A 57,049-nucleotide genomic window follows, 5' to 3' on the forward strand; every position below is an offset into this window, starting at 1 on the left:
GGGGGGGGGGGTTCCAGTAACCCTCCGGCTCTCCGGTTTTCTCCGAAATCACCCGGAACACTTCCGGTGTCCGAATATAGCCGTCCAATATATGAATCTTTATGTCTCGACCATTTCGAGACTCCTCGTTATGTCTGTGATCACATCCGGGACTCCGAACTAACTTCGGTACATCAAAACTCATAAACTCACAATATAACTGTCATCGAAACCTTAAGCGTGCGGACCCTACGGGTTCGAGAACAATGTAGACATGACCGAGACACGTCTCCGATCAATAACCAATAGAGGAACCTGGATGCTCATATTGGCTCCTACATATTCTACGAAGATCTTTATTGGTCAGACCGCATAACAACATACGTTGTTCCCTTTGTCATCGGTATGTTACTTTCCCGAGATTCGATCGTCGGTATCTCAATACCTAGTTCAATCTCGTTACCGGCAAGTCTCTTTACTCGTTTCGTAATACATCATCTCGCAACTAACTCATTAGTTGCAATGCTTGCAAGGCTTATGTGATGTGCATTACCGAGAGGGCCCAGAGATACCTCTCCGACAATCGGAGTGACAAATCCTAATCTCGAAATACGCCAACCCAACATGTACCTTTGGAGACACCTGTAGAGCACCTTTATAATCACCCATTTACGTTGTGACGTTTGGTAGCACACAAAGTGTTCCTCCGGCAAACGGGAGTTGCATAATCTCATAGTCATAGGAACATGTATAAGTCATGAAGAAAGCAATAGCAACATACTAAACGATCGGGTGCTAAGCTAATGGAATGGGTCATGTCAATCAGATCATTCACCTAATGATGTGATCCCGTTAATCAAATAACAACTCCTTGTTCATGGTTAGGAAACATAACCATCTTTGATTAACGAGCTAGTCAAGTAGAGGCATACTAGTGACACTTTGTTTGTCTATATTCACACATGTATTATGTTTCCGGTTAATACAATTCTAGCATGAATAATAAACATTTATCATGACATAAGGAAATAAATAATAACTTTATTATTGCCCCTAGGGCATATTTCCTTCAGTCTCCCACTTGCACTAGAGTCAATAATCTAGATTACACAGTAATGATTCTAACACCCATGGAGCCGTGGTGCTGATCATGTTTTGCTCGTGGAAGAGGCTTAGTCAACGGGTCTACAACATTCAGATCCGTATGTATCTTGCAAATCTCTATGTCTCCCACCTGGACTAGATCCCGGATGGAATTGAAGCGTCTCTTGATGTGCTTGGTTCTCTTGTGAAATCTGGATTCCTTTGCCAAGGCAATTGCACCAGTATTGTCACAAAAGATTTTCATTGGACCCGATGTACTAGGTATGACACCTAGATCGGATATGAACACCTTCATCCAGACTCCTTCATTTGCTGCTTCCGAAGCAGCTATGTACTCCACTTCACATGTAGATCCCGCTACAACGCTTTGTTTAGAACTGCACCAACTGACAGCTCCACCCTTTAATGTAAACACGTATCTGGTTTGCAATTTAGAATCGTCCGGATCAGTGTCAAAGCTTGCATCAACGTAACCTTTTACGATGAGCTCTTTGTCACCTCCATATATTTGAAACATATCCTTAGTCCTTTTCAGGTATTTCAGGATGTTCTTGACCGCTGTCCAGTGATCCACTCCTGGATCACTTTGGTACCTTCCTGCTAGACTTATAGCAAGGCACACATCAGGTCTGGTACACATCATTGCATACATGATAGAGCCTATGGCTGAAGCATAGGGAGCATCTTTCATTTTTCTCTCTATCTTCTGAAGTGGTCGGGCATTGAGTCTTGCTCAACTTCACACCTTGTAACACAGGCAAGAACCCTTTCTTTGCTTGATCCATTTTGAACTTCTTCAAAACTTTGTCAAGGTATGTGCTTTGTGAAAGTCCAATTAAGCGTCTTGATCTATCTCTATAGATCTTAATGCCTAATATGTAAGCAGCTTCACCGAGGTCTTTCATTGAAAAACTCTTATTCAAGTATCCCTTTATGCTATCCAGAAATTCTATATCATTTCCAATTAGTAATATGTCATCCACATATAATATCAGAAATGCTACAGAGCTCCCACTCACTTTCTTGTAAATACAGGCTTCTCCAAAAGTCTATATAAAACCAAATGCTTTGATCACACTATCAAAGCGTTTATTCCAACTCTGAGAGGCTTGCACCAGTCCATAAATGGATCGCTGGAGCTTGCACACTTTGTTAGCTCCCTTTGGATCGACAAAACCTCCTGGTTGCATCATATACAACTCTTCTTCCAAAAATCCATTCAGGAATGCAGTTTTGACATCCATCTGCCAAATTTCATAATCATAAAATGCGGCAATTGCTAACATGATTCGGACAGACTTAAGCATCGCTACGGGTGAGAAGGTCTCATCGTAGTCAATACCTTGAACTTGCCGAAAACCTTTTGCGACAAGTCGAGCTTTGTAGACAGTAATATTACTGTCAGCGTCAGTCTTCTTCTTGAAGATCCATTTATTCTCAATTGCTTGCCGATCATCGGGCAAGTCAACCAAAGTCCATACTTTGTTCTCATACATGGATCCCATCTCAGATTTCATGGCTTCAAGCCATTTTGCGGAATCTGGGCTCACCATCGCTTCTTCATAGTTCGTAGGTTCATCATGATCTAGTAGCATGACTTCCAGAACAGGATTACCGTACCACTCTGGCGCGGATCTCACTCTGGTTGATCTACGAGGTTCAGTAGTATCTTGTTCTGAAGTTTCATGATCATCATCATTAGCTTCCTCACTGACTGGTGTAGGTGTCACTGAAACAGTTTTCTGTGATGCACTACTTTCCAATAAGGGAGCAGGTACAGTTACCTCGTCAAGTTCTACTTTCCTCTCACTCACTTCTTTCGAGAGAAACTCCTTCTCCAGAAAGTTTCCGATCTTAGCAACAAAAGTCTTGCCTTCGGGTCTGTGATAGAAGGTGTATCCAATAGTCTCCTTTGGATATCCTATGAAGACACACTTCTCCGATTTGGGTTCGAGCTTATCAGGTTGAAGCTTTTTCACATAAGCATCGCAGCCCCAAACTTTCAGAAACGACAACTTTGGTTTCTTGCCAAACCATAGTTCATAAGGCGTCGTCTCAACGGATTTTGATGGTGCCCTATTTAACGTGAATGCGGCCATCTCCAAAGCATAACCCCAAAACGATAGCGGTAAATCAGTAAGAGACATCATATATCGCACCATATCTAGTAAAGTACGATTACGACGTTCGGACACACCATTGCGCTGTGGTGTTCCGGGTGGCGTGAGTTGCGAAACTATTCCGCATTGTTTCAAATGTACACCAAACTCGTAACTCAAATATTCTCCTCCACGATCAGATCGTAGAAACTTTATTTTCTTGTTACGATGATTTTCAACTTCACTCTGAAATTCTTTGAACTTTTCAAACGTTTCAGACTTATGTTTCATTAAGTAGATATACCCATATCTGCTTAAGTCATCTGTGAAGGTGAGAAAATAATGATATCCGCCACGAGCCTCAATATTCATCGGACCACATACATCTGTATGTATGATTTCCAACAAATCTGTTGCTCTCTCCATAGTACCGGAGAACGGTGTTTTAGTCATCTTGCCCATGAGGCACGGTTCGCAAGTACCAAGTGATTCATAATCAAGTGGTTCCAAAAGTCCATCAGTATGGAGTTTCTTCATGCGCTTTACACCGATATGACCTAAACGGCAGTGCCACAAATAAGTTGCACTATCATTATCAACTCTGCATCTTTTGGCTTCAACATTATGAATATGTGTGTCACTACTATCGAGATTCAACAAAAATAGACCACTCTTTAAGGGTGCATGACCATAAAAGATATTACTCATATAAATAGAAAAACCATTATTCTCATATTTAAATGAATAACTGTCTCGCATCAAAAAAGATCCAGATATAATGTTCATGCTTAACGCTAGCACCAAATAACAATTATTTAGGTCTAATATTAATCCCGAAGGTAGATGTAGAGGTAGCGTGCCGACTGCGATCACATCGACTTTGGAACCGTTTCCCACGCGCATCGTCACCTCGTCCTTAGCCAATCTTCGCTTAATCCGTAGTCCCTGTTTTGAGTTGCAAATATTAGCAACAGAACCAGTATCAAATACCCAGGTGCTACTGCGAGCATTAGTAAGGTACACATCAATAACATGTATATCACATATACCTTTGTTCACCTTGCCATCCTTCTTATCCGCCAAATACTTGGGGCAGTTCCGCTTCCAGTGACCAGTCTGCTTGCAGTAGAAGCACTCGGTTTCAGGCTTAGGTCCAGGTTTGGGTTTCTTCTCTTGAGCAGCAACTTGCTTGCCGTTCTTTTTGAAGTTCCCCTTCTTCTTCCCTTTGCCCTTTTTCTTGAAACTAGTGGTCTTGTTGACCATCAACACTTGATGCTCCTTCTTGATTTCTACCTCCGCAGCTTTCAGCATTGCGAAGAGCTCGGGAATAGTCTTATTCATCCCTTGCATATTATAGTTCATCACGAAGCTCTTGTAGCTTGGTGGCAGTGATTGGAGAATTCTATCAATGACGCAATCATCTGGAAGATTAACTCCCAATTGAATCAAGTGATTATTATACCCAGACATTTTGAGTATATGCTCACTGACAGAACTGTTCTCCTCCATCTTGCAGCTATAGAACTTATTGGAGACTTCATATCTCTCACTCCGGGCATTTGCTTGAAATATTAACTTCAACTCCTGAAACATCTCATATGCTCCATGACGTTCAAAACGTCGTTGAAGTCCCGATTCTAAGCCGTAAAGCATGGCACACTGAACTATCGAGTAGTCATCAGCTTTGCTCTGCCAGACGTTCATAACATTTGGTGTTGCTCCAGCAGCAGGCCTGGCACCCAGCGGTGCTTCCAGGACGTAATTTTTTTGTGCAACAATGAGGATAATCCTCAAGTTACGGACCCAGTCCGTGTAATTGCTACCATCATCTTTCAACTTTGCTTTCTCAAGGAACGCATTAAAATTCAACGGAACAACAGCACGAGCCATCTATCTACAATCAAGCATAAACAAGCAAGATACTATCAGGTACAAAGTTTCATGATAAATTTAGGTTCAATTAATTTACTTAAAGAACTCCCACTTAGATAGACATCCCTCTAATCCTCTAAGTGATTACGTGATCCAAATCAACTAAACCATGTCCGATCATCACGTGAGATGGAGTAGTTTCATTGGTGAACATCACTATGTTGATCATATCTACTATATGATTCACGCTCGACCTTTCGGTCTCCGTGTTCCGAGGCCATATCTGTATATGCTTGGCTCGTCAAGTATAACCTGAGTATTCCGCGTGTGCAACTATTTTGCACCCGTTGTATTTGAACGTAGAGCCTATCACACCCGATCATCACGTGGTGTCTCAGCACGAAGAACTTTCGCAACGGTGCATACTCAGGGAGAACACTTCTTGATAATTAGTGAGAGATCATCTTATAATGCTACCGTCAATCAAAGCAAGATAAGATGCATAAAAGATAAACATCACATGCAATCAATATAAGTGATATGATATGGCCATCATCATCTTGTGCTTGTGATCTCCATCTTCGAAGCACCGTCGTGATCACCATCGTCACCGGCGCGACACCTTGATCTCCATCGTAGCATCGTTGTCGTCTCGCCAATCTTATGCTTCCATGACTATCGCTACCACTTAGTGATAAAGTAAAGCATTACAGCGCGATTGCATTGCATACAATAAAGCGACAACCATATGGCTCCTGCCAGTTGCCGATAACTCGGTTACAAAACATGATCATCTCATACAATAAAATTTAGCATCATGTCTTGACCATATCACATCACAACATGCCCTGCAAAAACAAGTTAGATGTCCTCTACTTTGTTGTTGCAAGTTTTACATGGCTGCTACGGGCTTAAGCAAGAATCAATCTTACCTACGCATCAAAACCACAATGATAGTTTGTCAAGTTGGTGCTGTTTTAACCTTCGCAAGGACCGGGCGTAGCCACACTCGGTTCAACTAAAGTTGGAGAAACTGTCACCCGCAAGCCACCTATGTGCAAAGCACGTCGGGAGGACCGGTCTCGCGTAAGCGTACGCGTAATGTCGGTCTGGGCCGCTTCGTCCAACAATACCGCCGAACCAAAGTATGACATGCTGGTAAGCAGTATGACTTATATCGCCCACAGCTCACTTGTGTTCTACTCGTGCATATAACATCAACATATAAAACCTAGGCTCGGATGCCACTGTAGGGGAATGTAGTAATTTCAAAAAATTTCCTACGCACACGCAAGATCATGGTGATGCATAGCAATGAGAGGGGAGAGTGTGATCTACGTACCCTTGTAGATCGACAACGGAAGTGTTTGGTTGATGTAGTCGTACGTCTCCACGGCCCGACCGATCAAGCACCGAAACTACGGCACCTCCGAGTTCTAGCACACGTTCAGCTTGATGACGATCCCCGGACTCCGATCCAGCAAAGTGTCGGGGAAGAGTTCCGTCAGCACGACGGTGTGGTGACGATCTTGATGCACTACCGTCGCAGGGCTTCGCCTAAGCACCGCTACAATATTATCGAGGACTATGGTGGAAGGGGGCACCGCACACGGCTAAGAATATGATCACGTGGATCAACTTGTGTGTCAAGGGGTGCCCCCTGCCCCCGTATATAAAGGATCAAGGGGAGGAGGCCGGCCGGCCCTCTATGGCGCGCCAAGGAGGAGTCATCCTCCTATGGAGTAGGACTCCTACTAGGAGGGGGAAAGAAGTGAAGGGGGGCGCCGCCCCCCCTCTCCTAGTCCAATTTGGACCAGGGGGGAGGAGGCGTGCGGCCCACCTTTGGCTGCCCCTCTCTCTCTCCACTAAGGCCCATATGGCCCATTACTTCTCCCGGGGGGTTCCGGTAACCCTCCGGCTCTCCGGTTTTCTCCGAAATCACCCGGAACACTTCCGGTGTCCGAATATAGCCGTCCAATATATCAGTCTTTATGTCTCGACCATTTCGAGACTCCTCGTTATGTCCGTGATCACATCCGGGACTCCGAACTAACTTCGGTACATCAAAACTCATAAACTCATAATATAACTGTCATCGAAACCTTAAGCGTGCGGACCCTGCGGGTTCGAGAACAATGTAGACATGACCGAGACACGTCTCCGGTCAATAACCAATAGCGAAACTTGGATGCTCATATTGACTCCTACATATTCTACGAAGATCTTTATCGGTCAGACCGCATAACAACATACATTGTTCCCTTTGTCATCGGTATGTTACTTGCCCGAGATTCGATCGTCGGTATCTCAATACCTAGTTCAATCTCGTTACCGGCAAGTCTCTTTACTCGTTCCGTAATACATCATCTCGCATTTAACTCATTAGTTGCAATGCTTGCAAGGCTTATGTGATGTGCATTACCGAGAGGGCCCAGAGATACCTCTCCGACAATCGGAGTGACAAATCCTAATCTCGAAATACGCCAACCCAACATGTACCTTTGGAGACACCTGTAGAGCACCTTTATAATCACCCATTTACGTTGTGACGTTTGGTAGCACACAAAGTGTTCCTCCGGCAAACGGGAGTTGCATAATCTCATAGTCATAGGAACATGTATAAGTCATGAAGAAAGCAATAGCAACATACTAAACGATCGGGTGCTAAGCTAATGGAATGGGTCATGTCAATCAGATCATTCACCTAATGATGTGATCCCGTTAATCAAATAACAACTCCTTGTTCATGGTTAGGAAACATAACCATCTTTGATTAACGAGCTAGTCAAGTAGAGGCATACTAGTGACACTCTATTTGTCTATGTATTCACACATGTATTATGTTTCCGGTTAATACAATTCTAGCATGAATAATAAACATTTATCATGATATAAGGAAATAAATAATAACTTTATTATTGCCTCTAGGGCATATTTCCTTCAAGGAGATGGGCCATGTATCAAAAAAGTACTATATATTTATATACACTATTGTACTTGTCGGCTATAAGGTTGGTTATAGATGATGTGGCAAAATCCAGCAGCTGGCTATACTATTAACCATGCTTTAAGTGTTTGGGGTTATTTGGTTTTCGTAATATGACAATGCACCGGTACGGAAAGAGTAGTTGAATATGTATTATTTTGACCCATCTATTAGTTACATCGACCAATGCATATGATTTCTGTGGTGTGCTGATTGGGATTTGAAGCAATCATGGTGTCGGAGTAATCGACCACGGGTATCCCGAGGACGGCAAAACGATATTTCAAGACATCAGGGCTAGCAAAGCCCCTCAGTCCGACTGCGCCAGCCAGCCGGTTGCCGACTGCGCCAAACAGCCGGCTGCCGACTGCGCCAAACAGCCGGCTGCCGACTGCGCCAACAACCACACCAGAGAGCTCTGCCCGGCTGACTGCAACGACCAGCCGGCTGCCGACTGCAGCCTGACCCGACACCGACAAGACCCCGACGAGACGGCCATACCGCGGACAAGACAACCATACCGCGACGTCATCAACAGTGTACCGTGTCCCCTGGATACTGATTTATAAAGTACCCTAGGGGACAAGCATGACATGCACCATGCCTAGGCCATGCCACTACATAGCTTGGTTTGTAAGCTACCCAAGGTAGCTTACAACCAACGCTACCACCACCCATGCCTACCTCGCACTATAAAAGCTAGCTCCATCCATCAGGAGACACATGGATTCTCACGCACACCCCCACGGCCAAGTGCCATTCGGCCACTAGAGCTTGCATGCTCATCCGGCCACCCGCATATATACGAGGCCAGATGCCTATGGCACTGACCTCAGATACAGTTCTAGGAGCAGCTCTGTATCAGATATACCAGATACATTCAGACATGCAGCAGTAGGAGTATTATCTCTACGGAGAGCTCCGAAGCTGGGTAAACCACCGCGTGCTACTCGCATACCCGCTCCCGGTCCTATCAGCAGCAGTCTTACCCACACACTAAGCCCTTGTGGCATCTGTCGACTCGCAAGCCCCCCGTGAGAATACCACGATAGTTGGCGCCCACCATGAGCGGTACTATGCTACCGCGCTGCTGTTGGTTTCGTAGTCCGGGCGGGACCATCTTCGCCATCGCCGCCGCGGCGTCGCGCCGTCTCTCCGGTAGCGCTCGGGGGCTCGACTTCGACCTGCCCCCGGAGCGGCCGTGCGGGATGGCGCGTCCTCGTCGTCGGCCTCGCCGCCTTCGTCATCACCACCATTGCGACGCCGACCGTCCGTCCGCGCGCGCATCGCGCGCGGGGCCTCGCTTCGGTCGGCTGCATCCGTCCGCACGCCGCTCGCGTCCACTCCCCTCCGCGCTACGCTTTGCTCCGGCCGGAACGGGCGTTCACTACTTCGTATATCATCTATGCTAGCTAGCTAGATGTGAGTCAAACAAAGGTCAAACCATGACCATACACTTCCAAAACACAGAAATAGATTCACTAAGACACAAGCCAGATAATCCCCATACATGCCTTAGACACTGGCCGTACAATACTCAGACCACGTCCATTCTGTTTGTGCTTTTTGTAAAACTGTTGTAATCTGTTTCTCATTGCATACAGAGGGTACAAAGGGGGATACATATAGCGTCGTGAGAGAGAGAGAGGGAGATCATGGGGTCGTGGCGATCGTGGGCAGGAGCGTGGGTCGCTCCTGCGAGGACTCCTGAGCTGGCTTGGCCCATGACTTGGCCCATCGCCTAACACCCCCCCGCAGTGTCAGCGGCGAGCTCGACGACGTTGAGACTGGAACGGATGCCGGCGAAGGTTGCGTTTTGGAGCCCCTTGGTGAAGATATCGGCGAACTGCGCGCTGGTGGGAACATGAAGCACTCTCACTTCACCTAAAGCTACCTTCTCTCTTACAAAATGAATGTCAATCTCTATATGCTTAGTTCTACGATGCTGGACCGGATTACAGGACATGGAGACAGCAGAAATGTTGTCACAATATACGACAGTAGCCCTCTGGATGGGTCGATGAAGTTCACCAAGCAGCTGTCGAAGCCAGACTGTCTCAGCAACAGCGTGAGCTACCGAGCGATACTCGGCTTCCGCAGAGGACCTGGAGACTGTTAGCTGTCGTTTTGACGACCAAGAAATCAAATTATCACCCAAAAACACACAGTATCCGGAAGTAGATCGTCAAGTGTCGGGACAACCTGCCCAGTCTGCATCAGAGTAGGCTGTGAGAGAAGTGGGAGAGGAGGTGTTAATAAGGAGATCGTGGTCGAGAGTGCCTTTGAGGTAACGGAGGATGCGTTTGACGTGGTTAAAATGAGGAACACGGGGATCGTGCATGAATAGGCAGGCTTGTTGCACGGAGTATGCGATCTCAGGACGGGTGAGGGTCATGTATTGCAGCGCTCCCGCGAGGCTGCGATAAAGTGTAGGATTGGGGTATGGGTCGCCAGACGCGGAGAGTTTGGAACCGGTTTCAGCGGGGGTGCGCGTGGCATGACACTCGAGCATGCCGGCCTTGGACAGAATGTCAAGGGCGTATTGCCGCTGGGACAGAAAGAGGCCCGAAGGCGAGCGGGAGACAGCTACACCGAGGAAGTGATGGAGCTGCCCGAGATCGGTCATGCAGAATTCAGCACGTAGGGAGGAAATGACGCGATCGAGAAAGGACGTGGAGGAGGCAGTAAGGACTATATCATCGACGTATAGAAGAAGATAGGCGAGGTGGTCATCGGATTTGAAGACGAAGAGGGAGGAATCGGACTGCGAAGGGATGAACCCAATGGTGCGAATGAATGCGGCGAAGCGCGTGAACCAAGCTCGGGGAGCTTGTTTGAGCCCGTACAAGGATTTCTGCAAGTGACAGACGTGGTCAGGAAAGTTGGGGTCGACAAACCCGAGAGGTTGACGACAAAACACTGTCTCATTCAAGGAGCCATGAAGGAAGGCGTTTTTTACATCCAGCTGATGGATGGGCCATGCTGAAGAAACAGCAATGCTTAAGACGGCGCGGATGGTGCTAGGCTTAACAACGGGAGAGAACGTCTCGTCAAAATCGATACCAGGTTGTTGAGAGTCACCCCGACAAACCCACCGAGCCTTGTAACGAGAGAGAGAGAGCCGTCGGATTTGAATTTGTGTCGAAAAACCCATTTCCCAGAGACGATGTTGGCACCGGGAGGACGAGGAACGAGCGACCACGTGTGGTTTTGGAGGAGGGCATCATGCTCTTCTTTCATAGCCTGAAACCAGTTAGGGTCAAGGAGGGCTTGTTTATAGGATGATGGGAGAGGAGAAATGGGAGAAGAAGAAACAGAGGCCGTTAAGTTGAGACGACGAGTGGGGAGACCAAAATCGGCTTTGCCACGAGTACGCATAGTGTGAGCACTAGCAGGGACTTGGACGCGAACTGCGCGGGGCGGAAGAGGGAAAGCGACGTCAGGTGATGGAGTCGCAGCGGATTGGGGAAGGGGCATCGTACGTACAGGGGTGGAGTCTGCATGGACAAGCGATGTGTGGGTCGGCGGTGCATGCGTATTGGCAGCATCTGCATGTGCGTGCGGAGTGGCGGGCGCAGGCGGTTCTGGTGGATGATCAGGGGTAGTGGCGGTAGGTGGGAGGGGCATGGTGGAAGCGTTGGGGGGAGCCCGATCGACGTGAACAGTGCCATGCACAGCATGCACGTCGATCGCGGGGTGGCGAGGACTCCTGTGCGAAGCAATGGAGATCGGGGAGGAGTCGTGGGGTGGTGTGTGTTGAGCAAAGGGAAAAACCGACTCATCGAAAATCACATGCCGCGAGAGAATCACTCTGCTAGTGGGAAGATGAAGGCAGCGGTAGCCACGGTGGTCCTCGGAGTAGCCAAGAAAGACACAAGGAAGCGAGCGGGGTTCGAGCTTATGGTTGGTCGTGGCGGACATATTTGGGAAACACAGACAGCCAAACACCTTGAGGTCAGTGTAGGTAGGATGATGAAGAAAAAGAGATTCGTAGGGAGAGGTTTTCGGGCATGTTTTGGTAGGGCGGATGTTGAGGAGAAACGTCGCATGACGGAGAGACTCAACCCAGTAGCGTGGTGGCATGGAAGCATGAATGAGAAGAGTGCGGAGAATGTCATTGATACTGCGCAGAGATCGTTCGGCCTTACCGTTTTGGGGAGAAGTATATGGACAAGAAAAACGAAGAAGGACACCGTGTTGCAGAAAGAATTCTCGATTGCGAGCATTGTTGAATTCACGGCCATTATCACATTGGAGAAAGCGGATGGGGAGAGAGAAATGCGTGTAAACGTATTTTTGAAAGTTGACAAATAGGGTATGTACATCAGATTTAGCACGAAGGGGAAAAGTCCACATAAAATGAGAGTAGTCATCCACGATTACAAGATAAAACCTAAAACCAGAAACACTAGGTACAGGAGATTGCCATAGATCACAGTGCAACAACTCGAAAGGAAAGGAACTAGAGGTAGTAGACAAGCTAAAAGGTAGCCTAACATGCTTGCCCATCTGGCAAGACTGGCACAAAGCAGAATCATGCGCATCGCGGACATGCGGAAGCTGGAACTCGCGGAGGAGAGTGGTGGTGGTGGTGCTATTGGGGTGACCGAGCCGGCGATGCCAGAGAGAGACCGAGGCGACCAGCGCGTGGACAGATGATGAAGACGTGCCGCCGGAAGCAGTGTACAGGTCGCCGGAACTATTGAACCGCGCGATCACCTCCTTGCTGCGAAGATCCTTCACAGACACACCCAAGGGATCAAACTCAACAGAAACAAGATTGTCAATAGTGAAACGTCGAACGGAAATCAAGTTCTTGATGAGGGCAGGAGCAACAAGCACTTCGCGCAAAGAAAGAGAAGGGGAAAGAAAGGTGGACCCGATGCACGAAACAGGAACAGAGGAGCCATTTCCTACGGTGATGGATGGGAAGATAGAAGGATGAAGCGAGGACAACGTGGAGCTAGATGCAGACATGCGCGAGGAAGCGCCAGAATCAAAAATCCATTCCGTACCTGGGTCCTGAGTGGTAAGTGAGTTCATGGCGGCAATGAACGCAGCCTGGTCCCAAGTTGGAGTCGTCTGCGTAGTGGTGGAAGTCGCAGCGGGAGGCGCCGGCGCGCGCGGATCCCATGGCGAAGTAGAGGAAGCCGCCGCCGGCGCCGGACCCCAAGGTGAAGTAGAGGGGGCCGCCGGGGACGCCTGCTCCCAAGAGAAAGCAGAAGGGGCCGCCGACGGCACCTGATCCCATGACGGTGAAGCAGAGGGAGCGCCGTAGTGGTACGGTGGCGAAGCAGAGGGCGGCGGTGCGGCCTGGTAGAGAGGCACATACGCCGTATAGGCATGCGGAGGAGGCCGGGCTCCAAGGAGGCCCGGGGCGCCAAGCTGAGGGCGCATGCCCGGGGCCCAACTGCCGCTGTAAGCTGGAGGAGCACCGGTCAGAGAGGGCGCGGACCACGGCATGGGCCATGCTTGGACGAGCCCAGTCCATGGATCGTGCGCAGGGCGCCATGGCGCCGGAGTGGTGGTGGAGACCGGGGAAACTGCAGGAGCAGGGTTTGACGGAGCCGGAGGCGCCGGGTTGGAGCCTGACGACGAACCCGACGCCCGGTGCTGCGGAGGACGATAGATGGGGTTCTTGTCCTTGTAGTTCGGACTGGGACGCCATCCCGGCGGCGGCTGGGAAGGAGACGCCCCCTGAGGCGGTGTCGGGGCCGGTGCTGCAGGAGGGCGCGTAGTGGCGTGAAAGAGGCGCGGCGTCCCCGCCTTGCGCGCCTGGTTTTGCTCCTCCATCTGAAGCATGGAGCGGGCCTCGGCGAGCGTCGGGAGGGGACGAAGGAGGGGGATCAGAGTCGCCTGCTGGGCAAAGCGATCATCGAGGCCACCCATCAGAGCGTGGAGCAGCGACCGATCGGCGACCACCTCGCCGAGCTCGCGAAGTTCGTCGCCAATCGCCTTGATCCTCTGACAGAAGACGCCCACGGGGAGATCGCCCTGCGTGATCGTGCGGAGCTTCGTGTTGAGGGCGGAGATGCGGGCGTCACGGTTGTCTTGAAAAAGCCGGCGGAGCTCGAGCCAGATGTCGCGCGCGGAGGCACCATCCGTGACGACGAGGTTGAAGAGCTCCGTCGAGATGCGCGTGTAGAGCCACTGAATAATGGCTAGGTCGTCTTTGATCCATGAGGGATCGCGAGGAGCTGGGGGGACATCATCGGAGATGTGATGGAGGAGGGAGCAGCGCCCAAGATGGATCTCAAAAAGATGGCGCCAGTGGTAGTAATTGTGGCTGTGGAGATCGACAACTATAGGGATGAAGGGTGTAATGTCGGTAATGGTGTCGCTGAATGCGATGGGGGAAGGAAGAACCAGGGTGGAGGATAGGGGAGCGTGGTCTGAAGGAGTAGTCATGGCGGAGGAGGAGGAAGAAGGAGACTTGCCGGCGGAAGGAGGGGGAGGAGGTGGCGGCGGTGGTGCGCCGGGGATTGTCATGGCGAGGGAAGGAAAGGATCGATGTCTGATACCATGTAAAACTGTTGTAATCTGTTTCTCATTGCATACAGAGAGTACAGAGCGGGATACATATAGCGTCGTGAGAGAGAGAGAGAGAGAGAGAGGGGGGGAGATCATGGGGTCGTGGCGATCGTGGGCAGGAGCGTGGGTCGCTCCTGCGAGGACTCCTGAGCTGGCTTGGCCCATGACTTGGCCCATCGCCTAACACTTTTGAGTACCAGCGGCTGAGCACCCGTGCCCGTGGCTCCTACCCGCGGCCACGCGACGGCTTCGGGCGTCGCTAGCATCCGCCTCGGCTGCATCCCCAGGCAACCCATCCGTGAGCCGCTCGTCCTTCGCGCCCGTACATGTCCGCGCGGGTTCCTCCCGCTCCGGCCCGTCGTGCCGGCCGCACCGCGCCTTGGCCGGCTGGGCTCTGCTCGACCCCAGCCCCGCGCATGCCGGCTCCGCCTGCCCCGCATCGTCCATGCGGCGCCGCTGCTCGGGCCCCTCCCAGCCGCTTTACGGCGTCCGCCTCGCCTTGCGCCGCCCCGGGACCCAGAACTCGGGACCCGTCGCCGCTCCCACGCCCGGGCGGTTCCCCTGCGCGGCCATCGGCTGCCTCCTTCAGGTCCGGCCGCCTCCCGCGCGCCTGATAGCATGGCCGCCTTCGCGTGGCTGCTCCCGCCCACGGATCGCCGCCCCGTGCTGGCCGCCTCCCGCGCACCGCCTTCTCGTCTGCAGCCGGGGCCTCCCCTGCTCCGCGCAGGCACTGGCCGCCCGCCAGCTCGCTGCGTCCGACTCCGCTAGCCACTCTGGCTCCGGCCGGCTCCCACCTTCTCCCGCGTCCGCCTCATCCCGACGCACCTTCGCCCGCGCCGGCTGGCCGCGGTTCGGATCCCGCGCCTCCGGCCGCGTCGGCCCCGTGCACCTCCAGACGCATGCCTCCGTGCCTCGCCCTCCCGCCGCCTGCACCGCTCCCGCACCCGGCCGCCGGGTCGCCCAGCACCGACTTCACCCCGCCAGTCGGCCTCCGCATCCGGCGTCGACTCCACCTCGCCGGGACCCCTCGCCGCTGCACCCCGCGTCAGTCCGACTCCTTCTCCGGCACCCGGCCGCATGCTGGCCCCGCCTCACCTTCGCCCTGCGCCTGCCATCTCCCCGCGCCTGGCCGCGTCGCCGTTGCCCCGCTTGCCGGCCCCGCCCGCTTCCTGGCTGGACGGCTCGCCGCCCCCGCGCTGGCTCTGCCCGCATCCCGGCCTCCTGCGCTGGCCGGCTCCGCCACACGACCCGGCCTGCCGGCTTCCCCGGCGACCCGACCTGCCGGCTCCCCCGCAACCCGGACGCCGGCCTCTGGCGCGACTCGGCCGTTGGCTTCCGCCGCGTCCCGCTCCTACCGGCTCATCAGGCAGAGAATAAAAAGAAAGAAGAGAAGAAAAGTCAAGCCACTGGCTGAAAAGAAAAAAAAGGTGACCAGGTGGGATGGGCCGGCTGTCCGAGAGGCCGGCTGGGACAAAAAAATGTGTGTGTGCATCCGGCTTGCCCAGATCCGGTTGAAGAAAATGTCGGATGTCCACGGCCGACTCGCAAGAAAAAAATGTGTGTGCGCGTCCGACCGCTGGCTGCCTGTCCGGCTGCAAAGAGCCCGACTGCTGTGTTGGGGTCCGCCCATCCGGCCGGCTGAAGAAGACGACGAAGTAGTTGCCGGAAGATCCGGCCCGACTGCTCAGCAGTCGGCCCGAATCTCGGGGGCTACACCCAGCGGGTGCGCTGACGTGCCCCCGCGAAGAAGAAGACGAAGTAGTTGCCGGAAGATCCGGCCCGACTGCTCAGCAGTCGGCCCGAATCTCGCCAGCGGGTGCGCTGACGCGCCCCCGCGATGAAGAAGACAAAGTAGTTGTCGGGAGATCCGGCCCGACTGCTAATCTCGGGGGCTACACCCAGCGGGTGCGCTGGCGCGCCCCCGCGAAGATTGCAGACAAGAGAAGAGTTCTATCCGGCTCCCCCAGCCGGCAGAAAAGAAGAAAAAGGGCGTCGCAAGACGCCTCGCCGCCTGGCCGGTCGATCCTGACCGGCCGGGACCCCCTTCGTGCACCCGGGGGCTCGAGGGCCACACCCAGCGGGTGCGCCGACGCGCTCCGCGAGCGTCGAGCCGCGCCGGCTGTCTTCAACAACCGCGACTACACAAAAATCAATGTGAGCTCCTCGCCCGCATATTTTTGCATCACACAAGCACGGATAACCCCGAGCGATGCTCGGGTGCTATCTCCGCATTTTTTATTACAGTCGCATCACTGTTCGCCCCGGCGCCAGCCAAAGTTGGCCCGGGGGCTGGCCGCTTGGCCTGAGACGTTAGTTCCCGCAGACGGCTTAGTAGCGTGCGCAGTACCAAAGGCTCACTCTTAGTCACAGACCGCAGAGCGGCTGTCCGGCTAGCAAGGGTGAATGCTGAAGGCCACCCATGCAAAAAACGTCTGGGAAGAAAAACGGCTCGGGTGACCCGGCCGTTTTCCTTTACAAGTATCTACTCGGTTGAATCTGCTCCTAGACTCTTGAGTATTGTACACTCCACTTCGCGGCCCACTCTTAACCACAGACCGCAGAGCGGCTGTCCGGCAAGTAAGAGCACAAGCAAAAAAGCGGAGAGAACACGAAAAAAAATTAAGGGGGCTCGAACGAAACCGAGTCGGCACCCTCCGCATAAAACTTGCAATGCTAAAAGCAAATATTTGATATATCCGCATGGACTAACTTTGTCTTTTTTCATGATCATTTACATGAACACTCGCCAAAAAACCTCCGCCCAACTTTGCCAAGTTGCCCGAAGGCTTGGGGGCTACTGTCGGAGTAATCGACCACGGGTACCCCGAGGACGGCAAGACGATATTTCAAGACATCAGGGCTAGCAAAGCCCCTCAGTCCGACTGCGCCAGCCAGCCGGCTGCCGACTGCGCCAACCAGCCGGCTGCCGACTGCGCCAACAACCACACCAGAGAGCTCTGCCCGGCCGACTGCAACGGCCAACCGGCTGCCGACTGCAACCCGACCCGACAACGACAAGACCCCGACGAGACGGCCATACCACGAACAAGACAACCATACCGCAACGTCATCTACAGTGTACCGTGTCCCCTGGATACTGATTTATAAAGTACCCTAGGGGACAAGCATGACATGCACCATGCCTAGGCCATGCCACTACATAGCTTGATTTGTAAGCTATCCAAGGTAGTTTACAACCAACGCTACCACCACCCATGCCTACCTCACACTATAAAAGCTAGCTCCATCCATCAGGAGACACATGGACTCTCACACACACACCCACGGCCAAGTGCCATTCGGCCACTAGAGATTGCATGCTCATCCGGCCACCCGCATATATACGAGGCCAGATGCCTATGGCCAAGGCACTGACCTCAGATACAGCTCTAGGAGCAGCTCTGTACCATATATATCAGATACACTCAGACATGCAACAGTAGGAGTATTATCTCTACGGAGAGCTCCGAAGCTGGGTAAACCACCGTGTGCTACTCGCATACCCGCTCCCGGTCCTATCAGCAGCAGTCTTACCCACACACTAAGCCCTTGTGGCATCTGTCGACTCGCAAGCCCCCCGTGAGAATACCACGACAGATGGGTTGGATGCAGCAGCTAACCACTGCGACTTTAATCTCCCCAATTAATAGCATGTTTTGAGTTGAGAAAAGAGCGATGTGATTGGCTTTCTATGTGGTTCAGTTTTCCTCCTACCCCAAATCTTTACATGCGTAGGTTGCCATGCATCTCCTTAGATGAACACTTGAACGACGGGATTATATTTCTTGATTATAAACAAAAAGGAATGACATTCAATTGGAGCAATAGCGGGCAGTAGTGCTATTATGGACGCAATAGCGGACACTATTACTATGAACCTAACAACACATCTATCTTGTGCACTCTCTCACTATCTAAAAAAAGTTACACATCGGCCCCTTGCACCCTCTCATTACCTAAAAAAGAAGCAACACGTCGGTCTCATGCACTCTTTCACTACCTGAAAGACGTTACACATTAGTCCCTTGCATCCTCTCACTACCTAAAATAAAGTTACATATCAGTCCTTGCACCGTCTGACTATCTAAAAAAGAAGCGTTAACATGTGACATTGTAGTACTCCCTTTGTTTCTAAATATAATTCTTTTTAGATATTCAATACAAACTACATACGGATGTATATAAAGATATTTTAAAGCGTGAATTCACTCACTTTGCTCCGTATGTAGTCCTTTATTGGAATCTTTAAAAAGACTTATATTTAGGAACAAAGGGAGTATCAATATAGTATATACAACAACCAACATAAGTACTTTCGCAAAAAAAAAACATAAGTAACTTTTCCATATAGTATGTGTTTATTAGTAGATAACACAAAATCAACCACAATACACACACACACACACACACACACACACACATAAACTTCATATTTTCCACGCGCCACCAATTTTTATCTTTATGAATCCTAACTACACCAACAACGCTGCGTGTCCAACCCTTCTAGTATGACATGTAGGGGCAAGCAGAGAGTAATCCTAGTGAGGATTTCCCGGTGCACCAAACTGGTCTAAATTGGTACAGGTTCGAGATTGGCCGGCATCTCTACCAATTTCACAGATTAGAAGGTCATGGTTCGAGCCGGACACGGGCCCTACGAGTTCAAGCCAAGAAGATACCCATGCGCACACCAGGAAATCGTATACAAATCAGCATACCCCTTTGCATATATACTACAGTACGTACTACTTACTATACAAAAACAAAACTACTACTATATCTATATGCTGTTTTTGTTCCAGAATTACTATTACAAACTCCAGTTATATACAAGTCCGTGTTCCACTATACAAGTGGCATGTGCAGGTCGAGCACGAGCAAATCTTGCTATACAGGAGTGCCCCACCAAAGAATAGGGGAAGAATCTTGTCTATCTATCTATATCTCTATTTGCAGATTAACTCGAGGTAAGTTGCTTGCTGTTCCTAACTAGCAGGTCTCCGCTTGCTGTCCAGCGTTTTGGCTGGGTTAGTTTTGGCGATCTGACAGAACAGAATCACTCCACGAAAGCATGAAATCGCGTGCGACCGATGGCAAATCTGCACAGGAGAGTACGGGAGAAATGTGAATCACTAAGCAGGGAGAAATGTTTCCACGAACGACAAGAGCATGAAAAACAGAGTTTGATTGACTTACCTTGGAGAACCTCAAGAGCAACTGAAGGTATATCTATCTGATCTTCCACCAGTTTGTATACATCAACAAGCTGCAAAAGAGAGAAACAGGGTTGCGGTGATCCATCGTCGAGAAATTTAAATCTTATATATGGTTCGTGGCCGTAGTGATAAGTGCATTTGATCTCTTGAATCAAGATTGACCAGTTTATGTAGAATAGTACCTCGTCTACGTGCAACCTGGAGTCCTCAGTGAAAGCCATTACAAGTTGTCTCCTGATCCCAGAATCGATAAGGAACAGCCGTGCTCCATCTTTTATTGTGTCAGTGAGATCCAGTTTCTTCTCCAGTTTTTGACTCGACACAGTTTGCCTGCAGTACGAAAGATCAGAATACTTGCAGGAACAGCTAGACAGATACAGCATGACAGAAACAGTGGGTTCAATACTCACAGGCTATTGCTCTTCAGTGCAGGATTGGTACTCATCTTTGACACATTTTCCTTGGCAAGAACTATAAGGTTTTCTAGTCGTTTCCACTGGAACAATCCATCTTTGAATAACACCTGGTGTGGAAATGGTGATAATATCTCAGAAATGTTATAAACAACAACAGTGGCTTTCTTCTACTAATGCCTGCGTATTCGAAAAAATAAAAGCTTGCTGTTTTTCTCTGTACCCGTGTACCGATGCTTCATTGCACATTTACAGCTCACATAGTGATGTATTATATGGCAGAAACAACCAATGAGCGTCATGTTAAGAGGGTTCTTAGAAATTAAAACATACCTGTATCAGCCGTTCACGGAGAGCAGGATTTGGATCTGTCAAAAGACGGTTTGCTATATACGGATATGCAACCTAAATATTAAGAAACATACAGTGAAGAGCATAAGTAACCAAACAAATGTACAGTATTGTTCTCATAAGAACTGAAAAGGTAGCAAATGTCATACCTCAAGGAACTTAAATTCAGGCTTGAGAGTAAAGCAAATTCCTTCTTGCGTCAACAAAGAGCGAATGACCAAAGAAAATCTTTCTGGGATGCGGATAGGGTAATTGTACACGAGCTGATTAAACTTCCCTGTAATTTTCAATTTCATTCATTAGTAAAAAGTATATCTGAATACATGGAGCAGTGTTACACTAAGAATTCATCATTAGGGGAAGCAAAACAATAAAGAAAGTTTCAACATGTGTGAGCAACCGCAAGGGATGCATTCAAAAAGTATCATGGATTAACGATCAAGAACACCCACCCCCAACAAACATGTAAACTGACAAGATATCAAGCAAATATATATACATTTATGAGGAGAATGAAAAATTTAGAAAATAGGGATTACCAGTCACACTCCTGAAATTGAAGTCTGCCAAGCCTTTTCCAGCTGAGTTTTGCCAAATAGCTTCCAGAGCTGGGATAATTGGGGAAACATCTGTTCCACTAGCAAGAAAACCAAGCCTTGTGAAGTCATTTGCCATTTCTGCATAGTCTTCATTTACAGCATGAACTACAGCATCAATCAGGATTTCTTTGTTTTGCTGCATATACGAGAAATAACGGCAATAAAACATATGTAAGCAATTTCTTGATCTGCCAATGCAGTAAATCACAAGAATGCATTCACAATAAGGGCATCATTTTTTGTGGTGTTAGCAGATTGCAGAACTATAAGTAGCCGACGTACATTTTGACCACCTAAGTGAAAAGTTTTTCACACTAAAGAATCATTGGTAGTAGGGCATGCATGATATATTATTAATTATATATTCACAGACAAGCAACAATAAGAATCCAATCAATTGCAACTGCAAAGACAAATTCTGCTACTACCAAACAACCAAAAAAAATCAGACCTGGCTAAGGACGGCAACATTGCCAAAGTCGACGTAAGCAATACGGCCATCTCGCATCGCAAAAACATTTCCAGGATGTGGATCTCCATGGAAAAGGCCAAATTCAAGCAACTGGCGCAGTGCTGCACTCACTCCAACTGTGAGAAAGCCTTCTACATCAATCCCAGCTTCTTTTATAGCCTGAGGGAATAAATTGAAAACTCAATGATGCTACAAATTTTAAATGAACTAATCCACATTAGAAATAAGTAAAAGTTAATATGATGAATTCTACAAACCTGCGGATCAGTGCATCTGATTCCATCTATCCATTCCATCACCAAAACACGAGAACCTGAAAACTTATTATATACTAGAGGGATCTTCACAGTTGGATCATTCTTAAAATTTACTATGAAGTCCTCGATGTTTCTAGCTTCCTGATTGCGCAGAAAAGGAAGGCCGTCAACTCCCATTCAGACATTCATCACCAAATAAACATGAAACATAAAATCTGTGTTGCTGGAATGAAAAGACCTATAGTATCTTAATGACACATAGATAAAAGGTTGCAATACCTCCATGCAAGGAAATAAGAAGGTTGTGATACTGCACTCGTTAAGCCTCCGGTCATTAAATTAATTAAGATTTCCTATTTGCTGCGCTCGTGCATTGTGGGTACGGTACAAACAGTGAACTTAAAAAAATTGCTGAACAATTGGTTGGTTATTGCACTGAAAGGCCGCATTGATCAGAACATACAAGCTACTGTCGTCTCCTCCAGAAAACAACAAGCAACCAGATCCATTTATACTTACAAGTTCGCCACATCAGAGTGGGTTTAGTGCTAAATGTGCCATCTGAAGCATTTGTCATATTTTCCATTCATTGGGTACATCCAAAATTATAATTTGTCGCTTTGTTAGTGAAAACAGTGAAAGATCATGATTATGATGTCAATAAAAAGAGTATTAGTAGATTAACCATTCTGTGTGCTACCGACATCTATTCATGTGCCAATATTTTCTTCAAATATGCACGCACCATTTGTATGACTCAACAAATCTATAAATATTAAGGCACTAAAAATTCTGATCATCTTTTAACAACTCAAAAAAAGGCATCCCATAACTATTCTCCAAATTAAACAAAACATATGCTTCTGTAATAGTCATACACAATACATCACTACTCATTTTATTTTTGCGGAAATACATCACTACTGATGAGAAGTTACTTTTGATTTCGAAGTGTTAGAAGAGGTTCATGTACCTTTGAGCCATTTAGGAAACAGAACATCTTTAACTATTGAAGGCACAAGTGTTCACATACATACATGGTTACTTAATTTTAAAATATCTGAAGATATCAACTTAAAACCCCAGCTGAAACGTGCAGGCATGAACCTAGTGATTCATTACTCTGTAACTTAACATCGACGGGAAGAAGGCACAAAGAAAATACTTACAAGAGTGTAATCAAGTTCTTCCAAAAGTTTTTCACCGAATTCATCAACAATAAGCTCTGCATTGCAGCCTAGTTTTTGAAGGCTAATCCCATTCAAAAAGGAAGCCAGCGTGCGGAAAAGGAACAGATCTCGGAATATTATTGGCTCAATCCCTGGCCTCTGAACCTGTGGTATGATTGAAATCAAAGAGATAAGCATAAATAAACTCATTCCGTTTACAAGTCAAAAATATGATTTAAAAATTTAGCAAAAAGTAAAAGACAATCGTGGTAGTTATTAAGTTTCATGCAGCAACTACTAGGGCAATCCACATACACCTCAACACCCCCTCTCACGTGCAGCTCAATAAGGCCTAAACATGGACACAAATAGGGCAGGGCATATTTTAATATTTAAATCCCAAGATCCCAGACTTGAACCCAAGACCTTTGGGGTCTGATATGATATTAAGTTTCATGCACCAACCAGTGGAACCAAAAATCCAACCTGACAGAGAAGGTTGGGCAATCCACATATACTTCACTATCAACATCTGGACATTCTACTGGAGCATATGTTAGCATTTAGTTCATGAATGATGCAGCTATAAAGGATACAAATTTTATCAGGGAGAAGGAGGTAGACTATGTTTATAGTCAAAGAACCCCACTAAATGGTGCATCAAGTCACAAACGTCAGAGTATCTCAAGTAAGAAAAGAAAGTGAAAGGAACACGAACCTTGATAGCAACATCCTCGCCGGTTTCTCTTAGTGTGGCACGGTAGACTTGGCCCAGACTTGCAGCTGCTATTGTCTCTGATGAAATTTTGCTGAATAGTTGTTCTAGAGGCTGGCCAAGTTCCTCCTCAATTATGGAAAAGGCCACCTACCAGGTATACAGCAATAAGCAACGCTTAGTTAATCATCCTGATTTCATCGGCCTTAACCCAATACGTGTCCACTGTCCAGAACAATTTGTAAAAATATTCTATTGCAACCATGTACCTGGTTAGCAAATGGAGGAACGTCATCTTGTAGGATACACAGTTCGCTCATATAATCCTCACGAATAATATCAGGCCTGTTAGCTAGAACCTGAAAAAATAATGTAACTAAACAATGTTGGAATTGTAAGACACAACAGATAGCACAAGTGAAATCTTTTTTTCGATGAGATTTATCAGAAAGTGAAAAGAATATAACCTGTCCTGCTTTTATGAATGATGGCCCGAGATCACATAAAAGATTGCGGAGCTGGCGGGCACGGAACGGAACGATTTCTTCATCCCGTCCAACCAAGTAGTCATACACCAGAGATGACCAATAAAAGCCTAGTTTCCAAATGATCTCCACCCCCCGACTAGCGAGGGATAGTACAGAGCCACTTGATCCCAAGACTTTACTCCTGACCTATCAATTATGGAAATGGGCATAGTTAAAACCAAATTTCAGCAAACCAACCTTGTAAACACAAATGCTCGTAGTGCACAATACCATTTCCGGGGAGTACTTTCGGAAAGGCATGCAGACACCACGCTCGATATCAAGTTGCTCCAGTGCACTGTTGGGCTTTTTGCTGGGCATGCCTTTCGCAGCTGCACCATTAGTTTGCGTGGGTAGGGTCCGAGAAGAGAGCAGGGCATTAGTTGATGCAGCATTGATGACATAGAGTGAAGATCGCTTTGTCCTTTTGGAAATACAGGATCTTGAACCGGCATATCGAGTATATGGCACTGGACGGCTAGACGTTGATATACTGGGGCGATGCGGTGAAATAGATACAGAAGCTGTGCAGAGCTCCATGCTGAAAGAGCTATAAGCGATGATGCCTGCGGAAGGCAGGAAGCTGCATCAGTTATACTTCAATTCCTACCTAAGCAACACAAGTAACAGCCCTACTTACTTTAGCCTACAAAAACGTCTTATATTTTGGTACAGAGGTAGTAAATTTCAACTGGGAACCAGAGTTCCGAAGGTCATATCCTCTGCTGTATTTTTTTAGATATAGGGAGAAAGCAATTCTAATCAACCCAAACTGGTAAACACACAAACCCCAAGTTTCTAACCTAGGTTAGATATGCAGTCCCCAATCACAAGAGAATTTCCCCCATGCTATCTCACATGTTACAGAAGCCAATAATAATCTCAGGGCAGCGGAAAATTTGGGGAAACGACTGTTGACCAAAGCTAGCCAACCAAATCAAACCCACATAAACAGACCGAGAAGCTGCTATGATACTATGGACCTAATTCTACACGCGCGCACACAAATCCCCGCTCTCAGATGGTCCTAGAAACAACCACTACGAACCCGCGAAGCCAGGGCAGAACCCAGGCGAGGAACGGCTGCGAGAAGACGACACCGCAAGAATCGGCGGGGGTTCGGAGCCTCACCTCGTCTTCCGGCGAACTCGCGCCGTGGGGTTCGGGATTCGGTGAGCCCTCCGAGGCGAGCCGGGGCGGTTGTGTGCCGGCTCCTTGTTTCGATTTGGGCGGGGAAGAAGCGCGTGCTCTTTTGTGGTGCCGAGCCAGCCGTGGCAGCGGTTCTGACGGGCACAATGGTGAGAGAGTGTAGATAGCTGCTCACGGTGGCCATCCAATGTTAAGCGCTAGCTGCCTAGCACGGCCACGTCGGCTCTCGAGGTGTGTCGCCAAACTGGAAACTTTGCTGTCCACAAGTACGGAACGTGGTCGTCTGTCCACGGAAATTTGCCAAAATTGGGGGAATATAAGATGAAGGAAAACAGCTAGCAACCAGGACGTTTTGCGAACTAAGCATCGCTCACATGGTTAGGTTTCTAGACTTGGCATTGATGTTTGTCCTTTTCTAAAATTATTTCGGGCCTTTTGATGATATGCGTTTAGTGAAAGAAGACATTGTCATGGACTATAAAGGCATATTTATTTTCCATTGTATGGATCGTTATAATTCCTGGCCAGTTAATGGCTTCGTTAATTTAAAATCGGGTTCTTCTTGAGCCTTCGTTTCAGAAAAAAGGCATCTATGACGATTTGTTCATAGAGATAAATGTCTCTATGCATGTATGAGTGATGTGTTAAAAAAATCAAGACGTCTTGAATGCAACCAGATGACACGACGAGATATACGACAATGAATTTCATAGTGATTGAAGATAAACATCAAAGGACCACCCCCGTGAAAATAACATCAAAGGAACACCTGCCTTGATGCCAAGAATGATGAACGGTGACACGACCCAATTATTAATCTTCCTAGTAACTATCTTCAATTCAAAAGAAAATCTCTTATCCTCCTCAATTTTTGAAAAAATAAACTACTACCTCCGAAGTGAGAGAAAGCTTAGGCCTTGTTTCAGGAAAAAGAAACAACTCATGAAAAAAATAGTAAATGATATAATTTTAACTAGATAGAGGACATCAAGTAACTTCGTCGGTCCCAAGCCCGGGTAAAAGAGGAGGATTGTGATAGGCTTGGCAAACCAACGTAAAAACTAGTCAGTCCCATGGGTATGGAACCCATTTGAGCGAAAGTAGTACTAGGATGGGTGACCTCCTGGGAAGTCCTCGTGAAAGGGTTTCATATCTAAGGGTTGTGATAGGCTTGGCGAGCCAACGTAAAAACTAGCCAGTCATTTGGGTATGAAACCCATTTGGCCGAGGGTAGTACTAGGATAGGTCACTTTCTGGGAAGTCCTCGTGAAAGGGTTTCATATCTAACCTATCCCAACTTGTTTGGGACAAAAGGCTTAGTAAGTAGTAGAGGACATCAAGTCCAATAAACTAACGCAAACACCAACAACAAAGTCCCTTCATAGAACAAATAGTTACTCGACCTCATCAAGAAACTATTTCCTCATCAGATTTGCATCTTTCGTCATGATTCATGATTTTATTAACAAAAAATTTGCACTTAAAAATCCCGCTGCAATGCGGGGGCAATCGCGCCGCAATTCTATAGTGAGTCGTTGTTGTTCGACTGCAAATGCACTGACAACAAAACTGGCCGTAGCTAATTATCTGCTCTTGTCAAAACTCAAAACTGGCGAGTGGTGCAGAAGATCTGATAATACCGACTCAAAGGTGAGTGATCTACCAGGGATCCATATGTTGTACTGTACATCACTAATTTGGAGAGCCAAAACGTGAGAATGTGCGCAATTTCCAGCATCGTGAGCTCGATCATTAGACACTTGTGTTGCAACTGCTTGTTCAAGTCATTGGTCAATTTCACTATCATCACAAAGGCCGAAACAACGTACATCACTAGCACCACCCCTACCAATACTCTAACATGAAGCATAAGGGCGACACTGATGGAGAGCATGAAGAGGATTTCCTCCATAATCACACCATTTTGAACAAGAACGGAAAATAATTAGATGCGACCAAAATGAAGTTGAAGTGATCAAGGCTTGAGGTGCCAAAACAAAAAATATCACCATAAAAGAACTTGAGTTGGTGGAAGTTTAAACAACTTTGTTACTACATCATTGCACACAACCAGCACATGTCGGATTAATGATCATAATTCACCAGCGACAATGAAATTGTGTTCTTCAACCACTTCAATGGAATTCTCGGAACACTGTAGACAAATCAAAGAGTGATGAGTTTAAAATCTGTGGGTCTTTGTGCAACCATGGCTTTGCATGAGATTAAAGGGATGTTTGGTTGGTGACTAACTTAGCCAAAGATTGCCACAACTAAGGTTAGGCAAGTTTGACCAACTTAGTTGAGTGTTTGGTTCAAGCCACACCTTAGGCAAGCCACACTTGAGCCCCACATGGCATACACACAAAAAGTGTGGCAAGATTCCTTTATGCTTGCCAACTTGTGGCTCTCATTTTGATGAACTAATCTTAGGCAAGCTTGGCAAAAAAATGTGACAAAGTGTGGGAATACTAGTCTTAGAACCAAACAGGCCCTGACTGTCCACTGAATGAAGAGAAATTTTGGAATGCAATAAATGGCCTACCTTCACACAAAGCCCCGAGAGCAGATGGTTTTGTTAGGGTGTTTGTAACGCCCTCGATGCGGCTATATCTCCCACGTGTCGAAGCACGACTTAGAGGCATAACCGCATTGAAAGCAATGTCGCAAGTGAGGTAATCTTCACACAACCCATGTAATACATAAGGGAAAGAGATACATAGTTGGCTTACAATCGCCACTTCACACAATTACATGAATAAAGCATTACATTATCCAGATACAATCAAGGTCCGACTACGGAACCAAAATAAAAGAAGAACCCCAAATGCGACAAAGGTCCCCGATCGACCCCAACTGGGCTCCACTACTGATCAACTAGAACGGAAACAACACAAAGGACAAGATCTTCATCGAGCTCCTCCTGAGCTTGGTTGCGTCACCTGCTCGGTAACATAGGCACCTGCAAACTGGTTTTGGAAGTATCTGGTGAGCCACGGGAACTCAGCAATCTCGCACCCGCGAGATCAAGACTATTTAAGCTTATAGGAAGGATGGAGTAATGAGGTGGAGCTGCAGCAAGCGACTAGCATATATGGTGGCTACAATCGCAAAAGAGAGCGAGAAGAGAGGGCAAAGCACGGTCGATAAAAGTATGATCAAGAAGTGATCCTATAGCAACCTACGTCAAGCATAACTCCAACACCGTGTTCACTTCCCGGACTCCGCCGGAAAGAGACCATCACGGTTACACACACGGTTGATGTATTTTAATTAAGGTCAACTTCGGGTTTTCTACAACCGGACGTTAACAAATTCCCATCTGCCCATAACCGCGGGCACGGCTTTCGAAAGTTCAAATCCCTGCAGGGGTGTCCCAACTTAGCCCATCACAAGCTCTCACGGTCAACGAAGGAATAGACCTCCACCCGAGACGTTCCGATCAGACTCGGTATCCCGGTACAACAAGACATTTCGACAGGGTAAAACTAAACCAGCAACACCGCCCGAATGTGCCGACAAATCCCGATAGGAGCTGCACATATCTCTTTCTCAGGGCACACTCAGATTGTCCAAGGTACGGGTAGGCCAACCCAGAGTTGCCCCTGGTGGCCACCGGCAGCTGACAGGTTGGACCAACACTCAGAGGAGCACTGGCCCGGGGGGGTAAAATAATGATGACCCTTGAGTCTGCAGAACCCAAGGGAAAGAAAATGCTAGGTGGCAAATGGTAAAACCAAGGTTGGGCATTGCTGGAAGAGCTTTACTTAAGGCGAACTGTCAAGGGGTTCCCAATATAGCCCAACCGCGTAAGGGACGCAAAATTCGGGAACATAACACCGATATGACGGAAACTAGGGCGGCAAGAGTGGAACAAAACACCAGGCATAAGGCCGAGCCTTCCACCCTTTACCAAGTATATAGATGCATTAATTAAATAAGATATATTGTGATATCCCAACAAGTAAACATGTTCCAACAGGGAACAACATCTCCATGTTCCAACAAGAAACAAACTTCAATCTTCACCTGCAACTAACAACGCTATAAGAGGGGCTGAGCAAAGCGGTAACATAGCCAATCAACGGTTTGCTAGGACATGGTGGGTTAGAGGTTTGACATGGCAATTTGGGAGGCTGACAAGCAAATGGTAGGAATCATAGCATTAGCAAAGCAAAAGAGCGAGCAAACTAGCATAGCAAAGATAGTAGTGATTTCGAGGGTATGATCATCTTGCCTGAAATCCCGCAAGGAAGAAGAACGAATCCAAGAAGAAGACAAACGGTCGTAGACGAACAAATCCTCACAACTCCGGAACGAAACCGAAGCTAACGAGAGAAGCAACCCGGAAAGAAACAAACAACATAGTAAACACACAAGTATAAACAAGTCATGATGCACAAACAAGTATGATGCATGTCCGGTTTAATGAGGCATGGCATGGCAAAGTGCAACAAACAATACTACAAGTTAAGTGGAGCTCAATATGCAACGAGGTGCATGTTGACGGAACACCACATCAATTATTTAGTTATCTCTCGTTTAAGCTACCCAACAATATTAACTGTTGTTAAACATGGCAAGAGGTGAAGCATAATATAAACTATACCATCTAAACAATTTAAATGGGGCCGGATATAAAAACAACAAATCCGGTAAATCCCCATATGCATTTAGCAATTTAATGCAACAACAAGTTTAAACATTTTAAATGTTGTTATCATGATGCGGATGACATATACAAGTTTTATGCAATTTTATGAAAATGTTGACATGAGCATGTTATGAAGCACTTGGTCACCATGGCGGAACAAAGAGGGTGCCACGGCGGCGAAACAAAAATGGTGCCACGGCAACATATCCGAAAATGATGCCACGGCAACATATCGGTTCCGGTAGCTCACGGAGATACCGGTGCAAAAGGAGGCGTGCGGATGCGTGCATGGATGGTGGGGTGATCCCGGATTCCGGGTGTCCCACAGGTCGACGGCATGGCAAACGAGGAGGAACGTGCACGAAACAAACGGGCACGATGCAAACATATGGTACATCTCAGACAACATGCATTCGGTCCACGGCGGTCGTTTCGGGTTATACCTTCGAAGCGTTCAAACGAGACGGTTCGCATTCGAAGCGGTGTAGAGGAAGTAGGCGTTCACGGGACGTCGTCGGAAGTAGTTGTTCACGTGGCGACGGTAGTTGTACACGTTTTCGTAGATGTTCATGTCGACGGTAGTGGTACACGCGACGTCGGGGTACTTGTTGTTTCCGTAGACGGCGGTAGAGGTACTCGACGCGGTCGTCGAACTTGACGAAATCCATCTGGAGGTAGACGTCCGTGGGGTCTTGTCGGTTGGGTACTTGGCGAACCCAGAGGCCTTCGTAGTGGTAACTCGCGAACTCCACGGGGCGGTCTTGGCATGCCACGAGCAACGATGCAATGTCCAGGTGCATCGGCGACGGGGATTGGGCGAGGACGAGGACGAGACGCGGACCTGGGCGGCGGGAGCCCATCTCCAACGATGGCGGCGGCGCTAAAGCATGAACGAACGCCGGGGGAGGCAGAGAAGCTCGCGTCCCTGGCGGCAGGGAACTTGGCGCGGCGAAGGGCAGCAGAGAAGGCCCGGCGAGGTCGCGCGCAGGGTGGCCCTCCGGCGGGGCGCGACAAGCAGGGCCCTGATCCTGCCGGAGTCAGGACGAAGGCGAGCTCCGGCGGCAGGGCTTGGCGGCAGGGCCGGCGCGAGGAGACGGGGCGGACTTGGCGCGGTCGCGAGGCACAGGGACCGAAGGGCGCGACGGCAGCGGAGGTAGGCGGCCATGGCGCAGCCATGAGCGCATAGCTCGGGTCGCGGGCGAGGGGGAGATGGAGAGGTGGGGCGCAGAGGAGGCCGATGGGCTCCGTCCTGGTTATCTTCTCCGGCGAGGGCGGAGCGCGGGAGCGAGGGGAAGGTCGAGGGCTGCGTGCTCGGGCTCGGGATCGAGGAGAGGGAAACGAGGGGATCGGGCGCAGGGAGCTCCTCTCCCTGGCTCGATGCGGTGTATGGTGACGGCGCGAGGGAGGAGACGAGGGAGAGTGGGGGATCGAGAGAGGAGAGATGGGGCGCAGAGGAGGGAGATGGAGGCGCTGCGGGAGGAAGATGGGATCGAGCATTGCGGCAGCGCTGGAGGGAGTCGAGGGAGAGAGGCTGGGCTGGCCTTCGAGGCTAGGGTTAGGAAGGGGTTAGGTGGGCTGGACCTCCAGGCAAATGGGCCTAAGAGGCCGGCTAGGTTACAGGCTGCTGGGCTTCTTCTCCTCTCTTATATTTTCTGAAAATAGAAAATAAATCAAGGAAGAAAGGAGAAGAAAGGAAGGTAGAAATAGAATTTTGGGCAAGGGGATTATTTTCCCGGACTCGCAAAAATATGCTCGTTCCAAGAAAAATAGAAAGGGGCATGATTGAAAGATTTAAATTCAAACTCATTTGAAATTCAAATGGGTTTGAACTAGGACTTGATGAAAGGAAGGTCCAAAAATGTTCGGATTTTTGGTGGAGCTCCGGAAAATGATGAAATAATTTATGGGCAGAGTTGGAGATCAAGAATTAAGATAATAAAGGCATTGAGATTTTCCAAGTGTGTTATGGTGAATTCCAAAAATGGAATATTTTATTATAGCTCCCTAATAATATTGAGAGGCTTTAATATGTTATAAAGAGAAATCACGAGTGAATTCCCTCGATTTAAATGGATCGAAAAAAAAATCCATACGATTTATTTAGTTGAGTTTTAAAAAAAATGACATGATGGCATGATGCAATGCAAATGATGCAACAAACAAAACAAATCACACGACGAAACTCGGAGTAGCTGGAAGTCTTCTGGAGCGTCGGTCTCGGGGCGTTACAGTGTTCTTCTTTAGACAATGCTTAGAGGTTATCATTTTATCAAAGCTGATTTCAGAGTGGTGATGGAGAGATTACATAGCATCACTAGCTTGAACCTATGACTATATAACACAAATATATCATTCTGATACCTAAGAAGGATATATGTTTGGAGGTCAAGAACTATATACCTATAGTTTGGTGTGCGGATTTGCAAGGATCAAAGCTTCGGTCGGTCGGATGCTGAGCGAGTGAGCGGTGTGACCGGCCAAAGCTTCGGTCGGCCGGCCGATTATAATCGCCTCCATTTAAAAAAAATTAACGGCAAATCAAATCGGGTGTGTCTTAACTAGAGGCTGAAGCGTAATTGTCCCATCCTCAATATACACTGACTGCACTAGTTGGTCGCATGCGTCGCTGACGAGAGGAAGAGCGGGCGGGCGGGCGCTCCTCTTCTAATCCCAACTCCGGTGCCGCCCGACACCTCCCATCCATAACCCCCTCATACCCCCTCCCTGGAACCCTAGTCTGTAACACCCCGAGAATTGTGCTACATTAACTCCACACTAATGATGCCAAGTCATCGTCATCATGCCCTAAGAAAAATAATTAAGAATACTTCAACCTCAATTTCAAATTTAAAATGCAAGTCAAATATTTATTTCTTCAAGCAGTAAAACAAAAATGTTCACTTTGTCCTATAAATTCCCCTAACCATTTTCATGTTGGAATCAGCCTCTTTTGAATTCCCAAAATCCCTCTGGGTATTAATTTAGTGCTCTAGCAGCAATTCAATTGGCCTTTTCAATTTCTAAAAATGGTTAGACAACTCCTTTTGAATCCAAACTTTTTGTTCCATCTCAAGATATCGTGCTAGAATTATGTGCCAAGTTTTGTTTAAAACAAAATTCAACTGGTACTAAAAGAAAATGCAAAACAGGTCAATAAAAAGAAAAATAGTAAAGGAAAGCTAAAAATAAAAAGAAGGAAAAAGAGCCCACTGTGCGTTGGGCCTAGTGCACAGTGGCGGCCCAGCTTGCCTTCCCCCATTGTCTTCTTCCTCGCTACATAGAAGCAGGGGAGGTGGCGGCCATCCACCGGCCAGGGCGTCACCAAGTCGGCCATCCGCCGCTCCCCGACGAGGATAAGGCACGCCCCGGCTCTCTCCCCCTCCTAACCCTAGCGCCCACTTCCCCCTCTCCCTCTCCCTGGAGCTCGCCCACTCCTCCCTTCTCTCTGCCGAGCACAACCGAGCGTGGCCGCCGCCACATCTCCGTCGACCCCGCGGCCACCGAGCCCTTCCGACCCCGCCGATCTGTCCGGGAGCCCCAGCGCCGTCGACCCCTTCGTTTGGTGTCGTTGGATCAAGTCGGGGAGCAGCACAACAACGCCGGTGACCCGATCCCCTTCTCCGGCCATCGCGACGCCGTCGTCGCGATTCCTCGCCATCTGCGCTCCTAAGTTGTCAACGAGCCGCCCGTGTGCTCCTCGGTGAGCACCGCACGTCCTCCCCCCTCTTCCCTGCTCCTTTCCGTCCCCGTAGCCCAGCTAGCCACCGTGGCCGTAGGACGTCTCCGCCGTGCCGTTCGCCACCATCGTTTCGGCCGACATTGAGCTCGATCAGGTTCTCGGCCGTGCTCCTCGACGCCGTAGGGACCCGTAGCGCCCTCCAGTTCGTGCAACCGCCCTCTCTAGCGTCATTTCCGTCGTTGCCCAGAAGCCGCCGTCGCTGCAGCTCGTCGCCGGCGCCCTTTCCGGCCTCCCCAGCTGCTGCCGCGGCCGCCACTCGATGTGGCTCGTTCACCGCGTCCAAACGGCGCCTCTCGCACGTCAAATAGACGCCGGACGGCTGTTTCCGAACCTCGGCGGTGATGCGCCGCCGTAAAACGGCCCATCGGAGTTACTCTGGTCACCAGTGTCGGCGTGGGCTCACGAGGACGCCTGGGGCCCGCCCCCTGAGCCACTGACCTTGGGCCCGCGGGGCCCTGTTGACTGAGTTGACTCAGTCAACTCTGCTGACTGGACCGGCCCGTGCAACTGACAAAAGGGGCCCACTGCCCCTAATTAATGAAATTAATTTAGCTGATTAGTTAACATAATTAGACACTGACAGGTGGCCCAGTAGTTTAACTAACTATGTTTAGATTAGTTTTTAACTCTGTTTAACCCACTCTCTATGACGAGTGGGCCCCATTGGTCATTTTGACCAGTCAACCAATCTGTTGACTGCTGATGTCATCCCCATGCAATGCTGATGTCATAAGTCCATTTCTGTTAATTTAGATAAATCCAGAAAATGTTTAAACCCTTAGAAATTCATAGAAATTAAATCGTAACTCCGATGAAAATGTTTTCTACATGAAAGTTGCTCAGAAAAATGTGACGAATCCGAATACGTGGTTCGTTCACCTATCACATGCCTCTAACTAGCTAAACATGGAACATTCCCCCTCCGGTCATCTGTCTGACATAGGTCCTGAGCCGGAAAGACATTCCCGGTTGAATGCCCCCTTCACCTGTATTGTGTAGCCATACGTTAGGTTACACCTGGCACAACATATTGCCATGTTATGCTTTGTGATGCTATGTTTGCTTTATATTTATTGTTTCTTTCTCCTCTTCTCTCTGGTAGACCCCGAGACCAATGCTGCCCATGTGATCGACTATGTCGACAACACTTCTTCCTTTTCAGCAGAGCTTCCAGGTAAGCAAACCCCCCCCCCTTGAGCATTTCGATATCGCCCATTTATTTCCCTCTCATGCATGCACTAGAACTGCTACTGCTTTCTGTATGATCCTATTCTGATGCATACCCTGTTTTTGTTACCTGCTTTCATACCTTACCTACTTATTCTAAACTGCTTAGTATAGGTTGGTTAGAGATCCATCAGTGACCCCACCTTGTCCCAATTGCCCCGCTTTATGTTCGATGACTCGATCAACGTGATCGATGTCCAGGCCCCAACACCGCACATCACCCCCGCTAGTTGTACGACTCTGCAGAGTTATCATCGAGTGCCGAGGGTGGAACCTCATACATCACTCATGATGAGATCTCTATAGTGTAGCTATTCGGTCGTGGTCATCGAGGGTGATTTCCTCCTTAACCACTTCCGATACGGCTCTGTCGTGCAACCCCTCAAGTGTGAACCTTGAGGGTGGATCCTCTTACATTCACCTTGATGATTACATCGAGTGGAATTCACCGAGGGTGATTCCTCGGGTTTTCCCCTTGATGTTTGGACATATAGATACTTGGACTTTACAACTGTTACTTGGAAAGGCGGGTCGACCCTGAGGGGTACCTGATACATCTCCGCCGTATCTACTCTTTCCAAACACTTTTGCCCTTCTTTTGGACTCTAACTTGCACGATTTGAATGGAACTAACCCGGACTGGCACTGTTTTCAGCAGAATTGCCATGGTGTTATTTTTGTGCAGAAATAAAAGTTCTCGGAATGACCTAAAAATCAATGGAGAATTATTTTGGAATATATAAAAAATACTGGAAGTAAGATCCACGTTAGGGGGGCCTCCACCTGTCCACAAGGGTGGGGGCGCGCCCCCTGCCTCGTGGACCCCCTGACGCTCCACCGACCTCAACCTTGACTCCATATATTCACTTTCGGGGAGAAAAAACTAGGGAGAAGAATTCATCGCGTTTTACGATACGGAGCCGCCGCCAAGCCCTAAACTCTCTTGGGAGGGCTGATCTAGAGTCCGTTCGGGGCTCCGGAGAGGGGAATCCGTCACCATCGCCATCATCAATCATCCTCCATCACCAATTTCATGATGCTCACCGCCGTGCGTGAGTAATTCCATCGTAGGCTTGCTGGACGGTGATGGTTTGGATGAGATTTATCATGTAATCGAGTTAGTTTTGTTAGGGTTTGATCCCTAGTATCCACTATGTTCTGAGATTGATGTTGCTATGACTTTGCTATGCTTAATGCTTGTCACTAGGGCCCGAGTGCCATGATTTCAGATCCGAACCTATTATGTTTTCATCAATATATGATAGTTCTTGATCCTTTCTTGCAAGTCTATAGTCGCCTACTATGTGTTATGATCCAGCAACCCCGAAGTGACAATAATCGGGACCACTCCCGGTGATGACCGTAGTTTGAGGAGTTCATGTATTCACCATGTGTTAATGCTTCGGTCCGGTACTCTATTAAAAGGAGGCCTTAATTCCCTTAGTTTCCAATAGGACCCCGCTACCACGGGAGGGTAGGACAAAAGATGTCATGCAAGTTCTTTTTCCATAACCACGTATGACTATATTCGGAATACATGCCTATATTACATTGATGAATTGGAGCTAGTTCTGTGTCACCCTATGTTATGACTATTACATGATGAACCGCATCCGTCATAATTCTTCATCACCGGTCCATTACGTACTGATGTCTACTACACAACCTTCTTCTTGTAGACGTTGTTGGGCCTCCAAGTGCAGAGGTTTGTAGGACAGTAGCAAATTTCCCTCAAGTGGATGACCTAAGGTTTATCAATCAGTAGGAGGCGCAGGATGAAGATGGTCTCTCTCAAGCAGTCCTGCAACCAAATAACAAAGAGTATCTTGTGTCCCAACACACCCAATGCAATGGTAAATTGTATAGGTGCACTAGTTTGGCGAAGAGATGGTGATACAAGTGGTATATGGATGGTAGATAAAGGTTTTTGTAATCTGAAAAATATAAAAACAGCAAGGTAACTAATGATAAAAGTGAGCACAAACGGTATTGCAATGCTAGGAAACAAGTCCTAGGGTTCATACTTTCACTAGTGCAAGTTCTCTCAACAATAATAACATAATTGGATCACATAACTATCCCTCAACATGCAACAAAGAGTCACTCCAAAGTCACTAATAGCGGAGAACAAACAAAGAGATTATGGTAGGGTACGAAACCACCTCAAAGTTATCCTTTCTAATCGATCTATTCAAGAGTCCGTAGTAAAATAACATGAAGCTATTCTTTCCGTTCAATCTATCATAGAGTTCGTACTAGAATAACACCTTAAGACACAAATCAACCAAAACTCTAATGTCACCTAGATACTCCAATGTCACCTCAAGTATCCGTGGGTATGATTATACGATATGCATCACACAATCTCAGATTCATCTATTCAAACCAACACAAAGTACTTCAAAGAGTGCCCCAAAGTTTCTACCGGAGAGTCAAGACGAAAACGTGTGCCAACCCCTATGCATAGGTTCATGGGCGGAACCCGCAAGTTGATCACCAAAACATACATCAAGTGGATCAATAGAATACCCCATTGTCACCACGGGTATCCCACGCAAGACATACATCAAGTGTTCTCAAATTCTTAAAGACTCAATCCGATAAGATAACTTCAAAGGGAAAACTCAATCCATTACAAGAGAGTAGGAGGGAGAAACATCATAAGATCCAACTATAATAGCAAAGCTCGCGATACATCAAGATCGTATCACCTCAAGAACACGAGAGAGAGAGAGAGAGATCAAACACATAGCTACCGGTACATACCCTCAGCCCCTAGGGAGAACTACTCCCTCCTCATCATGGAGAGCACCGGGATGATGAAGATGGCCACTGGAGAGGGATTTCCCCCTCCGGCAGGGTGCCGGAATGGGTCTAGATTGGTTTTCGGTGGCTACGAAGGCTTCTGGCGACGAAACTCCCGACCTATTCTGCTCCCGAAGTTTTTAGGGTATATGGATATATATAGGAGGAAGAAGTACGTCGGTGAATCTCCGGGCTGTCCACGAGGCAGGGGGCACGCCCAGGGGGGTGGGCGCGCCCCCACCCTCGTGGGCAGCCCGGGACTCTCCTGGTCCATCTCCGATACTCCGTGGGCTTCTTCTGGTCCAAAAATAAGTTCCGTGAAGTTTCGGGTCAATTGGATTCCGTTTGATTTTCCTTTTCTGCGATACTCTAAAACAAGGAAAAAAACAAAAAGTGGCATTAGGCTCTAGGTTAATAGGTTAGTCCCAAAAATCATATAAAATAGCATATAAATGCATATAAAACATCCAAGGTTGATACTATAATAGCATGGAACAATCAAAAATTATAGATACGTTGGAGACGTATCATCATCCCCAAGCTTAATTCCTGCTCGTCCTCGAGTAGGTAAATTCTAAAAACAGAATTTTTGATGTGGAATGCTACCTAACATATTTATCTGTGTAATTCTCTTTATTGTGGCAAGAATATTCAGATCCATAAGATTCAAGACAAAAGTTTAATATTGACATAAAAACAATAATACTTCAAGCATACTAACAAAGTAATCATGTCTTCTGAAAATAACATGGCCAAAGAAAGCTATCCCTACAAAATCATATAGTCTGGCTATGCTATATCTTCATCACATAAAATATTTAAATCATGCACAACCCCGATGACAATCCAAGCAATTGTTTCATACTTTTGATGTTCTCAAACTTTTTCAATCTTCACGCAATACATGAGCATGAGCCATGGATATAGCACTATAGGTGGAATAGAATGGTGGTTGTGGAGAAGACAAAAAGGAGAAGATAGTCTCACATCAACTAGGCGTATCAATGGGCTATGGAGATGCCCATCAATAGATATCAATGTGAGTGAGTAGGGATTGCCATGCAACGGATGCACTAGAGCTATAAGTATATGAAATCTCAACAAAAGAAACTAGTGGGTGTGCATCCAACTCGCTTGCTCACGAAGACCTAGGGCGTTTTGAGGAAGCCCATCATTGGAATATACAAGCCAAGTTCTTTAATGAAAGATTCCCACTAGTATATGGAAGTGACAAATAGGAGACTCTCTATCATGAAGATCATGGTGCTACTTTGAAGCACAAGTGTGGTAAAAAGATATTAGCATTGCCCCTTCTATCTTTTTCTCTCTTTTTTTATTTTTTTATTTGGGCCTTCTCTTTTTATGGCATCTTTTCTCTTCCTTTTTCTGGGCTTCTTTTGCCTCATTTATTTATTTATTTTCGTCCGGAGTCTCATCCCGACTTGTGGGGGAATCATAGTCTCCATCATCCTTTCCTCACTTGGACAATGCTCTAATAATGATGATCATCACACTTTTATTTACTTACAACTCAAGAATTACAACTCGATTCTTAGAACAAAATATGACTCTATATGAATGCCTCCGGCGGTGTACCGGGATGTGCAATGACTCATGAGTGACATGTATGAAAGAATTATGAACGGTGTCTTTGCCACAAATACGATGTCAACTAAATGATCATGTAAAGCAATATGACAATGATGAAGCGTGTCATAATAAACGGAACGGTGGAAAGTTGCATGGCAATATATCTCGGAATAGTTATGGAAATGCCATAATAGGTAGGTATGATGGCTGTTTTTAGGAAAGTATATGGTGGGTTTATGGTACCGACGAAAGTTGTGCGGTACTCGAGAGGCTAGCAATGATGGAAGGGTGAGAGTGTGTATAATCCATGGACTCAACATTAGTCATAAAGAACTCACATAATTATTGCAAAAATCTATTAGTTATCGAAACAAAGTACTACACGCATGATCCTAGGGGGTAGATTGGTAGGAAAAGACCATCGCTCGTCCCCGACCGCCACTCATAAGGAAGACAATTAATAAATAAATCATGCTCCGACTTCATCCCATAACGGTTCACCATACGTGCATGCTACGGGAATCACAAACTTCAACACAAGTATTTCTCAAATTCACAACTACTCAACTAGCATAACTCTAATATCACCATCTTCATATCTCAAAACAATCATCAAGTATCAAACTTCTCATAATATTCAATGCACTTTATATGAAAGTTTTTATTATATCCCTCTTGGATGCCCATCATATTAGGACTAGTTTCATAACCAAAGCAAACTACCATGTTGTTCTAAAGACTATCAAAATAATATAAGTGAAGCATGAGAGTTTATCTATTTCTTCAAAATAAAACCACCGCCGTGCTCTAAAAAGATATAAGTGAAGCACTAGAGCAAATGACAAACTACTCCGAAAGATATAAGTGAAGATCAATGAGTAGTCGAATAATTATGCAACTATGTGAAGACTCTCTAACATTTAAGAATTTTAGATCTGGGGATATTATTCAAACAGCAAGAAAAAAATAAAATGAAATGACGCTCCAAGCAAAACACATATCATGTGGTGAATAAAAATATAGCTCCAAGTAAAGTTACCGATGAACGAAGACGAAAGAGGGGATGCCTTCCGGGGCATCCCCAAGCTTAGGCTTTTGGTTGTCCTTGAATATTACCTTGGGGTGCCTTGGGCATCCCCAAGCTTAGGCTCTTGCCACTCCTTATTCCATAATCCATCGAATCTTTACCCAAAACCTAAAAACTTCACAACACAAAACTTAACAGAAAACCCGTAAGCTCCGTTAGTATAAGAAAATAAATCACCACTTAGGTACTGTTGTGAACTCATTATAAATTCACATTGTTGTAATGTCTACTGTATTCCAACTCATCTATGGTTCATACCCTCTGATACTACTCATAGATTCATCAAAATAAGCAAACAACACATAGAAAACAAAATCTGTCAAAAACAGAACAGTCTGTAGTAATCTATAACTAACACAAACTTCTGGAACCCCAAAAATTCTAAAATAAATTTCTGGACGTGAGGAATTTATCTATTAAGCATCTGCAAAAAGAATTAACTAAATATCACTATCAAAATAAAAATGGCAGCAACTCCCGTGAGTGCTAAAGTTTCTGTTTTTTACAGCAAGATCAACAAGACTTTCCCCAAGTGTTCCCAACGATTCTACTTGGCACAAGCACTAATTAAACACAAAAAAACACAACCAAAACGGAGGATAGATAAATTATTTATTATTAAACAGGAGAAAAAAATCAAGGAATAAAAATAAAATTGGGTTGCCTCCCAACAAGCACCATCATTTAACGCCCCTAGCTAGGCATGATGATTTCAATGATGCTCACATAAAAGATAAGAATTGAAACATAAAGGGAGCATCATGAAAAATATTACTAGCACATTTAAGTATAACCCACTTCCTATGCATTGGGATTTTGTGAGCAAATAACTTATGGGAACAATAATCAACTAGCATAGGAAGGAAAAACAAGCATAACTTCAAAAATTTCAACACATAGAGAGGAAACTTGATATTATTGAAATTTCTACAAGCATATATTCCTCCCTCATAATAATTTTCAGTAGCATCATGAATGAATTCAACAATATAACCAGCACCTAAAGCATTCTTTTCATGATCTATAAGCATAGAAATTTTATTACTCTCCACATAAGCAAAATCTTCTCATTCGGAATAGTGGGAGTATCATAAGAGACTCAAATACTATAAATTGTTTCCACATTAAAAGAGTAATGTTCAGAAAAGGGTAATCATAATCATGACAAGTTTTATAAATATAATCATCACTACTTTTTATAGCATACGTGTCATCACAATAATCATCATAAGTAGCAGCTTTGTTCTCATCATAATCAATTGAAACCTCTTCCAAGATAGTGGCATCATTACTAAATAAAGTCATGACCTCTCCAAATCCACTTTCAACAATATAATCATGATAAGTAGGAGGAATGCTATCATCATTATAAATTTGCACATCAAAACTTGGGAGACTAAAAATATCGTATTCATTAAACGTAGCATCCCCAAGCTTGGGACAAACATTAATTGCAGCAAATATATTCTCAAAAACATCATCTTCATCAAACATAGCATCCCCAAGCTTGGGCCTTTTCATATCATAAGCATAATCACTCTCATCATCAATAGTATGGATAGCACAGATAGTATAGCAATTATCATCATCACAATGAGTAATAGGAGCAACATTATTTGGGAGAGATACCTTTCTACCTTTGCTTCTCCGTCTTTTCTTTTTCTTCTTCACATCATGTGTGGGTTTAATCTTCTTTTTGGAGCTCCTTATTAATGATATTGGTTGAATAGAAGGCTCCTCCTCGTTACTTGATTCATCATAAGAAATAATAGAAGGATATTGGGAAGTCTTTTCCCTTTCATTAGTATTCTCTTCATCCTCTATTTGTTTTCTTTTCTTTATGTAATTGGCAATATAAGAGTTTTCAATGCAATTCACCGCACAATACATATAAATTTCCTCTAGATCAAAATCAAGAAATTTATCGAGATTAAATTTTGGAATACCCTCAGTTATACGTTTCATTTCTTCATAAGCCAAAAGAAGACTAAGCTCTTTATGATGCTCAAGGGTAATCAAGTTATCACAATTTTTGGACACGACTTGATCATGAAACAAATAGCATTGGAGCTTTGAATGACCATGTTCATTGCAAAGTTCACAAGGATGGCGATAAATATTGAATCTTTCAGCACAAACATCTAGCCTTTCTTGCAACAATTTAGTTTCTAAATGCTTATGCCTCTTGCAATATCTATCTACCCTATTTGATGTGTACTTGCAAACCCAATGCACTCCACAAAAATTGACATGTTTATAGGAGACATTTTCATCATAACTAGTGCAATTATCATTAGTACAATGGATATTCAAGGAGTTCATACTAACAACATTACAATCATGCTTATCATTCAAAGATTTAGTGCCAAACATTTTAATGCATTCTTCTTCTAACACTTTGGCACAATTTTCCTTTCCATCATACTCACGAAAGATATTAAAAAGATGAAGCGTATGAGGCAAACTTAATTCCATTTTTTGTATTTTTTTATAAACTAAACTAGTGATAAAACAAGAAACTAAAAGACTCGATTGCAAGATCTAAAGATATACCTTAAATCACTCACCTCCCCAGCAACGGCGCCAGAAAAGATCTTGATGTCTACTACACAACCTTCTTCTTGTAGACGTTGTTGGGCCTCCAAGTGCAGAGGTTTGTAGGACAGTAGCAAATTTCCCTCAAGTGGATGACCTAAGGTTTATCAATCTGTAGGAGGCGTAGGATAAAGATGGTCTCTCTCAAGCAACCCTGCAACCAAATAACAAAGAGTCTCTTGTGTCCCCAACACACCCAATACAATGGTAAATTGTATAGGTGCACTAGTTCGGCGAAGAGATGGTGATACAAGTGGTAGTCACTCGGGACTGCTCGCGCACGCCCCGCCGCATCTTCCTTCCATCGCTGCTCGGCGCTGCTGCCACTCGTCGTCGCCCGCATGCTCTAGTAGGTTTGCCCAAACCTTGCCTCGACGGCGCGGTCGACCTCGCCTTGCCTCTACTCCGCCGTCGCTGCCCTCTGCCGCCCGCGCTCAACCACCGCAGCTCCGTCCCTTCTGCATCGCTGCCGCAGTGCTCCGTCGCGGCCTCGCGCAGCCCCGTCCCCCCCTGCGTCACCGGTCGTCGCCCGTCTCGCTCTGCTCCCTGTGCCGCCCGCCGCCCCCACCACGGCGCGCTTTGCCTCGCCGGCGCCGTGACGCTGCCGCACCCGGGCTCGCCCCATCGGGCGCCTGCAACCGCGCCCAAGACCCGTGTCCGTTCGCCCGCTAGGGCTCCCCTTGGACCAATGACAAATGGGGCTTGGCCCCAGAACGTTAGAAAAAAGGGGATTAAAAATAATAATAATAAATTAATTAAATAATTAATCTTAATTAATCTTAATTGATTAATTAAAGAGTTAATTAAACTAATTAATCCTGATTAGATTAACCTAATCAATTAACTAAACCCTAATTAACCTAAGAGAGTATGACAGTTGGGTCCCACTAGACCCACGCATCAGTTTGACCCAGTCAACCCCTGTTGACTGTTGACGTCAGTATGACATCATGCTGATGTCATAAACCCAATTTCGAATTAAATTAAATAATTAATTAAATTCCAAAAATTAATAAAATCTTTAGAAATTCATATCTTTTAATCCGTAACTCGGATTAAATTATTTTCAACACGAAAGTTGCTCAGAACGACAAGATGAATCCGGATACGCAGCCCGTTCATCCGCCACGCATCCCTAGCATAGCAAACACGCAATTTTCCCCCTCCGGTTCATCTGTCCGAAAACGCGAAACACCGGGAATACTTTCCCGGATGTTTCCCCCCTTCACAGGTACCACCTCGTACCGCGTGAGGGCACCCCTAGCACCGATACTTGTCATGTCATGCATCGCTATGCATCTGTTTGCTTAATATTTATTGTTTCTTCCCCCTCTTCTCTCGCTAGACACCGAGACCGACGCCACTGCTTCCCAGTTCGACTACGGTGTTGACGACCCCTCTCTCTTGCCAGAGCAACCAGGCAAGCCCCCCCCCTTGATCACCAGATATCGCCTACTCTCCTCTATACTGCTTGCATTAGAGTAGTGTAGCATGTTACTACTTTCCGTTAATCCTATTCTGATGCATAACATGTCATTGTTGCTACAACTATTGATACCTTACTTGCAATCCTAAATGCTTAGTATAGGATGCTAGATTATCATCAGTGGCCCTACATTCTTGTCTGTCTGCCATGCTATACTATCGGGTCGTGATCACTTGGGAGGTGGTCATGGGTATATACTTATATACATAATATAAGATACTTGTGGTGACTAAAGACGGGTCGGCTCGTAGGAGTACCCGCGAATGATTCACGGATTGGGTCCGAAAGGACGTTTGTCCCGACGGCCCTCTGAGTGGATCTTTGTGGCGAAGCGACAGGGCAGGTTGAGACCACCTAGGAGAGAGGTGGGCCTGGCCCTGGTCGGTGTTCGCGGTTATTTCAAGATAACACATTTAACGAGATCTTGGTATCTGATCTGAGTCTGGCCATTGACCTATACGCACTAACCATCTACGCGGGGACAGTTATGGGCACTCGATGTCGTGGTATCAGCCGAAGCCTTCGTGATGTCAGCGACTGAGCGGCGCGCGCCGGGTTGGACTGGAACGCCTGCTCTTGTATAAGGGAGGCTAGGTCTGCTCTCCGGCCGCGTACGCAACGTGCAGGTGTGCAATGGGCGATGGGCCCAGACCCCTGCGCCATAGGATTTAGACCGGCGTGCTGACCTCTCTTTTGTGCCTAGGTAGGGCTACGACGTGTTGATCTTCCGAGGCCGGGCATGACCCAGAAAAGTGTGTCCGGACAAAAGGGATCGAGCATGTTGGGAAATGTGGTGCACCCCTGCAGGGAAGTTAATCTATTCGAATAGTCGTGATCTTCGGTAATAGGATGACTTGGAGTTGTATCTTGACCTTATAACAACTAGAACCGGATACTTAATAAAACACACCCTTCCAAGTGCCAGATACAACCGGTGATCGCTCTCTCACAGGGCGACGAGGGGAGGATCATCGGTTAGGATTATGCTACACGATGCTACTTGGTGAACTTACCATCTACTCTCTTCTCTTGCTGCAAGATGGAGGTGGCCAGAAGCGTAGTCTATGATAGGACTAGCTATCCCCCTCTTATTCCGGCATTCTGTAGTCCAGTCCACACATGACACCCTTAATCCATTTGATACCAATGCATACATTTGTAGTGTAGCTCCTTGCTTGCAAGTACTTTGGATGAGTACTCACGGTTGCTTTGCTCCCTCTTTTCCCCCTTTCTATACCCGATTGCTGCGAACAGACGTTGGAGCCCAGGAGCCAGACGCCACCATCGACGATGACTACTACTACTCGGGAGGTGCCTACTACTACGTGCAGCCCGCTGACGACGACCAGGAGTAGTTTAGGAGGATCCCAGGCAGGAGGCCTGTGCCTCTTTCAATCTGCATCCCAATTTGTGCTAGCCTTCTTACGGCAAAATTGTTTAACTTATGTTTGTACTTAGATATTGTTTGCTTCCGCTGACTCGTCTATGATCGAGCTCTTGTATTCGAGCCCTCGAGGCCCCTGGCTTGTAATATGATGCTTGTATGACTTATTTTATTTCTAGACTTGTGTTGTGATATCTTCCCGTGAGTCCCTGATCTTGATCGTACACGTTTGCATGTATGATTAGTGGACGACCGAATCGGGGGCGTCAGAAGTTGGTATCAGAGCCGACTGCCTGTAGGAATCCCCCTTCCACACTCCTTGGCCGAAGTTGAGTCTAGACATTACAAAACTTTTACTAACATGGTTGTGTGCCTTACGGGCCCACGTCTCCATCTGGGTGGTATTGGTGTCTTTTACTCCTCGATCCTTACTCTGGGACTCTGAACTCTCTTCTACTCGGGTTAAACGATTTTACTAACTTTAACATTAGGATCCCGTGACCACGTTCACCCTAAAGTTGGATAAGCCCTAGTTATTCTTTAGCGTAGCATTTGAACATTATCCACATTGTCATTTGACTCCTGTGAAAACATCTTTGTTTTCAGATGGAACCCACGAGACAGGTCGTGCGCCACACGACGGCCATTGGTGCCTCGGGATCACCTGCTGTGTTGGTTGAGATGATGACCTATCTGGGTTATTGCTGGCACCCTGAGTACACTGTCTACGAGGAGTACCAGGACTTCAACCAGGAGCAGTACCGTGCCATTGTCCACCTCTACTCTCGGGAGTATGACTCCACTACCGTGATGCACACTGCTCATGGTGTTGGAGTGACTATCGATATGGCGGTCCATGATGCTGCTTATGCTGCTCTGACACGTCTTCGTGGAGAGTATCAGGAGTTGGACACCTCCCCCTTCAGGCACATTGCTATCACATCCGATGTTGGTGCGGAGGGATACTACACTGCTGCCTACTCCACCGTCACCCGAGAGCCCTTCTACCATCAGAACCTAGTTCTGCATGCTGATGGGTTGGATAGAGCTAACCGAGCTCTTCGCCACGAGTTGTACACCACCCGTCAGCACTTGTACCGTGCTCTGATGCTATTGCACCCCTCTGTCCGATCTGGTGATCTGTCGCTTTCTGCGATCTACCCTGCCAGGACCGTGATGCCCCAGGGTGTCGGCTGGCCCGATGTGGGAGGCTACTCTCCCACACTTGGTCCTCTCTTGCCACCCGCGCGTCGGGTTCCGCACCAGAGTATCCGCGGACCCCAGGCTACTCGCGTGGAGGTCTTCCCTTCGTGTCACTACCAGCTATCAGGCTACACCTACCTCCACAGTTCCTCCTGGGACTGATGTAGGCTTGCTTGTTAGTGTTAGATGTATTCGTCGTGAGCATGTGTGCCGCCTATGATGTTCTTAGTCTGTGCACTGAACTCTGTTGTGACACCCCAAAATTTTGGCCTTGTTTTAATGGAATAAAATTTTGCCAGGATTTAAAACTTTGAATTTTTGAGCTCCATTTTGATTTTTTTTAAATCATTTCCTTCCCTGTTATGATGAGTTTTTCCCAGAGAGAAAACTTTTCAAAAATGTTGTTGGACTTGTTTAACCTCTCAAGAAAAACTTTCCTTTTATCAGTGTAACTAATTAAATAATTAAGTTGATTGATCTTTATTTTCTTGAAAAGGGTTTTCTAGGTTAAATGGCCATATTTGAACTACAACCATTTGATAAATTCACTTAAAATTCCCACAAAATTTTGGAGATGTCATGTGATGTTTTTAAATCACTTTTATGCTAAAATATATTTCATTCATGAAATATTTTGAGCCCTGCACTCAATTTTTCTTCTCTGGTCCAGAGTGCATTTTGCACTACAACCTATTTAAATATTTCTTTAAAACTTCTACCAAAATTAAGGGAGGTCAGTAGGAGCCTATTGTTTCACTTTGTGCAAAAACCTATTTATGTTCTTTGAAAAATTTGAGTGAATCAACCTCATCTTCATTCTGGACCAACTTGATGGTTTGTACAGCAACCATGTTTTTATTTGCTCTTTAACCCATGATCTTTTCTCCTACTTGTAGTCCCCCATGTTAAACTCTTAAGTCCATGAGCATGCACCTTTTGGATCATTTTTGGTTCATGAAATAATGTCATATATTTCCTGTCCAGAATTGAAATTCTGCTAAAGTTACACTAACAAGTTTCTGCTTTTGACCAAATAACCTCACCACTCTCTCTTTCATCCACAGAGACTTCCATCTGGAGTTTTTGACCATTCCAAGACCTGCCTGAGTGCCCTTAGCATTTTGTCAAACACCTGGTGTGCATGGCCAGTTTTGACATGATATTGTCTTTGCATTGTGACCTTGCACCTCGGATCATACTAGCATGTCCACTAGGATTCCAGTTGCTCCTAACCTGGGTCTGTTAATTGCCAGCCTCGACCGCGACCTCTAGCGTGCTCTGGCATAGTGTCGAACACGTCCCGTGCACGCCCGGAGCGCGAGCAGAGCGCGCGTATTGCACGACCCGCGCCCGAGCTGACACGCTGGCCCCACGGCTTTGGCCCGCTCTGCAGAACCTCGCCACATACTCCCCTTCTCACCACTACGCGCCAAGCCGCTCCTCGCCACGCCCGGCAAGCCAAGAGCTAGCCGCCGCCGCCGCCCGACAGCCCTGCGCCATGCAGCGCCGCCCAAGCCACCCCGGCTTGCCACCTGCCCCTAGAACAGCGCGTGCTCATCCGCAGCCATGTCCGCTAGCGCTCGTCGCCGCCACGATGCCCTGCTGCTACAGAGAGGCGGTTCGCCGGAAAGCTTATCCACGGCCGCCGCGGAACCGACCTCGTCGCGCTATAAATGGACACCCCGAGCCCCTCTGAGCACGCACGCGACCTCAGACCACCCCTATGGCACTCCCCTAGCTCGCATTCGACCCGGGGAGGCCTCCTTCCTCATCTCCGGCAACTCCTGCCGCCGCCACCGCCCCGGCCAATCCGGCACCTCCAGTATTTCCCCCTCTCCGTTCTCTTCACCAAGAGCTTCCACATCCTCCCGTGAGCCTTTTCCCCTACTTGATTTTGATCGGGAGCCAACGCCGCCACAAAGTCACTTCGCCACCGAAGCCTTCTTCCGCCGCGGAGCTCGCCGCCGGCCGCTCACTCTGTCCCCGCCAACCCAACGACTACCGGGAGGACCGCCCCAACCTTACGGATCCATCCCCACCCTCGGGGGCCCGCGAGGAGCAGCCAAACGCCAGCGACGATCGCCGGAGCCCCGCTCCGCTCGGGCAAAGGAGGGAGACGACGCGCGACGACTGGTCAAACCTGACCATTGGGCCAGGCAGGCCCACTGTCAGTGACACCCTGCGCCGCCCGCGTGGTTAAGTGGAGGCGTAAAGCCCCAAGTACGCCTCCTCTGCACCGAAAGCGTATTTCTATCTGAACCGTTTTCTTTTCTGTTTTATTTTAAATAACAGATTTGACCAAATCTTTGACTGGCTATAACTTTTTAAATATAACTCCAAATGAGTTGATTCTTTTTCCTACCTTCCTCAAATTTGGTCTAGTTTATTTTAAGATTTATTTGAAAAAATTTCAAACAACTTTTTGGTTCTGTTTTTGAAATGTGTGTTAATTCAAATATATTTTTAAATAGGATTTTGGGGAGAGAGAAGAAGCTTTCAAAAGTTTTGGAGAGCACCTCACCCCTCCACAACATTGAAGGCAAGCATTCTAAACCCCGGCATAATATTTTTGGTGTGATCGTTGATACATTTATAACACCACCGCATTTCGAAGGACTTGTTATTTCATGTGATATGATCATATGCATGGGTGCATGTTGTTGATTTCCATGCTGTTGGAAATGGATTCACTTGTGATGATAATCATCCTCATGTGCCTTGCATGCATACCGGCAGGAACCCGGGAAAAACCTCGGCCTTGGGTAGGCATGAGTTTGTCGCCGGTCTCCGTCGGGACGGTTATGTCTGGTATGGCATGGTAAGGTGATATGAGCGGTGACTCTGTTGGATGAAATATATTCGTCATGCTAATCATGCAGGGAATACTTGAACCTCCTGAGTCGACCGTGGATCGAGTCTTGTTCCAGTAACCCCCATACTTGTTTCGTACTACCACTCGTCTCTACAGCAAGTAGAGTACGGTTCAGTAAGTTGTCAACCTCTTTCCAGCACACACCGTACAGAGAGGCCATGGTGGAAGATACCGGTTGTAGCTGGTAGGCAGGCCACCTGGTCCGGGGGCATGGGTGTTTCCGGTTGGGACCGAGAGGGGAGGCCACCCCTTGGAGCGCGCGATATAAATTTGATCCCATGCTACGCGAGGTTGTAGCCTCCCCACTTAGAGTTTGCTTAACAGGTGTCGTGGGTGATTCCAGACACGTGTGAGATAAGCTGGTGTGTGCAAGTTAGGTGTGTTTTCAACAAAAAGACCGTAGACGGAATTAGTCCCGATGGACTAAAGAGATCCGTTACTCGTGGGTAAAGAGTACACCCTCTGCAGAGAATAAACCTATTCGAATAGCCGTGTCCATGGTTAAGGATTACAGTCTGGGATGGGTCAGGTGTCGGTCTTAGTGTCGGTCTTCGGAGGTGAAACTGTTAACCAGAAAATGGAATTACTACTCGTGACTTGTGATATCTATGATGATTATTATTATTGTTGACTAACCCATGATATTATTGTTATTATCGGGTATCTCTGGGATGGTTCTACCTCCAGGGATATTCATTATGATTGTTTCTTTTAAAGCCCTTTATGTGGCATCGCTCAGACGCCCGACTGTGGCATTTCTTTTAAAGCCCTTTATGTGGTGTCGCTCAGACGCCCGACTGTGGCATTTCTTTTAAAGCCCTTTTTGTGGCGTCGCTCAGACGCCGGACTGTGGCATTTCTTTTAAAGCCCTTTATGTGGCGTCGCTCAGACGCCCGACTGTGGCATTTCTTTTAAAGCCCTTTATGTGGCGTCGCTCAGACGCCTGACTGTGGCATTTCTTTTAAAAAGCCCTTTATGTGGCGTCGCTCAGACGCCCGACTGTGGCATTTCTTTTAAAGCCCTTTATGTGGCGTCGCTCAGACGCCCGACTGTGGCATTTCTTTTAAAGCCCTTTTATGTGGCGTCGCTCAGACGCCCGACTGTGGCATTTCTTTTAAAGCCCTTTATGTGGCGTCGCTCAGACGCCCGACTGTGGCATTTCTTTTAAAGCCCTTTATGTGGTGTCGCTCAGACGCCCAACTGTGGCATTGCTTGTTATTTGTTTCATAAATTTTAATACTACTATGTATTGCATTTTTTTTATAAATAACCGCCTGCACGCATCAGTAATTTATTTACTATTTTTGACTGACGTCATGAGCATAAAAATATTTTTAGCACATCATGGTTATATTATACCTGTGTTCATAATGTTTGCGAGTACATTCAAAGTACTCACTGGCTTGTCCCTGGCTATTGTCTTGGCCAGATTATCTTGCACGGAGATGAGCGACGCGATGCCAGCCCTGGAACCCACTCAATGGAGATAGCAGCCTCGCGAAGATAGGAATTAACCTGGTCAGCTGTTCCCGTGGGAAATGGAGTCCCATAGACACTGATGTTTCACAACCCGCTTCCGCCATCAACCACTAGAAACCATTTGTTGTACTCACAGGCCAGAATGGTCTTGTACTACATATTTTGTATTTTTACTTGGAATTTCTGTATCAAGTTGGAGCCTCATCAGCTAACAGTAATCCTGGGGCTGATGAGCACGACGGTCTTTTCTGGAAATTTATTACCCGGAAAACCCGGTCGTGGCATCTGTGTACCGAACTCTATGCATGATCACTTTTGTAAGATATGCCAACTACTATGCAATGTCTATCGTGTTCCTTTCATTATGCATGTTTCATCATGAATGATTCTTGTCCTTGCAAATTCTCAATGCTGAACTACCCCTGTTATATATTAGCGGGGTGGTTAGACCAGGTGGTCGTGGTAGTGATAACCCTCCCCCACCCCCGCCTGAGTACATGGCTGGATGATACAATAGTTTGAGCTGAATCGCCAGTTTATGGAGAATATTATGGCTCAGTTTCCTCGCCCCAATATGAACCAGCAGCCAACCCAAGTGACCCTGCAGGATTTCATGCGTCTCAATCCAACTGTGTACCGCAGCTCAACTCAGCCTCTGGATGCTGATGACTGGCTCCGTGACATCATCTACGAGATGGAGTCTGCTGATGTAGCCCCTGCCAGCTATGTCACCTTTGCTTCCTTCTTCTTGAAGGGACCCGCTGCTCAATGGTGGGACAGCCACAGGCGTACTCTACCGGTTGAAACAATCATCACCTGGCCAGACTTCCAAGCTGCTTTCCGTGCTCGCTTCATTCCTCAAGGAGCCATGGACCGTAAGAAGCGCGAGTTCCGCAGGCTCACCCAAGGCAACAACACTGTGGAAGCTTATCAACGGGAGTTTCTGGACTTGTCCCACTATGTTGAAGAAGACATTGCAACTGATGCACGCAGACAAGAGAAGTTCCGTGATGGCCTTCAAGCTGATATCAAGCTCCCACTTCTAGTGCATGACTTTGCCGATTTCGCCACCTTGGTGAACAAGGCCATCAATGTCGAAACTGGTCTGCAGGAACACCAGAGCTCTCACAGGCGCAACCGTGACACGGGCTCATCTTCGGGCCCGTCCTTGTAGAAGCATAGGATATGGATTCCCAACAGCATGTACCAGCCAACTGCACCTGCTCCAAGGCAGTCCTATGCTGCACCGCGTCTGCCTCCCCCACCAACTAGGCAGCCAAGACTTCCAGCTCCACCACCACAAGCTCCTGTTCCCACTCCCAATAATGGTCTGTGCTTCAGGTGTGGTCAACCAGGACACCATGCTAGGGAATGCAACCAGAACCAGAATTAACTGGCCCTCCCTGCAGCTGGCCGTGGAAACAACCAGCCTCGCAACAACAATGCCAGGTCTTATGGTCGTGTTCATGCCAACCACGTTGATCTTAATGAAACTCAAGACCAACCTGCTACTGTGATGGGTACACTCCTCGTAAATTCAGTACCTACATTTGTTTTATTCAATTCAGGAGCATCGCATTCATTCATGTCAGAATATTTTGCATACAAGCATGACGTTAAATGTGAGGAGATGAACACTTCGGTATTGGTAAAAAACCCCGTGGGACAATGTCAAACCTCACTGGTTGGCATCGACGTCCCCGTGGAAATCGAAGGGCTAGAATTCTATGCCTCTCCCATTATCCTGAAGTCGTCTAACATCGACCTCATTCTGGGGATGGATTGGTTGAAAGCGCATACTGCTTCTATAGTTTGCGCCACTAAGACCGTCCATCTGCTACATCCTTTCGACGAAATAGTTACTTACCAGGCTCATCTAGTTCAAAATGCCGAGGCACGACTTTATGCCTTGAATGCATTGAACACTGCACCACTCGAGGGCATTGAAAACATTCCCGTCGTTCGTGAATTCCAAGACGTCTTTCTAGAAGAACTTCCAGGGATTCCCCCTGCTAGAGCTGTCAAATTCATTATCGACTTGAAACCGGGCACTAGCCCTATAGCCAAACGACCCTACAAGATGCCGCCACATGAACTCATTGAGCTTAAGGAGGAAATCGACAAATCTCTTGTCAAAGGTTTCATCCGCCCTAGTTGCTCTCCTTGGGGAGCACCTTCTCTCTTTGTCAAGAAGAAGGATGGGACGAACCGATTAGTCCAAGACTACCGCCCTATAAACGAAGCTACCATTCAGAATAAATATCCTCTTCCTCGGATCAATGATCTTTATGATCAACTGTCTGGCTCATCAATGTTCTCCAAACTCGACTTGAGGTTGGGTTACCACCAGATCCGTGTTCGTGAAGAGGATATCCCAAAAACCGCCTTCGTGACTCGGTATTGATCATACGAGTACACCGTCATGTCATTCGGCTTAACGAATGCTCCCGCCACCTTCTCTCGGCTGATGAACTACATATTCATGGATTACCTCGACAAGTTCGTCGTGGTTTATTTGGACGATATCCTTGTATTTTCCAAGAACAAAGAAGAACATGTTGAACATCTTCGTCTTGTGCTGGAAAAGCTTTGAGAGCATCGACTGTATGCTAAGTATTCCAAGTGTGAATTCTGGCTCCCCGAAGTAACCTATCTTGGGCATGTCATCTCCAAGGATGGTATTGCCGTCAACCCTGAACGAGTTCAGGCTATTCTCGATTGGACTCCTTCGAGGAATGTCAAGCAAGTCCGAAGTTTTCTCGGTCTCGCCAGCTATTGCCGTCGATTCGTCGAGAACTTCTCCAAGATTGTCAGGCCTCTGACTAATCTGTTGCATAAGGGTGTCAAATTCGAATGGACAGACAAGTGTCAGGAAAGTTTCCAGGCACTCAAAGAGAAGTTGACTTCTGCCCCAGTGCTTGCACCACCTAATACTAAGAAGGACTTCGTCATTTACTGCGACGCTTCCCATCAAGGATTAGGCTGTGTCCTAATGCAAGAGCGCAGAGTGATTGCTTATGCCTCTCGTCAACTGCGCCCTCACGAAGAAAACTACCCAGTTCATGACCTCGAGCTTGCTGCTGTCATTCATGCACTGAAGCAGTGGTGACATTACCTTCTCGGTAATCGTTGCGAGATCTTTAGCGACCACCAAAGTCTGAAATATCTGTTTACTCAGCCAGATCTGAACCTCCATCAGCAGAGATGGATGGAGACTGTTGCAGACTTTGACGTGGGTATATCCTATAACCCCGGCAAGGCTAATGTAATGGCTGATGCCTTGAGCTGCAAGTCTTACTGCAACCACCTCCAGGTTCACAAAGTTCAGCCCTCGCTTGTCGAAGAATTTAGAAAGCTGAACCTTCATATTGTTCCTCCTGGAGCACTCGCTCCCCCTCCCCCAGAGTTTCAGAAAATGAATCTTCGTGTTGTTACTAAGGGTTCTCTAAATACCTTGGCTGTCGTACCAGATCTCGTAGGTGGTATAAAGACTATTCAAGGTTATGACTCCGAAGTCCATAAGATTAAATGCCATCTAGCAGAAGGAAAGCCCTCATTCTTCACTATCGCCGATGATGGCGCCTTGTACTTCAAAGGCCGCCTAGTGGTACCACGTTCGAGGAAAAACCTGGATCAGACTAAAAAGGTTATGAAAGAAGCTCATGATACGCCTTTGTCTATTCATCCTGGTAGTACAAAGATGTACCAAGACATCCGTCAGAGATTCTGGTGGTCTAATATGAAGCAAGACATTGCTCAATATGTTGTTGAGTGTGACGTTTGCCGCTGTATCAAAGCAGAGCATCAAAGGCATGCTGGAACTCTGCAACCTATCTCTATTCCTGAATGGAAATGGGACCATGTTGAAATGGACTTCGTCACTTGATTTCCCAAATCGCAGAAAGGTAATGATGCTATTCTTGTCGTCATTGACCGACTTTCTAAAGTTGCACATTTTCTGGCGGTCAAAGAAACAATCACTGCTAGCCAGCTTGCAACTCTCTACATGTCCAGAATTGTTTCACTTCACGGTATTCCACTGGTTATCAGTTCAGACTGTGGCAGCTTATTCACTTCAAGATTCTGGGCAAGTTTCCAAGAAGCTATGGGAACTCATCTATCGTTCAGTATTGTGTTTCATCCTCAGTCGCAAGGTCAAATTGAACATGTCAACCAAGTTCTCGAAGACATGCTTCGAGCTTGTGTAGTTTTCTTCGGCAAGAAATGGGAGGTATCTCTTCCATATGTCGAGTTCTCTTATAATAATAGCTATCAAGCTAGTCTGAAGATGTCCCCCTTCGAAGTTCTATATGAACGAAAGTGTCGAACCCCTCTGAACTGGTCAGAAACTGGGGAACGTCCACTCTTTGGTCTGGATATTATCCAACAGGCCGAAGAACAAGTTCGCATTATTCGCGAGAATCTCAATATTGCCTAGTCACGTCAGAAGAGTCAGTATGACCGTCATCACAAAGACATGGTCTATCAACCTGGCGAAAAGGCTTATCTTCAAGTTACACCAATGAAGGGTGCTCACCGCTTTGGGATCAAGGGCAAGCTAGCTCCTCGCTATATCGGTCCCTTCACTATTCTCGAAAGGCGTGGAAAAGTGGCATATCAACTGGAGCTTCCGCCGAACCTTTCCCAAGTTCACGATGTGTTCCACGTGTCACAACTCCGCCGTTGCTTCAGGGATCCAATCCGAGCAGTGGATCATGAAGTGCTCGAATTGCAACAGGACCTCTCCTATAAAGAGCATCCGGTCTGAATTCTCGACCAAGCTGAACGCCGCACACGTCAGAAGGCGATCAAGTTCCTCAAAGTCCAGTGGTCGCATCACTCTGAAGATGAAGCCACTTGGGAACGCGAGGACCACCTGCGTGATGAATACCCCGCACTGTTTCCTTCTACCTCCTAAATCTTGGGACGAGATTTCTTGTAGTGGAGGAGATTTGTAACGCCCGGATAATCGTGCTACAGTAATCCAACGCTAATCATGCCATGTCACCACGGTTACTGTTGATAATCTACCGTAAGTTCAAAACTGAGTCAAATTCAAATTTAAAATAAAGTTAAATAATAAAAGTTTTCAAAAGTTAAAACAAAAATGTTCGGGCAGTGCCATAATTTTCATATTTAATTATGGTGTAATAAACACATTTATATAAAGTGCCTAAGTATTTTAAAATGGATTAAAACAGAAAAGGAAATAAAAGAAAGAAAGGAAATACAAAAGAGAAAAACAAACAAAAAAGGAAAAGAAAACCCCCGGGGCTCCGACCCAGCAAGCCTCTTGGCCCAGTCGGCTCAGCCGACCAGGCCGGCCCATGCGACCCCTCCTCGCTTCCCTTAACCCCACCCCGACCGGAAACCCTAACCGACACCTCCCACTCGCCCCCCCACTCCCCCACTCGCTCTCCCCCCTTGCTCCCCCGATCCAGATCGGGATCAGGGTGACCCTGCCCCGCCGCGCCTAGAACCGAGCCGCA

General features: G+C 47.1%; 1 protein-coding gene across 2 annotated transcripts; it reads right to left on the minus strand.

The window, feature by feature from the left end:
* Window positions 1-19,271: 19,271 nt before the first annotated feature.
* LOC123086550 (protein ACTIVITY OF BC1 COMPLEX KINASE 1, chloroplastic) lies at window positions 19,272-25,664 on the minus strand. 2 transcript variants are annotated; one of them, XM_044508308.1, is made up of 15 exons: window positions 25,422-25,664; window positions 24,522-24,856; window positions 24,231-24,437; window positions 24,033-24,122; window positions 23,767-23,913; window positions 23,049-23,213; window positions 21,880-22,020; window positions 21,602-21,781; window positions 21,091-21,286; window positions 20,701-20,828; window positions 20,534-20,605; window positions 20,198-20,310; window positions 19,970-20,117; window positions 19,768-19,837; window positions 19,272-19,670 (listed from the first exon to the last, which is right to left on the minus strand). In XM_044508308.1, exons 1-15 carry the CDS (start codon window positions 25,621-25,623, stop codon window positions 19,600-19,602), a joined length of 2,265 nt encoding a protein of 754 aa, XP_044364243.1. In that variant the 5' UTR covers window positions 25,624-25,664; the 3' UTR covers window positions 19,272-19,599. The 2 variants fall into 2 exon arrangements, with proteins under 2 accessions (XP_044364243.1, XP_044364244.1); XM_044508309.1 differs by having other exon boundaries at window positions 24,522-24,840; window positions 25,422-25,608.
* Between the last annotated feature and the right edge of the window lie 31,385 nt (window positions 25,665-57,049).

This window comes from Triticum aestivum, chromosome 4A, assembly GCF_018294505.1.
Source record: "Triticum aestivum cultivar Chinese Spring chromosome 4A, IWGSC CS RefSeq v2.1, whole genome shotgun sequence".
Classification (NCBI taxonomy): Eukaryota; Viridiplantae; Streptophyta; class Magnoliopsida; order Poales; family Poaceae; genus Triticum; species Triticum aestivum.

What these genes read in the sequence shown, in the direction of transcription:
- LOC123086550 (XM_044508308.1), bottom strand. Translation starts at nt 25,623, where the DNA reads ATGGCCACCGTGAGCAGCTATCTACACTCTCTCACCATTGTGCCCGTC. An exon ending in GCGAGGATGTTGCTATCAAG is followed by an intron (nt 23,214 to 23,766) that starts GTTCGTGTTCCT and finishes ATCATACCACAG; the next exon opens with GTTCAGAGGCCAGGGATTGA. An exon ending in TCAGATGCACTGATCCGCAG is followed by an intron (nt 21,782 to 21,879) that starts GTTTGTAGAATT and finishes TTATTCCCTCAG; the next exon opens with GCTATAAAAGAAGCTGGGAT.